This window comes from Dasypus novemcinctus, chromosome 18 (genome assembly GCF_030445035.2).
Source record: "Dasypus novemcinctus isolate mDasNov1 chromosome 18, mDasNov1.1.hap2, whole genome shotgun sequence".
NCBI classification, from domain to species: domain Eukaryota; kingdom Metazoa; phylum Chordata; class Mammalia; order Cingulata; family Dasypodidae; genus Dasypus; species Dasypus novemcinctus.
The window spans coordinates 32,683,612-32,755,294 of record NC_080690.1 but is presented as its reverse complement, the minus strand read 5'-3'; the positions used below and the strand labels follow the sequence as shown (position 1 = coordinate 32,755,294).

At 44.1% G+C, this 71,683-nt stretch overlaps 2 protein-coding genes and 1 pseudogene across 8 annotated transcripts; 1 reads left to right on the top strand and 2 right to left on the bottom strand.

Moving 5' to 3' along the window:
• LOC101423785 (PHD finger protein 23-like) overlaps positions 1-1,426 on the bottom strand; it is a 5,382-nt pseudogene extending 3,956 nt beyond the window's left edge.
• Positions 1,427-15,902: 14,476 nt separating this feature from the next.
• Positions 15,903-55,906, top strand: CFAP263 (cilia and flagella associated protein 263). 7 transcript variants are annotated; one of them, XR_011646289.1, is made up of 10 exons: positions 15,937-16,132; positions 17,643-17,772; positions 19,229-19,381; positions 29,382-29,537; positions 30,373-30,453; positions 32,788-32,943; positions 37,935-38,042; positions 46,291-46,446; positions 51,055-51,217; positions 52,056-55,906. XR_011646289.1 is itself a non-coding variant. In XM_004482953.2 (9 exons), exons 1-9 carry the CDS (start codon positions 16,032-16,034, stop codon positions 47,558-47,560), a joined length of 1,128 nt encoding a protein of 375 aa, XP_004483010.1. In that variant the 5' UTR covers positions 15,903-16,031; the 3' UTR covers positions 47,561-51,013. The 7 variants fall into 7 exon arrangements, 6 of the variants coding, with proteins under 6 accessions (XP_004483010.1, XP_071065246.1, XP_004483013.1 ...); XM_004482953.2 differs by lacking the exons at positions 51,055-51,217; positions 52,056-55,906 and adding an exon at positions 47,474-51,013 and having other exon boundaries at positions 15,903-16,132; XM_071209145.1 differs by lacking the exons at positions 51,055-51,217; positions 52,056-55,906 and adding an exon at positions 47,474-51,013 and having other exon boundaries at positions 15,928-16,273.
• Positions 47,526-70,838, bottom strand: PRSS54 (serine protease 54). Its single transcript, XM_012521367.4, is given in 6 exon segments — positions 47,526-48,517; positions 52,052-52,183; positions 52,709-52,967; positions 67,541-67,709; positions 70,753-70,804; positions 70,806-70,838. Coding segments are annotated over 6 exon segments (1,185 nt in total). The 3' UTR covers positions 47,526-47,977.
• Positions 70,839-71,683: the final 845 nt, after the last annotated feature.

Sequence of the window (71,683 nt, the reverse complement as noted above, 5' to 3'; positions counted from 1 at the left end):
TAATTTGAAAATCTGGAAGATTATACACCAAACTGTAATAATGGTTTCTTTTAGGGCAGGGGCTGGAATGGAGGGTCAAGTGGGAAGATGGCCTCTTTTTACTCTATGTGATTTGCTGGCATTTGTCTTTGTTTTACAAAGACTGTGATATCTGAAAGACATTTTTTTAGGAGGTACCAGGGACTGAACCCAGGACCTTGTGTATATGAAGCAGGCAGTCAACCCCTGAGAAACACCTACTCCCCGATATCTGAATGACTTTTGAATACAACAGGGTTCTGGGGTCCTGACTGGCCCAGCCCATGTCTCCCGCTTTTGGCTCAGGAGGGGGGCGAGGGGTCTGGCCTGTGGAGGGTGAGGGCCCCCTCCAGCAGGGACCTGGTAGAACCAGCCTTGATGTCAGAAGGGCACGTGACAGGGTGACTCACTTTTCAGGAGGGGTGGCGATGACTCCCTCCCCTCTTTCCACATGAGCTGCCTGGAGGGTTGGAACTTACTAAGCACCCTGTTTCAGCAATCCTAAAGGAGGCGGCCTTTCCAAACCAGTAGAAGCCAGCGGAGATTTCAGCCTGGGCCTTGGTACAAGGCTGCCTTGGAGCCAGCCACCGGAGTTGTGCAAGGTTCATTGATTAGACAAAGGGTGAAGAGAGGAGGAAAGGGTGGAGGGGAGCTGGGGATGAGTCTTGAAAATGGGGACCTGGGGTCCCTGGGGTCCCTGGGCCTGTGAGGGGGGGGAAATGAGGTATTCATCAAACCTGGAGCTTCATGAGTGACCTTTGATTTTCCAAGAACTTCAAAGTAGAGCCATTTTCTTATTTGACCCTCAAGACTAGTTGTGAGGGAGATGGAACTGGTATAAATATTCCCATTTCCCAGATGAGGAGACTGAGGCCCACGGGGCAACATGTCTCCATCCAAGTGTCCTCCCATCCCAGCCCACAGCCTCTCTTTGCCTTTCTAACTGCCACAGGGTCCCTCCTGAGAGGGAAACAGACCACAGCCCCTGAGACAATGGCCTCCCTCCTTGGGCTCCAGTGTCAGCTCAGGCCCTGGTGCTGGGCTGGCAGGAGCAGAGGGAACTTGAACCCATGATGCTGGTCTCTCCAAGTGAGTTCCTGCATGGGAAGCCAGCGGCATGGCCCGAGACACTCTCAAAGGGGCACTGCGCCGAGCGCTTTACATACACTGTCTCGTGCCCATCTCACCACAAGCCTCTAATCTAGGTGAATGATCACCCCTGGACTGGCCATTCAGTCAAATTTTCTAACCCTGTTTTTACATGTCTTCATTTTGTTTTTAGCAGATGAGAGTAAGTGAAACAAACATCGAGCGACTCAACTCTTGCTTGCCTCTGTTCATTCAATGCCTACTCACCGAGAACTAGGTCGGGGCTGGTCTCTCTAGGCCTGAGGTCAAGGGTGGACATGCCGCATGTTCCTTCCCACCTTCAAGAGCTGACGGTCTTCTGGGGTGGACGGGGCAGTGAGACCACGAACGTGTGTAATCACTCTTGACCTTCACCACCTGCTGGCCAGGGGGTCAGGGCAGGGTACTGGTAGTGACCTGAAGGTCAAGCAGAAAAGTGGCTGGCAGAGAACTTGGATCTTCTGTGGCCAAAACAGAAACAACTGGAACCACAGGTGAGAAGGAAAGGGGTGCTGTGGGTGTCCCAGAAGTCCTGAGGCCCCATAATACACTGCTAGTGGAGAACTCCAGACGTTAGCGCTCACTCCCCATGGCCACCTTTTTATTTTTTTCTTTAAGAGCAGTTTTATTCACATACCAGACAATCCATTCAAAATGTACAGTCAGTGGCCCTTGTTATAACCACAGAACTGTGCATTCATCACCACAGTCAATCTGAGAATATTCTCGTTGCTCCAAAAAGAAAACATTGTTTTCCCCTCTATTGTTGACACTTAGCACTGGTGTGGTACCTTTGCTACAATGGACAAAAGAACACTACAGTCCTGCTGTTAACCATAGTCCATAGTCTGCACTATTGTGTTGTTGTTGTTTTCCTCATATACCATCCTATTATCAATCCCCTGCAATAGTGACATACATTTGTCCCAGTTCATGGAAGTTTATCCCCTATCTTTTTCTCTAGTCACATATATGACCCTAAACTTCCCCTTTCAACCACAATCACAGCCATAATTCAGTGCTGATAATAGCACCTACAATATGCATTACCATCACTGCCTTGCATCTCCCTTCGCAATCAATCTTATTAACAATTCTGCAAAATAACACATCAGCTCTCCCTTCTCCACCTTCTCCATCCAAATCTGAACCCATGCTTCAGATTTTAACTCCAAGAGTTTACTCATTATTATTGGTACCAAAGCCATCATTTTATCTAATTCTGTTAGCAACACTTTGGGGTAGGACAGGCAATGTTGACTTATTAAGGGAGGTTCAGAGAAGTTGAGTAACTAACTCAGGTCACATAGCTGGTGGGATGTAAGGGTGAGGAGAGTTTCTTGGCTTTGGACTCCAAAGTCAGTTCCCTTCTTCGCTCTGTGTCACTCATTGGAACTCAGAGGAAGATGGATGAAAGCAAGAGTTACTGGGATTCTGACTTTTTAGACTAATACCCCCCTAACATGTCAGCCCTTCAAAGTTTACAAAGCACTTTGATGCTCGCATCTTTGTAGCAATATTCTCTTCCTTCTTTTGTGGTTGATTGGGTGGGACCTCACCTCTGCTCTAGAACATGTGTGTCAGCAGGACACAGGTGGCACACTCAACTGGGTCACCAAGTAGAGTGTAGTCAAAGGTCTGTTTACGAAGGGGCAGGCAGGCTCTAGGGAAACCAACAAGAGCAGGTGCAAGTACAAGGTCATTGCAATGACAACAGCCATCCTCCTCCGTGGCTGAAGGACCAAGGGGAAGAGCGATTACTAGACCCATGAAGAATGGTGTTGCCGGGAGAAGGGGCAAGGCAGGAGCTGGGGCCTTCAGTGGCAGCACACAGCCAGCCCATGGTGACTTGGAAGGGAAGGAGTTAGAAAAGACACCCTGACCTTACCCTCTTCCTGCCTTCCAGTATCCTGCCTTTGCCTCCCATTGACTGAACACAACCTGAACCTGGAAGGCAGGGAGCCTGTTTCTGTAGGTTTTTGTAGTCCGCACAGGTCTCCCTCCCAAGGCACAGAGCAGGGTGGAAAGGGAGTGGCTGTAGATGGGCAAATGGAAGCGATCCAGCCCAGCATGTGGGATCCAGTTTAACTCAGCCCTGGTTCTGGGCTTGGTTCAGATGACCCAAGAAGGCTGACAAGCATCACCCCAAGACCTTTGCTGGGACTATTAGGGAAGACTCACTCTCTCTCTTTGTTGCGATTGCTCAGGGGAGGGCTATGAGCCTGGAGCCACTGACCATCTTGCTGCTACATCAGAAGAGCCTGCATCTGAATGAAACCAACACAGAAGAAAACTGAGTCCAGATGGGATAGAGGGAGTTGGTACCCTGGAGACATCACTGTGTCCCCGGATCCAGCTATGCCTGAAGGTGTAAAAGGCACCCTGGGAGTCAATTGATCCTTGTTTTAATTAACCTGGTACAAGTTGGGATTCTGTCACTTGCACCTAGAAGGGTCCTGGCTGATGCAGGTGCCTGATCCATAGGTGCCTGCAGGGATCCAGGGCTGTTTAGTCAGGCCAGGGTCTTCCAGTCCTGGGCCATGGGAGGGGGTTTGTGAGCGCCAATCCTTGGAGGCAGGGGAGTTCTCAGGGCCCAGTCTAGGCAATGAGTCTACGAATGGAGAGATGTATCCAAAGGCAGCAGCTCCCATGCAAAGTCATGACAAACACCAACAAATATAAAACTCTCACCACGTGCCAGCTTCTGCTCCCAGCCCTTGGCAGGCATCCAATCCCATCACCCTCTCCAAAATCCCCTGGACCTGATACATCCCATCTCTGCAGAAGAGGAAACAGAGGCACAGAGAAGTTAAGTCACTTGCCAGAGCCAGGATTTGAACCCAGGAAGTCTGGCTCCTTTAATAATTTTTTTTCCCAATAAAATGGAGTGAAATCCCAATATATAAAATAGATATATGCCAAGGTGCTCTGGGGGTGGGGTGTGGTGGTGAGGTCAGGGTTCAGAGAACCTGTAACTGAGCTCCCTGAGCCTCACCCCGACGCTGGAACCCCCTTTTCCTGCACTGCTAGTACAGGGTCTAGAGTGGAAGGTGCTGGGAGGTCGGGACGTCCCCGGATCCACGTTCAGAACCTCAAATGCAGACTTTGGATGTAATTATCTTAGAGGATCACAATCATATTTGTATCACATGCTTTTTAAAATTAAGGAACCTTAATTTATTCAATGTAAATGCTTCAAACATACTACCATATGGGTCAGTCTGTTATGGCTCTTCTTCTCTTCCTCTTGTCCTCTCCTTTCTCCCCTTCCTTCTCCGCCTCCTCCTTCCTCCTTTTCTAAAATTGAGGTATAAATTCTCCACTAAAAGGAACCAGGCCTCTTTGGGAGAAATGGCTGGTTCCAGATTGGGGCAAGGGAAGTATAGATGAACATCTAGTTTCCCAGAAAGTAAATAAGTACTCAGAAAATGAGGGGGGCTTGTCAGAAAGACACAGGAGCCAGCTGGAAGGGGCTCTGACTGGCCAAGATTGGGACAATCTGAGCATCAAATTAAACAACAATATTAAAGGAGAAGCAGATTTGGCCCAACAGATAGGGTGTCTGCCTACCACATGGGAGGTCCAAGGTTCAAACCCAGGGCCTCCTGATCTGTGTGATGAACTGGCCCACACGCAGTGCTGATGCACACAAGGAATGCCGTGCCACGCAGGGGTGTCCCCCGCATAGGGGAGCCTCACGCGCAAGGAGTGCGCCCCATAAGGAAAGCCACCCAGAGCGAAAAAAGTGCAGCCTGCCCAGGAGTGGCTCCGCACACACGGAGAGCTGACACGGCAAGATGACGCAACAAAAAGAAACACAGATTCCCAGTGCCGCTGACAAGAATACCAGGGGACACAAGAACACACAGTGAATGGACACAGAGTGCAGACAACTGGGGTTGGGGTGGGGAAGGGGAGAGAAATTAAAAAAAAAAATTTTATAAAAATTAAAAAAAAATTTTAAAAAGAATTAAAACTCACAGAATAACATAATAATCCATGAGTTTATACTGATATGAATAAAGTAGAATTCCAATTAATAAATGTAAAAGGAAAGATGGACCTAGAAAAGTCACCTTTTGACAGCTGTCACAACAATTTAGTCAAGCAACAATCAGCAACACATGCTCTGGGAGGTGGGTGAAATTACGCTGGGAAACAAGGTATTTACATAGCCTCAAAGACTCTCCCCATAGGAGACTGATAAGTTACAAAGGGAAAAAGAGTAACTTTACAGTGGGGAAACCTGCCAGGCACCACTTTAACCAAGTGATCAAAGTTAAACTCACCAAATATAGATACCACGTGCTTTCTGACACATTGCCCTGAGAAGACTGCATCACTTGCAGGGCCTTCCTGTCAACACGACAGACTCTGAAGGTACTCAGGAGACAACAGACAAACTGAGGAGCATGGCTTGGCTTTTACTGTTCCAAAAATGTCAGGACCGTAAGTGACAAAGACTAAAGTATTATTCCAGATCAAAGGAAACTGAAGAGACATGAACACTAAATGAAACCCTGAACCTGTATGAGTGTGTGTGCATAGAATAGACCTATATATTTTATAGATATAATATGTAATATATGAAAAATATATATATTAGACATTGGTGGGACAATTGGCAGAATTTGAATAAGTTTTCTGATTAGATAACCATATTGTCCTGATTTTTATAATCTTACTGTGGTTATATAAGAAAATGTCCTTGTTTTTAGGAAATACACACTGAAGTATTTAGGGATAAAGGGGTATCAGCTCTGCAACTTACTGTCAGATGTTCAGAAAAGTTTCTCTTTATATATATTTACCAATATATAAGCATGTGAACACAACAAAAACATATACATAGGGGGAGACAGGGAGAGGAGAGAACGATAAAGCAAAGAAGTAAAATGTTAAAATTTGGAAAATCTGGGTAAAGGAGATATGGCAGTTCTTTATTCTTTATTAAAACTGAAATTACTTCCAAATAAAAATTTTAAAATTAGTGCATTATAAAGAAATACGTCCCATGTACTTAGATTATTAATGTAATCCCACAAGGGGAAATTCATGATATGAGGAAAGATTCAGGAACAACAAAGGCAAATTCATCATGTATATTTCTCATCAGATAAAACAAGCTAACTGTTGATTGGTGAACACTGAAGGTTATGACTCATTTTCAGGCTATTACTAATCATAAATAAGTACACAATTTTAAAAAATGGAAATGAACCACACATACATAGTTATAAGTTTAATATATATGAAATTTATAATATAAAATATATCTTAGATTGTAGAATATGTTTTCTGTTATATATTATATAGATCCTGTTCTATTAATATATACAGAAGTCACCCTAGTCTCTCTCTCTCCATCTCTCTGGCAGCCACTACTCTATTGCTACTCACTTATAATCTTATTTGATCCTCCCAGGAACCTGGTCTGATGGGATCATTATCTTGATTTTACGGAGAAGGAAACTAAAGAAGATCACACACTACTAGCAAGAGGCAGATTCCAGATTCAAACCATTACCTTTTTTTTTCTTTTTCTTTTTTTATACAATTGGTAAACCATTATCTTTTGACGTCCAAAACTCATGTTTTTCAGCACTCTGTTGTCCTACCTATTGATGTGTTTGTCAACAGTGTTGACTGAGGACCAGTTGCCTTAGTTTCCTTCTCTGTAAAAGGGGCATCATAATGACACACGCTACCAAGTTGAACCGTGTCTGCACGCAGGAGAGGCTCATGTGTGTGATTATTACCTATGTGCAAGGCACAGGGAACACCATGTGCTCTAAGATGCCAGTCCCTCTCCAGGGTCCACTCCCCAGTTGGGAAGACAGAGCATGTTCCCACCAAGGGTAATGGCTCCTGCAGGCAGCTCAGGCTAAGGATGGGCCTGACCATGTCTGGTCCATAGAATCAGAGAGATAGGGAGAGCAAGTCAGCTGAGATGGGCACCCCAACCTCACTTCCCAGCCTGCGAGGAGTTACTGCCCCAACTTGGCAGCAGACTTCCTGGTGACTGCCAGGCAGCCTCGGGTGTGTCCAAACCCCCCAACACGCCTTGTCTGCCATCACCAGTGCAATGGTCTTGGCAAGTGAGACTGGTTCACTCTCACTGGCTGAGAGGTCCCTGCCAGGCTCAGCCAGGGTCTGGCCAGGAGAACAGGAACCATGCTGAAGCATTTAAAGAGGGCATGATTGCAGGGAATTAGATACACAGGTGGTGGAAGAAGGGGAAACCAAAGAGGAAGCCACCACCGCCCCTCAGCGGGAGTGGTAGAGCAAGCAGGTGATATTACCGGAGCCCAGGGGCTGGGTTGCCTGCAGAAGCTGGAACTGAGACAGTCCAGAGGTGCTGCCCGAGGCTGAGAAGGGGTTTGCTGTCCAAGCGTCCCCCTCCCTCCTGCGCTCTGGGCTCCAGCCAGTGCCTGTCAGCTGTCCCAGGAGAGGGCTCAGCACTCTCCTATACATACACACACAAGAAGGGTGAAGACTGGATCTCAGGGTACATGGCCCCCAGGACCATCTCAAGGCCTCTCCATCTGGCATCCCAATGGCTCATCCAGTGCCTGGCACAGATCTGGGCTTAATAAATGTGTGCAAATAAATGATTGTTTGGGGAGGAGGGCCCGGTGTGCCCCATCACTGATCACTTAAAAAAGCGAATGCCTAGTACAATCACTTTGGAAAACTGGCAGTATCTACTGAGGTTGAGCATGCCATGGCCCAGCAATTCCAGTCCTGATTGTACACCTAACAGCTGTACTAGAATCTCATGGCAACACTGTTGCAATGGCCCCAAAGTGGAAACTCCCCAAATGCCCATCAGCAGTGGAATGGATAAACAGATTGTGGTATGTTCCTGTACAGCAACGAGAATGAACGCTCTGTAATTACCCACGACAATGCGGATGACTCTCACAAACACAACGTTGAGTGAAAGAAGTCAAACACAAAAGAGTGCGTGCTGCTCGATTCCATTTATATAAATAGAAAAACTGGCAACGGTGAGGTTCAGCATCACAAGTCCGGGAGTGGTTATCCTTGGGCGATGGAATGGTGACAGTAAAGGGGTGCTTGGGGAGCTTCTGGGGTGCTGGGAATATTCTGTTTCTTTATCATCAGCTGGTTACACGTTATATTCAGTTTTCGAAATTTTGTCAGGCTTATGATGTGTGCACTTTTTTTCTTGTTATCTTTACTAAAAAGTTGACTTTAAAAATTTTCTTTTCCATCATCTCAGCCTATAGGGCTTCCCTGGAAACTGGATGAAGGAGGCCTGGGCCTGGGTCCACGGTCAAAGGCGAGAGAAGCGGGCCTAAAGCATGGGGCCCTTCTTGGCAGCAAGTCCTGGGCTGTGCTCTTGCACCACCAGTCTCATGACCCCCTCCAGCAGCCGCCCCCCATAGCATTCTGATGGTCAGGATGAGCTCCAGTAAGTGGCTGGGGCAGGATTTGAACTCACATCACACTGGCTGCAGAACCCAGGCTTATAACCCCTTTGTTCCTCTGTGCCCGAGGGACTAGAGGGCCTGGGCGATGCCTCCTAAGCTCCTGGCACTGGGCTCCGTGCCTCCCGAGCGTCATGTGCAGGATGGGAGCTGCCTCATCAGTGAACAGGCCCCAGCCCCAGGACAAAGCAATTTTTGAACTTTTTATGATTCACCAAAGGCTTCAGGTCATGCCTGATGTCTTCCTTGTGCTTCTGGATGAGGTCAAAAGGCGCTGTCCTGGCCTGGGGATCAGGCCTCGACAGGGGCCCCTGTAACTCTGAGGAGGCGGGAGTTGACTTCCATGCTGCTCGGAGACCCTGCCTGTCTGTCGCTGTCTGGGCTAGCAGAGGCTTCCCAGGGCAAAGCCTCCCTCTAACGCAGGGTCTAACCTTAGCACTGTTGACATCTGCTGTGGGGGGCTGTCCTGTGCCTTGTAGGGTCGTTAGCAGCATCCCTGGCTTCTACTCACTGGGTGCCAATAGCACCTTCCCATGTTGTGACAACCAGAAATGTCCCTAGATATTGCCACATATCCCCTGGGAGGTGAGTTAGCCATGCCCCGAGAACGAGCTCTAAGGGGCAGTGTGGTGAGAGGCCAGAGCTCAGTGGGATGGACTTGGGATTGAATTTCAGTCCCACTCCAGATAGCTACGTGACCTGGGGCAAGTTTCTTAACTTTGAATTTCAGTCTCTTCATGACTGAAAAGGGATAATGAAGGTCCCTGTATCTCACAGGTCATCATCCTGATGCAATGAGCTAAGGCATCGAACGTGCTTAGTGTGGTGTCAGGCACACAGCTAGTGCTCAATAAATAGTAACTGAAACAGGAATTGTTACAAGTGTTTTCATTAAGCAATAATAATATTGCCTAATTAGTAATAAATATATTAGGAAATAATAATGGCAATTATTGTTATTACTATTTAAAGCCTCGCAAGGTGACTCAGTTTTTCATGTAGTCATCTATTATGGACACGGCAAACTGGGGCAGTGACTACATTTTTCTCCTACTCCATCCCATTTGAGCCTTTGTAACCTTGTAAAATGCACAAGGTAGGTGCTTAAAATGTGCAGGCCCCATTTTACAGAGGTGGAAACTGAGGGACAAAAACATTGGGTGATTTGTCTAAGCTTAAGCAGTCAGTAGCCGAGCCAGGGCTGGAACCCTGGGCCATTAAAATACACTTGGCTCTCGATTCCACCCCCCACCTCTAGGGCACCCACTTGTCTACTCTTTTAGATACCTGTTAAGACCTCCGGAACAAAAGCTGACTCTAAAAGGGGAAGCCCATGGATGGCCTACAGTTTACTTGACTTTATATCCACAGTTTGCTCTCCCAGGTACACCTTCACAGCAAACCCCTCTGTCTAGTGGACAATCAGTAGCTTTTGGAGCTGAGGTGGAGGTGGATTCCAGATGTATTTATTTGTCAGTGTCCTGGCAGGAAACAGAATTCCACAGAGTTCCACTGAAGAGGCCTTAGTGAAGGGACTATTTATAATCATGAGCCAGGAAGAGTGGAGGCACCCAGGGGCCAGCAGCTGTCTAGGTAGGAAGGGGACAGTGAAACCAGTGTCCAGTGAGGGCAAGCACCGTGAGTGAGGGGCCACCAGACAGAACGCACAGTCTTAGAAGGGCTCTGCACCAACCAGAATGGTAGGGTCAAAGCAGGGAGGGAGCAGGAAGACATACCCTGGATGCTCTCTCTTCCCATCCCCAGTAGGTGCCTCTCATTGGCTGAAGCCAGCGGGCAAAGGCGTCTGGGAGATGGAGTCCCCAGGGGTCAGCTTCCTAGGGAATAGAGCAGGGCAGAGATGCCAGGAGGGATGGGGTGATGGGGAAGTGGGGGGGGGGAGTGCAAAGATGGATGGGGTGGCGATGTGAAGGGGCAGGCAGAGAATCAGCTGCAGAGGCAAGGAGTAGAAGTGGGGATGGGCTACACTGGTTCGAAGCTTCTGCCACAAACAGGAAGCCTTGAAACTTATTGGCTCGCCTCTGAGGTTCTTGGTGCTTGTTTCAGAATCAACCAACTTTGCTTGCTAAATTGCCAGGACTGAGAATGGGAGAGAGGACAAAGCTATTCTTGAAAAGTAACTGAAGCAAGTAATTTATGTTCTCTGAAAACGCACTGTCCAGATGCCTGGTGCTCAGAAGGGTACGATGAGACTAGAGTTTATCCTGTGATGGCAACTGGCTTTTTGGAAGCATTACTTGAAGGGCACAGACATGGGGGTGCCAGGAAAGCCCACAAACCTGGCAGCAGGTGACTGAAGCTGGCTGTGCTGCTGTGAAGAAGCACGTGCTTTCTGAGACTACTTATATCCACCCAAATTGGGGGTGGGGGGCAGCAACCTGCCACCATCTGCCAGGAAAGGCTGGGTTCTGGATTACAACTCAGGAGGCAGGATGGAAGGAGGTAAAGGGGGTAGTGCATTGAAGGTTGTCTTCACAAATAGTTTCCATCTTTCCTCCCTACAACCCTGGTCAGGGAGGATCCAACCATCTGATTTCGGCCCAGAAGAGGGCTGCCCACCCAGCTGAGTTGGACTTCCCTTCTAGAGTCTGGGAATTCTCTCCTGGTGCCGGCTCCATGGCCTCCTGGCTGAGCTGCTGGACTTGCTGCCCCCATCTAGGCTGGAGTGGAGGGACACAGTGACCGTGCAGGGCAGACCCTGACGAAGAATGACCACGCCTGTCCCCTCACTTCTTCTCTCCCACTGTGGGGCTTTCTAGCCACCTGGGAGGTAGGTATTTATCTCCTGCATCCACTTTTTTGCAGAGGAAGCAACTTTGGGACAGAGGTCATGAGGGGCTTGCCCAAAGTCATACAACAAGAATGGCTGCGCCCAGCTTCTAGCCTGAGTCTGTCTGATCCCAGAACCCAAGCTCTTAACCAGCTTGTGATCCTGCCTCCACATTCTTTTATTAGTCCACAAATATCCCCTGAGCCCTTTGCTATATGCCAGACAGTGTTTTAGGTGCTGGGAATAAAGCTGTGTGCAAGACAAAAAAAAAATCCCTTGCCGTCACAGATGGAGCTTATATTTTAGTTGGCCAGAGCGGGGAAGAAAGACAGATAATTAAATGAGTAATTAAGATCTATGGTATTTTGGGAGCAGATGTGACTCAAGTGGTTGATTGCCTGCTTCCCACATGGGAGGTCCTGGGTTCAATCCCTGTCTCCAGTACCTCAAAAAAATATGATATGGTATTTTATTTATGATCGGTGTTATGAGAAAGACAATAATGCAGAGGGAGGACAATGCTAAGGGGATGGAGTGGCGTGGGAAGAGGGATTCAATTTTATATAGGATGACTAAGGAAGACCTCACTGGAAAAATACCCATTTCAGCAAAGAACTGAAGAAGATGAAGGGGGAGCCATGTGGCTATCTGGGGGAAGAGTGGTCCAGGCAGAGGAAACTCCCAGAGTGAAGGCCCAGGAATGGAAGCATGCTCGGCGTGTCTGAGGAACAACGAAGAGGCCAATGGAACTGGAGAGGTGTACGTAAAGGAAGACGTCAGGGTAGGAGATGAGGGCAGAGAGGAAGTGGTGGTGGAGATAGTGGAGAGGGTGGCTCATCATCGTAGGGGGCTTTGGCTCATACTCTGGATGAAATGCATGTCATCAGATGGTGCTGTGCAGAGAAGGCTTGACCTGATTAGTGTTTAACAGGATCCCTCTGGCTGCTGCTTGGAGAATACACTACAGGGAACTGGGTTGCAAAAAGGGGTTAAAATTTTGGAATTGGAGCATTTTATTTTCCTCTCTTGCACTTTATTGGGGTATAATCGACATGCAACAAATTGCACAGTGAGGAGGCAATTGCAATAATTCAGGTAAAAGATGATGGTGGTTTGGACCAAGGTGGTAGTAGTAATGAGAAAAAAAAACGAGTTCTGGATTACTCTGAAGGTAGAACCAATGGGATCTGCTGACAGATCAGATGTGGAGGTGAGAGAAAGAGGGAAGCCAAGAGTTTACCCTGAGACCGTGGAAGGAAAGAGCTGCCATTACTGAGATGGGAAGAATGGGGGAAGAGAGGGTCTGGAGGGTGGGTTTGGGCATGAGTTTCACTGGGGTATGTTAAGTTTGGAATGTCCATTGCACATCCAAGTGCAGATGTTGAGTAGGCAGTTGGAGGGTCAAGCCTGGAGAAGAGGAGAGAGCATGTTCGTTTGCTTGTTTTACAACTAATTAAAGTTTGGTTGACATGCAACTGCATGTATTTAAAATATTGTACAGTGTTCACCTTGATAAATGTTGACAAAATATACACCCATGAAATCATCACACCCTAAAATTTCCTTGGATCCCAGTGCCATCCTTCCCCACATCTTCCCACTCCTCCCCCAACTCTCCTATTCCAGGCAACCACTGATGTGTTTTTTAACACTATAGATTAGTTTGCATTTTCTAGAATTTCATACAAATGAAACCATATGGTGGGAACTCTTTTTTTTTTTTCCGAGGGTGGGGCTCTGACTTCTTTCACTTGGCATAATTAATTTATTATTTATTATTAAAACAGATTCATGCCTGCTGTTTCCTATATCAATAGTCCATTCCCTTTTTTTCCCTGGATAGTGTTTGTGGTGATTTGAAACTGTATATGCCCCAGAAAAGCATGTTCTTAAATGTAATCCATTCCTGTGGATGTAGACCCATTGTAGGTGGGATCTTTTGTTGAGGCTGCTTCAGTCAAGGTGACCCATCTCATTCAGAATTGGTCTTAATCCTCTTATTTGATTTCTTTATAAACAGAATGAATACAAAGAGAGAAAGCCATGGAAGCAAGACAGGGAAAGCAATGAAACCAGGAAGAGAAGGGAAGGACCAGCAGACAACACCATGTGCCTTGCCATGTGGCAGAGGAGTCTGATCGCAGGCAATGAGTCTTCAGGAACATCGGATCCCCTTGACGATGCCTTGATTTGGACGTTTTTCTCAGGCTCAAAACTGTAAGCTAATAAATTCCCATTGTTAAGCCAACCCATTTCATAGTATCTGCTTTCAGCACCCTGGGAAACTAAAACAGTTTTCCATTACAAATGCCACAATTTGTTTATCCTTTCACTTGTTAATGGACAATTGGATTGATTCCAGCTTTGTTTTGTTTTTAAAGATTTATTTTCTTTATTTATTTCTCCCCACCCCCTTGTAGTTTGCACTTGCTGTGTCTGTTTCTTCCTTGTTTCTTTGGGAGGTACTGGGAGTTGAACCTGGGACCTCTGATGTGGGAGAGAATTGCCCAATCACTTGAGCCACCTCTGCTCCCTGCTTTGTTGTATCTCCCATTATGTTTCTTCCTTCCTGCATCTTGTATTCCATCGTCTTGTTGTGTCAGCTCTCCATGCCTGCCCATCATGGCAGCTCACTGTCTTCCTTAGGAGGCACTGGGATTCGAACCAGCGACCTTACATGTGGTAGTCAGGAGCCCAGTCACCTGAGCCACATCCTCTTCCCTGATTCCAGTTTTGGGCTATTAAAAAATTAAGCTGGGAAGTGGATATGACTCAACTGATAGAGTGTCTGCCTACCATGGGAGGGTCCAGGGTTCGATCCCCAGGGCCTCCGGACCCATGTCATAAGCCGACCCATGCTCAGGGATGCCCCATGCGCAAGGAGTGTGCCCTGCAAGGAGAGCTGCCCTGTGTGAAAAAAGCACAGCCTGCCCAGGAGTGGCTCTGTATACGCAGAGATCTGACGCAGCAAGGTGATGCAACCAAAAAGAGACAATTTCCTAGTGTTGCAGGATAATGCAAAGCGGACACAGAAGAGCACACAGCGAATGGACACAGAAAGCAGAAAATGGGGAGAAGGGGAGAGAAATAAAAATAAATCTTAAAAAAAATTAATTAAAAAAATAAAAAATTAAGCTGCTATGAACATTTATGTACAAGTCTTTGGATGGGCATATACTTTTAATTCTCCTGGATAAATGCTTTGGAATGGAGTGGCTGGGTCATTTGGTAAGTAGAGCTTTAATGCTTAAAGAAACTGCTAACCTCTTTTTCCAAAGTGATTGTGCCATTTTACATTCCCACCAGCAGTGAGAACCCTCATCTAACACTTGATGGGGTGTTTTAATTTTATATACTCTAAAGGTGTGTAGAAGTAATTCAGTGTAGTTTTCATCTTCATTTCCATAATAACATTTCCGTAATGATAAGAATCTTTTCATGGGCTTATTGGCCATCCATATATCTTCTTCGATGAAGTGTTTGTTCAAATCTTTTGCTCATTTTGTTTTCTTATAACTGAGTTTTGCAAGTTCTTCTGGATACAAGTTATTTTAGTATGTGACACAGCCAGTTCCAGTGGTTCTGGGTCTACCCCCCCCAACTCCTTCCCTGTGGAGTGAGTCTTCATAACTGGATCAGGCATTCTGTAAGCTCCTGATTAGTGGTGCTGGCTGAGGCTCTTTGGGTAGGAAAGGCAAACTCATAAATGAAATACAAATCTGGCTGTTGGTCCTTCCAGCAGAGAGACCCAAAGTAGCCAACCTGTCTCTGTGTGGCTGGTTGGTCTGCTTAAGAAATATTGCCATATTGGGATGGGAGCTCAGCATTGGACCACCTGGTATATGTGGCAGAGCAGTATTCCTAAATGTGATCTGCATTGCCGCTGGAGCCCAAAGAGTCTTTCTGGCAGAGGGAACAAGGTGGCTGAGGTGGCTTAGCCTCTATGCTAACATCTCCAGCAATTCCACTCTGGTCCCAAACTTGTGCCCTCCACACAGCAAAACAGCAGCCCTCCTATGGAGCTTAGTGACAACCTATTGATGCTAAGTCATGTCCCTTGGGGTGGGTGGGTGGAGGCAGCTGACTTCCACACAGAGCAGTGTATCATGGTTTGCTTCCTAAGCATATCCAGCCCTTCACCCTCCTTAAGAGAAGTCTGCCCTGTGGGGAGCAGACAGAGAGCACCCCTGCATCCTCACTGATCCTTGCCACCATGTACATCAGCACAGCATGGGACCCCACAACGAGGTGGGGGAAAGATCTTCTGGGTCTTTAGTTCCTGTTTGGTGTATGAAGGGAAGAGCAGATAGTGTTGCAGGGTTGCTGCAAGGCTTTTCATTGAGTTATGCTTAACACTGTGCCATTAAACAGTAGCTGCTTTATTATCATTTTAAATATTACTGTTATGGAAGCGAAGGTGAAAGCGGCTAAGAGACCGGTCAAGCCACGACCTCGCAGAGGTCAGGGCGCAGTGGGGGCAGGAGGCGAGCTGGGGTGGGGGGGCCGGAAGCCCCGCCCCTTCCCCCGCGCGCGTCCGTCGCCCGGCAACGGGCCTCGGGTCGCGGCTGGAGTGACGCGCAACTCCTGAGCCCCCGGCGCCCCCGGGCGCGCTCGGCCCCTGCGGAGGCCGCTTCCGGAGCGCGATGACGGAGGAAGACTCGGAAAGCGGCCTCACCGAGTCCCAGGTCGGGGAGGAGAACGACCTGCCCGTTATCCAGCTGTGCGGGCTGGTGGAGGAGCTCAGGTAGGGCCGGCTCCGGGGCGCCCCGTCTTCCGGGCGGGTCCGCCGCCGCCCCCAGGGGGCTCGGATCTTGGGTCCAGCATGCAGACGATCTAAACTCGCATTGAACATTGGAGAAAAGCCGAGACCCCCCCGAAAAGTAGGGTAGGAACTTGTCTTTGCTTATTAACCCGTGTGTCTCCACCGCTCCTGAACAGACCGTTGGTGGAGCCAGACGAGGTGGAGGAGGGAGGGGGTCGGGACCGGTGGGGGGTGACACTTCGCCCAAGTCAGAGCTTCGGCCTAGTGGGTCGTCGGTGCCAGGTTGTGTGCTTAACCCTTCCCCTGTTTTTCCTGAGGACACAGGACCCCTAAGGCCCTTTCCGATGCTAAGGTTCTATAATAAAATGAATGTGACAGCAGGATATAAAGGAGGCTCTTGAGGTGGTTTTAATGAGGCCACCGGTGCCTGAAACAGTGTACAAGTTTGGTGATGGACAGCAAAGAATGACTGGCCCGATATTCTGTATTTTTAGCTGTCTGTTTTATATCTCTTATGGCAAGTAAATTAGATAGCAAGCTTTCATGATGTAGTTGAGGTTACTTGTACAACTTATTTGGTCTCAGTCAGAACATCCTGGCCCTGGAAGCTGAATAGATGTTACAGCAGAAATAGTTGAGGTGGGAATTGAAGCACTATTACTAATAGCTACCATTTATTGAGTGCTTATTATGTGCTGAGTATTTTGCATATGTGATCTTATTTAATGACACAATCACCCTAGAAGTAAGTGAGGAAATGAAGACACTTCCTTGAGGTCACACAGCTCCTCAGTGGTCATGCTGGGATTCAGACTAGGGTGTGATTCTACATCCTTCCTTAGAAACGTGACGTATGCTGAAAAAGGAGGCTTCAACTTATTGGACTGTCCATTCTGCCTTTCCCACTAGTCTTAAAATTTAGCCAAACAGAAATCTTGACATGTGCAGAATAGACCAGGTTTGTCATCCTGAGTTGTTTAAAAACCATCTGTTCAAAGCTTTTCTACCATTTATAATAAACTTCCGGTGGATTATTTCATCTTGAATACTAGAAATAAAAGAGCTGAGAAACAAACTAAAGGAAACATCTAAAGAGTGTGGGTGTGTATAACTTCAAGAATGTGATCATTCAGAAGGAATTTCACAATAGGTTAAAAGATACACGATGATGAAACCTGTAGCTTCATCTCAGCAACAGTTTTCAGTATCATCCCAGTGCTCTGAATTTTGTGGCTCATTAAATAAAACGAATACAAATATTAAGTACTTAAATAGCACTTACTGTGTGTCCTGTACTGTGCTACAGGCTTTACATTCCTTATTGCAACCCTTAACGGTTAATGCCGTTACTATTTCCATTTTACAGATGAGGCACCGAAAGGTTAGGTGTCTTGCAGAAGGTCAAATACAGCTAGGAAATATTAGATTCTAGTTATTTGGGATTTAAACTCTTGTATCAGTAGAACTAACTCGGGTACCCTCTGTCTTGCAGCTATGGAAACTCTGCTCTCAAAATCGAGACAGGGATGTTTGAAAAATATTACAATAAACTGGAGCCCAGAGATCAGCGACATCCACGATTATCAGATGGTAAAGTGGTGGCTACAGCAGAATTTTCACAGGTACACGTGGAGGTGTAAGAGTTTCTTTATTCTATTTGCCTCTTTGGATGCAAGTGGTATTTGTGTATCTGCCTTTAGGGTACCTCTTTGGCCATGTGACCATATGCATTTCTCCCTGTTTTCTTTTTGATTCTTCCTCCCCCTACCCCAGATTTCTCTTTCAAGTGAATGTAAAAGGAATCAGATTCAATTGAGTGGGTTGACTCTCCCAGAAGATCTTAGTTTGTTCCAAAGAATACCCTTAACATGGGGGACTTGGACTGAAATGTTTACAAGATCTGGTCACCCATGCACAGGAGTGCAGAAGGCCTGGTGCGGCCACTTGGGCCACCTCCCTGGTCTAAAAGGGTAGCCAGGAGACTGGTATTGCCACAGCACCTGGTTTTTCAAGAGAAACTGAAAATCTTTTATTTCTTGGGTGGAATTTCCCAGTTTTTCCAATGTGGGTAATTAGTTTTAGAACATTTTAAACTGTTTAGGTCTTTCCCAATGTTGAGGGCCAAGCAAACCCACCTTCAGGCCACACAATTCCCTAAGCCACTTGCTTAGGACCTTTGCCTTTTATGCATAGAAAATCTAAGATTTTTTTCTCTTTGTTTCTGCTGACTATTGCACTCCCAGAGGCCATTTCTCTTCTGTGTTCAGTTCAGAAAGCACTGAGCTCTGGGTTTCCTCTCACTTTGACTTGAATGCTGGTCTAAATCTAGTTTATACTCTTTCTACCCTGGAGATATTTTTCCCATATTTATATTCAGTTCAATGTCCAACATAGGCCTTTGAAGTACTTAGCCCAGGACCTGAAGATGTGTCTTCCTTTCCCAGGGCTGCTGTAATAAAATACCACAAATGGGGTGGCTTAAAACAACAGAAATCTATTGTCTCACAGTTCTGGAGGCTTAAAGTCTGAAATCGAGGTGTCGGCAGGGCCATGCTCCCTCTGAAATCTGTAGGGGAGAATCTGTTCCATTCCTGGCTCCGGGTTCCAGGCTCCAGGCTCCGGGCTCCTGGCAGGGACCTGCCAGCAATGCATGACATTCTCTGCCTCAGTGTCGCCTGGTATTCTCCTTTCTTCCTATCCACCCGTGTCCACATTTCCTCTTCTAAGAACACCAGTCATATTGGATTAACAGCCCAACCTACTCCAGTAGGCATTTTGACTTGTCTAATTCTATCCATAATGACCCTATTTCTAAATAAGGTCACATTCTGAAGTATTGGGGATTAGAAAACTTCAGCATATCTTTTGGGGGCATGCAATTCAATCCATCCCAAGATGACTATGAAATAAGTGTCACCTCAGGCCTAATATCTAGAACCCTTTCTCCATGAGGTCATTCTCCCTGGCCCTCAGTCAGGGAGATTTCCAGCAGGTTTGAGTGGTCATTTTGAGGTCCATTGTGCGCTGCTTTATTTCTAGTTCTTACTTGAAAATGGCTTTGTTTTTCTTGGGTTGCAGTTCCGAAGCCGGCAGAAATCCAAATCCCGTGTAGGGTTGACAAGCCTCACTGTTGACCAAAAATGTGAGCTTGTACAAAAGGAGCTGGAAGACACAAAGGACGAGCTCAGGCACATGCGGGCGAATGCAGAGCGTGACCTGCAGCACCATGAGGTACGCCTTTCTCTCCATATCCTAGCTGGACTCCCCTCATTGATACCAAGAAGTATCTCTAGTCCATTCATTTAAACATTGGTGCTTTGGATGAAACATGAGTAGGATAAGACAAACTAAGGGCTACCTTTAAGGAACTTACCACCTGCATGAAGAGACAACAAATTTTAAGCTTTTATTTTATGAAAAATTTTCAAAAGACACAAAAGTAGAGAGGCTAGCGCCATGAATCCCTATGTAGCTACCACCCAGAGGCATCATCAGTGATTGGCCACTTTTGTTCATCAATCTCCCCACCAACTTTTCTCTCACCCCATGGATTGTTATGAAGTGAACTTTAGACAGATTTTTTTTCTATGAACATGTCAGTATATATCTCTAAAATATGAAATAAAAATAACCTAACCCAAATATCCATAAATGCCCTGAAAAAATTCATAATTCCTTAATAATACAAAGGGTATACGAAGGGTTTGAGCTCAAAGTCAGTGAGTTAAGTGAAAAACCCCTTAAATCACCCTTCATTTACAGTGTGTACTTCCAGGGTCCCCTGCTTTGTTGGAGACCAGCATGGTATCTCTCAGTGAGTTCAGCACAGTTGTTTTTCCTTTGGAGAAGAAATATCACCATGAATTTAGTTGCTCATGGGATAAGGTTGTTGATTTGCATCTGAGAGCCATGTTGTATGACAAATAGATATTTTCCAGTAGTACAGTCACACTCATGGCCTTGAGAGGGACAGACTAGTGTGGACTCATGTCCCCTTTGATGGAATCATCTATGCTACATAAAGGGATCCTTTCTTTTCTCCTTCTTCTTTCCATGCATGAATTGTTGAATTCTAGCAAGTTAAAGGAGATGCATTAGCAGTGCTTTGAGATGCTAAATTGTGTATTGTTGGCAGGGGACTTGGCTCAATGGATAGAGTGTCTACCTATCACATGGGAGGTCCAGGGTTCAAACCCAGGGCCTCCTGACCCATGTGGTGAGCTGGCCCACATGCAGTGCTGATGAGCTCAAGGAGTGCTGTGCCACGCAGGGGTGTCCCCCACGCTCCATGCGCAAGAAATGCACCCCGTAAGGAGAACTGCCCTGCGCGAAAAAAGTGCAGCCTGCCCAGGAGTGGCGCTATACACACAGAGAGCTGACGCAGCAAGATGACACAACAAAAAGAGACACAGATTCCCGGTGCCATTGACAAGACTACAAGTGGATGCAGAAAAACACACAGCAAATGGACACAGAGAGCAGACAGCCTGGGGGCGGGGAGTGGGCGAAGGGGAGAGAAATAAAAATAAATCTTATAAAAAAAGAATATTAATAAATAAATAAATAAATTGTGTATTGTAAAACGTCAAGTGCACGGAGAGTTTGCCTGCGTAGAGTGCTGGTCCACGTGGCAAGCTGGCCTGAGCTGAGTGCTGGCCCATGTGGCAAGCTGGCGTGAGCGGCAAGCTGTCCTGAGCCGAGTGCTGGCCCATGTGGAGTGCTGGCCCGTGCGGCAAGCTGGCCTGAGTGGAGTGCTGGCCCGTGTGGAGTGCTGGCCTGTGCAGGAGTGCTGGCCTGTGTGGCAAGCTGGCCCAAGCTGAGAGCTGGTGCAGCAAGATGATGCAACAAAAAGAAACACAGAAGAGAGACAATAAGAGATGCAGCAGACCAGGGAGCTGAGATGGCGCAAGAGATTGAGCACCTCTCTCCCACTCTGGAAGGTCCCCGGATTGGTTCCTAGTGCCACCTAAAGAGAAGACAAGCAGATACGAAAGAACTCACAGTGAATAGACACAGAGAGCAGACAACGAGGGAGGTGGGGGAGAGAGAAATAAATAAATAAATCTTTTTTAAAAAGTCGAGTGCAGAGAGAAATAGATGTGGGGTAGAATAGAATGATCACGAGAACTTTTTTGAGAAGGTGGGAATTGACTTGGAACCTGACATGGTATTTGAAGATCGATGGCATTTGTTTAAGGGAAATAGGTAAAGAAAGGGTGCCTAGGTAAGGTGAATGACATGAGCAAGGAAATAGAGGTAGGAATGAACATGGCATGTCATGACATTGAGGAGGCTGGTGTGATTAGAGATTAGGGTGCTTTGGGAACCATATAGGCAAATCAGGATGAGTAGGACTGTGAGACCTTGAAAGCCAGGCAGAGGAGTTTATCTTTGATGTCTTAGAAAGCAGGACCCCACTGAGGATAACTGGGCAGGGGAGTGATGTATTGAAAGCAGCATTTCAGACAGACTGATGTTCTGGCATGTGAAAAGGATGGGGATGGGAAGAGGCTGGAGCCAGAGGCCAGACAGCAAAGATGCTTTCGCTTCTTAATTCCCAGGGGAAAGGGCTGGGCAAAGGATGGTTGGCTGTATTCTCCAGAAGAAAGGACAGATCTGAGAGATTGCAGAGAAAGATGTGGCAAATTTCAGGAACTGATTAGATGTTGGGGAAGGAGTAGGATCAGTAGTAAATACATGTCAGGTATTGAGGAAAGTAGTGCAGGTGAAAGGAGAGGGGACCCTGGATGGAGAGTTTTCTGAGAGTTGTTAGCTGCCCTCCTCTTTACTATATGGATCCTAACAATAACCAGGGACAACCCACCTGTAACTCCAGTAGCTCTGATTGTACCTATTGCCTGGAAGCAGATTTTGAGCTTTGAATTTACAGGGATGATAATCCACCCATCTGTACATATGGGTGCTGGAGTAGGAAGACCTGGGTTTCAGTTGTGGGTGGGAGATTCTACCCTTTGGTTTCCTCCTTTATAAAATGGGGGGGAGGGAGGGGATAGGGGATGGTGGTGGTTATGAGTTCTCTCACATCTTCAGAGCTGTTATAAAAGTCATTGTGAAAGATCTACGTGGAAAAACATTCCATGTTCATGGATCAGAAACTTAATATTCTAAGATGGCAGTACTACTCAAATTGATAAACATATTCAAAGCAATTTCAATTGTTTTGTTTTTTTCAGAAATGGACAAGCGTGTCCTAAAATTCATATGGAAATACAAGGGATCTAGAATAGTCAAAACAACTTTGAAAAATAAAACAAAGCTGGAGGTCTCACATTTCCTGGATTCAGATTTTACTAGAAAGCTACAGCGATCAAGACATTATGGTATTGGCATAAGAGAGACATACAGATCAATGGAATGAATTGAGAGTCCAGAAATAAACCCTTACATTTATGTAATTGATGCAATTGATTTTAGACAAGGGTGCCAAGATCATTCAGTGGAGAAAAAAATAGTCTTTTAACAAATGGTAGGATAGCTATATATCCACAGTCAAAAGAATGAAGTTGGACCCATTCTTCATTCCATATAAATATAAACTCAAAATAGATCAAAGATCTAAATGTAAGAGGTAAAATTATAGAACTCTTAGAAGAATACACAATAACAAATTTTTAGTATCAATAGGAACCTTGTGTTTCTTAGATATGACAAAAGCACAAATGACAAAAGAAAAAATAGATACATTGGACTTCATCAAAATTAAAAACTTTTTTACTTCAAAGGACACTGTTAAGAAAGTGAAATGACAACCAAGAATGTAGAAAGCATTTGCGAGTCTTATATCTGATAAGAGATTTGTATCCAGAATATATAAAGAATTATTAAAATTCAACAATAAAATGACAAATATCCCAATTAATAAATGAGCAAAGAATTTGAATAGCATTTCTCCAAAGAAGATATAAAAGTGGCCAATAAGCACATTAGATAAGATAATCAACATAATTAGCCTTTAGGGAAATATAAATCAAAATCACAAGGAGTTACCACCTCACATTGACTAGGATGACTCAAATAAAAAAGACAGACAATAACAAGTGTTGATGAGGATATGAAGAATTTAGAAAGCTAATCCATTGCTGCTGGATTGTAAAATGTTGCCACTACTTTGGAAAACAGTTTGGCAGTTTTTCAAAATGCTAAACATAGAGTTACCATATGACCCGGCAATTCCACTTCTATGTGTATACTTGAGAATTGAAAACATACATTCATGCAAAGTATAGGAATGGTCCTAGCAATATTATTTATAATAGCCAAAAAATGGAAAGAACCCAAATGTCCATCAACTGGTGAATGGATAAACATAGTGACATATCTTTTATGATAGAATATTATTTCATAATAAAAAGAAATGAAATACTGATATATAGTACAACACGGCTCAACCTTGAAAACATGGTAAACAAAAGGAGTCCAGCACAAAAGGGCATATTGTAGAATTCCGTTTGTATGAAATGTGCAGAATAGGCAAATCTATAGAGAGGAGCAGAAATTAGATTATTGGTTGCCAGGAGCTGGGAGGAGGGGGGGATAGTGGAGTGACTGCTAATATGTACAGGGTTTCTTTTGAGGTAATGAAAATGTCCTAAAATTAAGTGGTGGTGATGATTGCACCTGTTGACTTACTAGAAACATGTTAGTATACTAAAATTCACTTTGAATGGGTAAATTTAATAAAGTTGTTAAAAAAAAACAAAAACAAAACCCTCCTGATTATTCTAATGTGCAGAGAACATGGAGAACCACTGCCCTAACACAGAGGCCCTTAACGTGTGGGTCAAGGACCACCATTTTCACCTGGGAACTTGTTAGAAATGCAGATTCTCAGGTCTCACCCTAGCCCTGCAGAATCAGAAACCTTGGGGGTGGGGTCCAGCAATAATTGTTTTAACAAGCCTTCCAGGTGATCCTGATACAAGCTACAGTTGAGAACTAGTCCTGTAATACAACACCTTTTCCTTCAAGCTTTATTGGTTATACACTGAACATATTTAAAGTGGACAATTTGATAACTTTGGAACATGTATTCACCTGTGAAAGCATCAGTACAATCCAGATAATGAACGTATCCATCAGCTCCCTAAGTGTCCACATGTGCCTGTGTAATAGCCAATTCTGGCCCTCTATCCTTTCTGCTCCTCAGTCTCCAGACAACCACTGCTGTGCTCCCTATATAGTAATATATATTAGTTTGCATTTTCTAAAATTGTGTATAAATGAGACTATACTGTGTATACTCTTTGTCTTCTTTTACTGAGTATAATTATTTGAGATTCATTCATATGTGTATAATAGTTTGTCCCTTTTTATTGCTGAGTTAGGTAATACATTGTACGGCTATAGCACAATTTTGTTTTTCCATTCACCTCTTGATAGACATTTGGGTTGTTTCCAGTTTTTAGCTGCTAAAATATAGCTGCTCTGGACATTCCTGAATAAGTTTTTCTATGACTGTAGAAAACTTGGATAAATACCTAGGAGTGGAACTTCTGGGTCAATGGGTGTGTTTGGCATTTAAAAAAAAAAATCTGCCAAATTTTTTTCAAAGTGGTCTTAGCATTTTACATTCTCACCAGCAGGGTATGAATATTTTCATTCTTCCACATCCTTGCCAACACTAAGAATGGTCAGTCTTCTAATTGTAAGCCATTCTAATTGGTGTGTAGTAGTAACTTGTGTTTCATTTGCATTTTCCTAATAATTGCGTCAAGTATCTTTTCATGTGCTTATTTGCCATCCATCCATATATATTCTTTGATAAACATTGTTCAAATCTTTGGCCTATTTTTCAATTTGTTTTTTTATTATTGAATTTTGAGAGTTTTAAAAAGATATTCTGGATACAAGTTCTTTCTCAGATATGTACTTTGTAAATATTTTCTTTCAGTCTATGAATTGTCTTCATTCTCTTAACAGTGTCTTTTGCAGGGCAGAAGATCTTTTTTTTAAAAAAAAGATTTATTTATTTATTTCTCTCCCTTCCTCCCCCCCCCCCCACCGCCCGAGTTGTCTTTTCTCTGTGTCTATTTGCTGCGTGTTCTTTCTTTGTCCGCTTCTGTTGTTGTCAGTGGCACTGGAATCTGTGTTTCTTTTTGTTGCATCATCTTGTGTCAGCTCTCCGTGTATGCAGTGCCATTCCTGGGCAGGCTGCACTTCTTTTGCGCTGGGCTCTCCTTACGGGGTACACTTCTTGCGCGTGGGGCTTCCCTACGCGGGGGACACCCCTGCATGGCAGGGCACTCCTTGCGCGCATCAGCACTGCGTGTGGGCCAGCTCCACACAGGTCAAGGAGGCCTGGGGTTTGAACCGTGGACCTCCCATGTGGTAGACGGACGCCCTAACCACTGGGCCAAGTCCACTTCCCCAGAGGATCTTAAATTCAATGAAGTCCAATGTATCAATTTTTTATTTCATGGATCATATATTTGGTGGTGTATCTAGGAATTTTCTAAGGATTTTCTCTCATGTTTTCTTCTAAAAGTTTTATAGTTTTGGATATTTAGGTCCATCATTGATTTCGAGTTCAAAGTACAGATCAAAGTCTGTTTTTCTGCATATGGATCCAGTTGTTCAACACTGCACTTTTGTTGAAAATCATTTGACCATATGTATTGGTCTATTTATGGACTCTCTTTTCTGTTTCATGATCTATTTGCTTATCTAGCACTATTTATTTTTTTAATATAATAAACTTCATCTTTAAAGAGGTTTTAGATATTACAGAAAAGTTACATTGAAAGTATACATGATTCCCATATACCTCACCCCCACCACCACACATACACATTTTCCCCTATTAATAACATCTTACAATTGTGTGGTACATTTGTTACAATTGATGAATAAATATTTGAAGCATTGCTACCAACCAAGGTTTATAGTTTACATTGTGGTTTACACTTAATTCCAGTGCCCTAAATTGTCCTATGTTCTACCTATTATTCCCTCCCCCTCCCCCTAAGAACCTCTGATAACCACTACCTTTTTAACCATGTTACGTGTTCTTCTATTACTACAATATTAATAAATTTACTTTGTCCATGGTTGCATTCCCCCTTATGTTTGTTCATTACTCAACCTTGAGGATTCTGGGATGGTGATGTCCACTTTTCTTCAGATTGAGAAGGGGCTTAGATTTTATAGGGCAGGTAGAAGGAACTATTTTGCTTGCAGTTGTAGGTTCTCTGTGTTTTTTGGAATGGGGTTGTCCATCATCATCATTTTTTTGGTTGTCCTGGGCGAGTCTGATTCTCTGGAAATTAGTTGTTGGCTGCAACTCTGCTGAGATTCAGGTCTCAACCGGCATATGAACAGACCAAAGATTTAAGTCTCTGAGAAAAGTATTTAACAGGTATAGTACTATTTATAGGTTCAAATAAAGGGGGTAGAAGAACCATGTGTAAGAAAATTATAAATGGGTCTAACTCTGTTACGCTGGGGAAATAGGTTGTCGTATATTCCAAGGTAAGGCCCACCACAGGGTGCTGATTTCCTGGGGTTATCTGCCCTGCCTGTAGTGTCCAATGGCTCTAGATCCCTCAGGAGCACCCCAGTTTGAGGCTTTGTTCACAGAGGCAGTTAGTGAGATCTGCCTGAGAAAAATGTGTAAGTGTCACCTCTGGGATGACCTGACTCATTTTGAAATCTCTTAGCCATAAAAACTCTTGTGTGTTTGATGTTTCCCCCTTTCACTTACTTTTAATAAGTTTAAAGTTGTTTTGGCTATTCCAGGTTCTTTGCATTTCCATGTGAATTTTAGAATCTGCTTATCAATTTCTATAGAAAAAACTTGCTGAAATTTGATGGAAATTGTGCTGAATAACTCAATAACACAATTAATAACCCAAATGCTAGGTAAGTTTGGAGAGACGTGATAGTTAAATTGTATCGAGTGCTTAAATCCATGAACATGGTAGTACTGTATATGTCTCAATTTACTTGTTTCTTTAAAAATTTCCCCCAGCAATATTTTGTAGTTCTTGTGTACATATTTTGTCCATCTTTTGTCAGATTTGTCCTTAAGTATTTAATATTTTTTGTTGCTTTTATAAATGGTATGTTTTATCTCAATTTCTGATTGTTTGCTACTGGTATATAGAAATACAATAGATTTTTGTGTATTGCTCTTATATTGTGCAATTTTTACTAAACTCAATAGTTCTAGTAGTTTTTTTTCCCCCTTTATTTGAGGTACTGAGGTCGAGATTGAACCTGGGACCACCTGTATATGGGAAGCTGGTGTTCAACCACTGCATCACATTGGCTCCTCTGAGTTGTTTTTTTTTTGTTTGTTGCTTGTTTTGTTTGTTTTTTGTTTTAGGAGGCACCAGGGACAGACTGGACTTCCCATGTGGGAAGCAGGTGCTCAACTCCTTGAGCCACATCTGCTCCCCAGTTCTAGTAGCTTCTTAGTAGATTCCATCAGATATCATACATGTTGTCTATGAATAAAGACAATTTTACTTCTTCCTTTCCAATCTGGATGCTTTATATTTCTTTTTCTTGTCTAATTGCCCCAACAAGACTACAGTAGCAAGTCAAATAGAAACTGAGAGCAGACATCCTTGTTTAATTCCTGCTCTTAGGGAAAAACAATTTAAATTTTCACTGTTAAGTATGATAATAGCTGTAGGATTTTGGTAGATGCCCTTTATCAGATTGAGGAAGGTTTTTTGTTTGTTTTAAAATCAGGAATGGATTTTGTTAAATATGGATTATTTTATTTTACTTTACTTCTCTTTAGGATCTTTCCAATATTCAAAGCATTTCTGGTCTTTTTGCTTTTTTTTATTACCCAGATAATACATGAATACTTTTTCATTTAAAAATATTGAACAGTATTGTATATAATTGAAGTCTACAAACTGACATGAAAGTCTCTTCATCTGCCTATGTTGTGACTTCTCTTCAGAGACAATGACTAGCAAATGTTTGGGAACCTTGTAGCATCCTTTCTGTGCTTTTACATGTGTGCAAACATATGTGCATTTTCATTTTGATTGACTCATCTTTTTACACAAATATATTGCTCTGTCACTTTCTTTTTTCACAGTATCCTTTGCGGTATTTCCAGGTTAGTACCTATAGGCTTATTTCATTTTTTAAATGGCCGTATAGGATTCTGTTGTAAGGATGTGCCCACAATTCATTTAACCACTTCCTTGTGGGTGGTCATTTGGACTGCATCCAGTTTTTTACATTTACAAACATTGAAGTGCCGAGCAAACCTTTACATGCCTATTTGCATGAAAAGTGAATTCCATGGTCCTAGGCCAGATAACTAATACCAGTTCTGGTCAGGGTACACCTCTGTGACTGCCCTGCAGAGTGAGGCCAGAGCCCAGCTGACCCTCTAGTACCCTGGTAGACCTCTTCCTCACAGAAATTAGATTAGAATTTAAAATTGTGTATGTGCATACATTAATTTGCTTATTTTAAGTCTAAGTTTGAAGAAAAGAATTTAAAATACAGATAAGCTGAAAGAACATTTGAAAATGTCCATAATCTTACCACCTACAAGTGTTGACCCTTGCATTTATTTCATTCCGGAGTTTAGATAATTTTCTATGCATATTTGAATTTCTTAAATATTATTTTGTAATCTCTATTTTTCACTTAACAATGTTTTTCCCTCTCTCTTGTTCTCTGTTTTTCTATGTATATATCCATTTATAACATCTTTTTTCAAAATATTTAAGTATATAGGAAGAGTGTGCTTCCTTATCTCCCCATTAATCCATCTTTCCAGATGTAACTATGGTTAATGGTTTGGTATGCTTCCAGCTCTTTTTCATATAACATCACTTTTTAAACTAATCAATTTTATTGATACATATTAATAAAGCATACATTTCATCCAAAGTGTACAATCAGTGGTATTTGGTATAATCACATAGTTGTGCATATGACATAATTTTAATGGCTAAGTAATATTTCAGTTTATAGAGATATGGAAACACATATTTATAGAGATACCAAGACTCTGTTTTTATTTGTTTGCTCCCCTTTTATGGATTCTATAATTTTTTAGGTGTATTTTTTAATAATAATATTTATATAATTAAGTTTCTGTTTTAAGGATATTTTTCTAAGATGCAGCAGAAATATTATGTATTGGAACACCAGGAGGCCTGAGAACTTAGGTTTCCTTAGAGAATATATCCTCGAGAATTCTTAGAAACTGTTCTCTTTGTGCCGACTCCCCCAGGCTATCATTGAGGAAGCTGAAATTCGATGGGCTGAAGTTAAGAAAGCAGTATATGATTTTGAAAAAGATATTCTGAAAACCATATCCAAGAAGAAAGGGAGTATTTTGGCCACTCAGAAAGTGCTGAAGTATATTGAGGACATGAATCGCCAGAGGGTGAGTTGGTAGATGGGTTCAAGTTTAGAAAGGAAGACGAGACCCACAGAATAGTGGCATAGAAAGGACCTCTGCTGGGCGAGAGATTATCCGATGCCCACCGTAAACATTGCCCACATAGGCAGGGTGTTTTTTTGCCTCCCCCAAAGTGTGTGTGTATTTTTTGAAATGCAAGGTTCTCAAGGCTAAAATTAATCATGCAGACTGAATATTAATAGTATCTCTGATGGACTTCCTCTTTTTATGTTGTTACTTGTTTCAAGGTCTGATTTGTTTTCTTAAGGAAGATGTGAGTTTGGGCTGGTTCAGCCTGTCTAGTCAGGGAGCTGCGTGGAGGGGCACAGGTACATCTCCAGCTCTTTGGGCTCCCTTATTATGAGGAGATGGACCTTCAGCTGGCATGGGAAAGGGAGGAGACTCTTTGCAGTTCTCCATTTTGAGAGGTTCTATAGCATGTCAAGCTTTGGGCCCTGGAGACAGTTTGGAAAGGTTATGAACCTTACATGTTATGAGTTGTAAAAAACGTGTGAACTCCTAAGAGCTAGAAGACCAAAGAATCTTAAGTTGGTTTTGTGGAGACAGGTTTCAAGATATTATCTGATCTTGCCTCTTTGCTATGGCAGCACTACACCCAAATTATCTTGAATTTACGGGCAACAAAACATTTGTGTGTGGCTGACCCAATGTCCTCTGCTTCTTGGTTCTGAATATAATCCCAGAGAAGTGACTGAATGTTCGGGCTTCAAGGGTTAGTCTGAAGCTCCAGACCTGCCAACTTTTCAAACTGACAGGGAAGAAGAAGAGAAATGGATTTAAATATGCTTTTGTGTTTTAGGATAGTACGAAGGATAAATTACGTTTGAAAAATGTTTCTCTCAAAGTCCAGAGGAGAAAACTGCTTTTACAATTGAGGCAGGTATGTGGATTTTCCTTCCTTCCTTCCATCCTTCTTACCGTTCTTCTATCCTTCTTTCCATCCTACTGTCCTTCCGTCCTTCCTTCCTCCCTCCCTCCCTCTCTCCCTTCCTTTCTTTCTCTTTCTTTCCATTCCTCTCTCTCTCTCATCCTAAGGTTCCTATGGTGGGCAGAATCACGACCCCACTAAAGATGTCCATGCCCTAATGCCTGGAACCTGTGAATATGTTACCGTACATGGCAAAAGGGACTGTGCAGATGTAAAGTTAAGGGTCTTGAGATGGGGGATTAGCCTGGATTATCCAGGTGGGCCCAATATAATCACCAGGCCCCTATAAAAGGGAGGGAGGAGGGCTGGAGTCAGAGAAAATGTGACAACGAAAGCAGAGGTCAGAGTGATACACTTGGAAGATGGAGGAAGGAACTCAGGATGCCTGAAAATGCTAAGGAAATGATTTCCCCCTAGAGCCTCCAGAGGAAATACAGCCCTGCAGACACCTTTCAGTCCAGAGACCATTTTGAATTTTTAACCTCTAGAACTGTAAGGTAACAATGTTGTATTGTTTTGTGCCACTAAGTTGGTGGTAATTTGTTAACAGCAGCCATAGGAAACTATTACAGCTACTGTGCTGGCAGATCAGGGGTTTTCTGTAGACAGAGTTGGCTTGATTTTCAAAGAGCCCACAACACACTTGTTGACTTGTTGCGGGAATGTGGCCTGGGTGGCTCAGTCATGCTGTTGAACAGCTGGACTGAAGGCTCCTGATTAAAGGGGGTAAGCCCCCATAGAGCCAGGCCTCTGGAATGGTGGTATATGGCCCTTTTCTTTCCTAGCTTTGTACTCTCGTCAGCTATGAGCACTGGGGGCCTGCATGTCAGGGGACTATTACTTGATTGACTTGGGATCCAGAAAGACCTCGATAGGCTGAGAGAACATTAACACATGAAATGCTTGAAGTCCAACATAAGATCCTCTGCTTTGTTCTTCAAAAATACCTGCCTAGGTACAGGACGACTCGGCCAGAGGTGAAGCCAGCTCAGGTGGAGCTGATGTGAAGGCCCTAGGCTACTCTGATGGAGACACAGCGGCAGGCCAAGAGAGGGGTGGTCTCTCTCTGCTCTGTTTGGCATACTGGCCTGAGTGCTACCCTTGAATCTGTAACCTGGAGTTCATGGTGTGGGAGAGTGAGCAAGGGCAAGGGCTGTAGAAACGTCAGAATAGGGAGGGTCTGAGGACCTGAGAAAGGTGGGCCCAAAGAGACAGGGCCCAGGAGGGCCAGGGCTGCCGAAGGCTGTAGGGAAGAGAAGACAGAGCAATAGGCCAAACTGGGGTGGCGGGTTAGGTTCGGGGTTAGAGGGCAGGGCTGGGGCCGGAGGTGGAGGTGTCAGGGAAGCTGACATGGTGGAGCTGCAGGAGGCTGAGCTGAGCCGCCTGCAGAGGTAGCGAGCTCCTGGTTGTCTGAGGGGTTCACATGAAAGCAGGCATAGTATGAAGGGGTTTAAGTTTAGGAGGGGGAGAAGATGGATGACCTTTAACCCCCAAAGCCTTTGATGCCCAGAGATGACACTGATGAGCGCCCAGACAAGTGGGGAGCGGTGAGGGAGAGAAAAAGGCAGGGGCCACAGTAACAAGGACACGGAGCTAACGGGAAGCTGGGTGTGGAGGGGGAGTACGCACAGGTGTGAGCACTTGAGGTGCAGATGGATCCTATTTGGGCTGGAGGAAATTGTGTTGTGTTGGAGGAAGGGGAAGATGTGTGGGTGATGGGGAGGGCGGGGCAGTCCAGGAGTTTGGCTATTGCACACCCTGAACTACGATGTCATAGATCTGGTGGGAAGATAAGGATAAGGGAGGCTGGGTCAGGGAGGCGCCTGAGGGGGATCTCGGGACACGCAGGGCAGAAATGTAAGATGATCAAGGAGGAGAGTTCATGGACTGGTTTTCCTTGGGTTTCCAGGGTAAAAACAATTCTTAAGTGACCTTATTCCTACTCTTCCTTCTCGGCCTGTTTAGACACCACCCCGGAGGGAAGCCTTCCTTGACCCAGCCTTCTTCCCCTGGCCTGGGCGAGGGGCCACTGTGTACCCTCAGCCTGTCTGTGAATCCTCCTTGCGGATGCACTCCTTGAGGCCAGGCGGCATCCTATTTACTCAAATCTCTACTCCCACTGCCTATCACCATGGCTGGCACCAAGCAAATGCCCAGTACAGGTTTGTCAAGTGACTGAGGGAAGACTGACTTCCAAAGACTCCGAGAGTTGAAAGGTGTGAACCATGCATTTGGAAGTCACAATGTTGAACGGACCAGCATTTCTTTATTCTCTCTGAACTGTAGAAAGAAGAGGTGGGTGAGGCCCTCCACGATGTTGATTTTCAGCAGCTGAAGATCGAGAATGCTCAATTTTTAGACACAATTGAAGCAAAGAATCAAGAACTGATCCAGCTAAAGCTGGCATCCGGAAACACTCTGCAGATCCTCAATGCATACAAAGTAAGGCTGGCCTCAGGCCCAGGCTCCCGGCTCTTACCCCCTCCCCCACCCCCCAGCCCTGCTTGCTGCGCTTGCCTTTCCCCCCGCAGTGCGGTTCCCATGCACCGCTGCAGTTTCACGGGATCGGAGGTGGTCTTCGCTGTCCCATTGCTCTCTGATTTCTCTTGACTCAAAACCATGTTTACTAAAATTCCCTGAATGTTCCCACAACCCACTGCATTAGAACCTCCTGGGGAGCTTTTTCTTAAACAAAACAAAATCCCACGATACCCTAGTCCTACCCTGAAATAGGGGGTGAGGTTTATATGCATCTTTTTTTAACTTTCCAAGTGGTTTTTATGCACATCCCTGCTTAAAACCCTACAAAGGAAAATGGTCTTAGCTACAGATCAGAAAACTACTAAATATTTTATCATCCAGACAGAACCCTTTTGAGAGAGAAAAGAGGTACTCTTAATAATTAAGCAGGGACTAGGGACTCTAAGCATGAGCAACCAGGCCATCTGGTCACCCTGCTACAACCATCTCTTGCAGGTGTTGGCAAACTGAAGGCCAGTGTAGCCGGCTCACTTGCCTGTGAGCTAGATAGCTTTTACAGAACATTTGCAATCAATTCGATGATAGGGAACATTAACTTTGAAACTCAATTAAGTGAAACAGTATCTTCTCCAAAAAAGAATTCTATCCTCATTAGTAGACTGGAATAAAAATTGTACTCAATTTTAATTAGATTTTGAATTTCATCAATACAGCATTTGTAAGAATTTGTTTTCTCTCTTGTTAATATAAGTACCTACATCATAGCCTCCATTTTGCCTCTTGGCTCACAAAGCCTAAATTATTTATTGTCTGGCCCTTTACAGAAAATTTTCTGACCCCTGGTCTAGTGCCCAGGTGGCTTGTGACTATGGACGATGAAAAGTAACACACAGGCAGCCTCCGTGGTAGCTCAGGTGGGCTTCACTTGGCCCATGTGGTTTTTCAAAAAAAATTTAAATTTGATTGTGTTTAGACCAGGCTTATGTTTGTCCAACATTGTCCTTTGACAAATGAAAAAACTGAGGCCCAAAGGGAACAGTAATTGCCAGACTTGAGCAACAAGGTAGTGACAGCTGCAACAGAGTCCATGTTTTTCTCACCTAACCCAACTGTCTTTCCCTGGCATAAAGTATGTAGAAAAATATGGTGTTGGCATTCTGAGATTCGCGTATTGTAAAATATTCAACAGGACATCTGCTTTTAGCTCATCTTATCAGTGTTTGTCTTATCTGAGCACAGTTATTTCAAGCTCAAGCCACTCCCCTTGACTCCCAGACCTTCCCTGGCTGGAGAGCTGTGTAGACCACAGTGGGCCTTGATTTTTACCCCGTGGAATAAATTAAGCAGCACGGGGGACCTGTCTGGTCTTGGGGGGAGTGGTGCAGGGAGGTGGTTTTGAGCCATTAGTTGATCAGACGAAACCCGCAGGTTGCAGGCCTTGAGTTCTTTAGGATGGGGCCTAAACACAGTACAGATGGCTTGTAATACCCAAGCGGTAGCAGTGTGGGCCACAGGGCAGGAGGAAGCATTCTGGTCTGAATTCCAGTGGCCATCGTGCCTGGAGCTATCGGGGTAGCCCCCATCCCCCAGGAGCCCTAACATGGGCACAAACGAGGGGTTGAGGGAGAAGCAGGCTCACTGCTTCCTTGTCTCAGTGCTCAAGGCCCCTGGGAGAAATGGAGGCAGGACAGCTGTGAGAGGTAGTCAGACCTCACCTGGGTTTGAACTGGGGCTCTGCGGTGACCCCCACAAGAGGCCGCACCTCTCGGAGCTGGGGTTTTCTGTCTCTCGGGCTGGCGCTTCATGTGGTCTGTCCCCAAGGACAGCACCTGGCCAAAGCCGGGTCTCACCTATACTGCTGAGTGAGATGCCAGCTATTCAGGCGTGTGTGGGGGAAGGGGGCCAGTGGGGAAACCTTGATATAATAAACATCCAAGGGTGAGACCTTGTTCAAAACTTGCAGAATAGCTTGCACATAATCGCAAAAGCAGCGAGTACCTATGGTCCGCCAGGCACAGGGGCTAAGTGCGAAGGGTGCCGCTATGAACGAGGCAGAGCCGGTCTCTTCTGTGGGTTTTATGAGTAAGCCTGAGTCAACGTGGCACCTTATCTTCTGGCTTTAAAACTATATCTCAAGCCTGCCTGGTGGAGTCTGGTAAGATATAAATGTGTTTACAGCTGTGATGTGTCACCTTTATCTGACTGTAAACTAGTGACCTGATGCCCTGTGGTAGGTAGAAGTCTAAGATGTCCCCCAAGGTCCCCTGTCCCCTGGTGTATATGCCCTTTGTAATGAATAGGCTGGAATTCTCTCCCATGATTAGGTTGTCATATGGCACAGTTGATCTTAAAATAGGGAGATTACCTGGTGGACCTGACCTAATCACATGATGAGTCCTTCAGAAGCAGTTTTCTCTGGTTGGTAGAAGAGGAAGCCAGAAATTCAAAGCACAAAGAAATTTCAGTGGACAGGCAGCTCTCCACTGCTGGCTTGAAGACAGAGGGGGCCATGTGGCAAGGACACGCTGCCGGCTTCTAGGAGCTGAGAGTGAGCGCCAGCCAAGAGGTCGGAAAAAACAGGGACCTCAGTCCTACAACTGCAAGGAAGTAAGTTCTGCCAACAGCCAGTGAGCCAGAAGAGAATTCTAAGCCCCAGATGACAGCGACAGCCCCGGCCAACCTTTTGATTTCAGCCTCGTGAGACACTGGGCAGAGAATCTAGTCACACCATGCTTGGACCTCTGACAGATAATAAGTGGATGTTGCTTTAAGCCACAAAGCTTGTGGTAATTTGTCATGCAGAAATAGAAAGCTAAGACATGCCTTTTCAGAGCTACCCTTGTGCCTGGCATCAACACCTCAGTTTGAAGACCCTGCCCAACAAAGTCAGATATTAACTTACTGGTTCATTCCTTCCTGCCTGTCCCTTTCCGGCGTTGGGAAAATGTCTTCCTTCTGGTTTTCCTTTCTGCCACCTGAATTGCTGGCTTTGCAGTGAAGCTGAAGTCCTGCTCTGACTCCTCTTCTCCAGAGCCAACCCCTCAGTCTAGTCTCTTTCTTTAAGATTTATTTTATTTATTTCTCTCCCCTTCCTCCCGCCTCCCCCCAGTTGTCTGTTCTCTGTGTCTATTTGCTACGTGTTCTTTTTGTCCGCTTCTGTTGTTGTCAGCGGCACCAGAAACGGTTTCTTTTTATTGCATCATCTTGCTGTGTCAGCTCTCCATGTGGGCGGCACCATTCCTGGGCAGTCTGCACTTTGTTTCGCACTAGGCGGCTCTCCTTATGGGTGCACTCCTTGCATGTGGGGCTCCCCTATGTGGGGGACACCCCTAAGTGGCACGGCACTCCTTGTGCGCATCAGCACTGTGCGTGGGCCAGCTCCACATGAGTCAAGGAGGCCCGGGATTTGAACCGTGGACCTCCCATGTGGTAGACGGATGCCCTATCGACTGGGCCAAGTCCGCTTCCCTCAGTCTAGTCTCTTATTCACTTTGGCTCTCCTGGACAGAACAGTTTGGTGCAGGAAATGGGCCTTAAAGAAGCAAGGGCTGCAGAAAAGAAGAATGGAGAGGGGATAGCCCTAGGCATTCTATGCTCCCCCACACAAGTGGCTTTCTGAGCCTTTTCTGCCAGGTCTAGGTTTGGATACCCAAGGGCAAAGCCCCTATAGCCACTTCCTTCCATATTCACTTTGGGCTGTGGCCCTGTGGCTTCTCACCACCCTCCCAGCTCCTTTTAGACCTTTCTTCCCAGACCATGGCACAGGCAGCTTAGCTTGGAAGGTTCTTCTCTCTTTACCTAGACACACTTGCCCCAATATTTCTGTTCTTTTTCTAAGCATCCCTTCCCCAGAAAACCTCTGACCACAGTCCTTGAATTCTTAGTGCTTGGCAGAGTAACTGATTTACATTTCTTCTTGCAATTATTTGACTGCCCCCCTCTCCTCCTCCTGGCTGTGCCTGGGTTGCTTCATAGATATCACCTCCCATGTATGAGGTCCTGGGTTCAATCCCTTGTATCTCCTAAAAACAACAACAACAAAAAAACAAAACAAAACCAGTGCCTGGCACTTAGAAAGTGATGAAATATAGCTGTATTATTACAACTGGGCTGAGTAAATTATTTTAGAAGGTGGAATGAATGGTAGAAGTAGTAATGTTCTCTTGATGAGCTCAGCACTTTACAAGGATTATCTTGTTTAACACTCCCCACAGCCCTATTAGGTGACTAAATCATATTCAGTGAGGTTCTGGGACTTGCCCAATGTGATGGATCGAAGCTGTATGGACCCCAGAAAAATGTTCTTAAAGTTAATCCATTCCTGTGGGAGTAAACCTGTTGTAAATAGGACCTTTTGATTTAGGTTTTTCAGTTAAGGCGTGGCCCAGGGTGGGTCTTGATCCTCTTCCTGGAGTCCTTTATGAAACATGGAGAGAGAGAAAGCCATGGAAGATGCTGAAAGCAACAAAACCCAGAAGACAAGGGAGAGACCAGCCGACACAACCCTATGCCTTGCCATGTGACAGAGGAGTCCAGTGTCATTGGCAGCCAGTCTTTGAGAAAGAGCGTCACTTGATGATGCCTTGATTTGGACATTTTTCTTAGCCTCAAAACTGTAAGCTTGTAAGCTAATCTCCATTGTTTAAAGCCAACCCATTTCACAGTATCTGCATTTCAGCACCCTTAGCAAACTGAACACCTATAGTTTCTGGTAGTAAGTGGTGGGGTGGGGCCAGGATTTGGCCCCGGTGTGTCTGACCACTCTGCCTCTCCAAGTGCAGACAAGACTCCTGAGGTCCCCCAATACCCTTCTCCTGCCAGTTCTCAGACACTGGGATTCTGAAAATCTGGGCCCCTGTGAGAAGGGTGGCTCACATTCCTAGACAACCCTGTTTCCCCCTAGTTCTGATAGATTGTCTTTGCTCAGGACTGGCTGTATTATTATGTTTCAGAGCAAGCTTCACCAGGCAATGGATATGTCCACCAGCCTGGACAGGGAGCTCTTGCTGAGAAACGAGCTGCTTGAAAAAATTGAAAGAGAAACTCTGCAAGCAGAGGAGGTAGGAGAAGATAAAACATGCAATTTCTGATGTTTATTTTCTTCTGTCTACAAGGACTTGAGTCAATATCCCCCAAAATCTAAGCCACGTTGATATTTGGTCTAGAAAAGGCTAGACCCTAAAAACAAAATATGTTTTTGTCGTCAAAGGGGAAAGTGGTACCTGGAAACTTACAGTATACTATATTTTATAGTTTATATATTTACTACAGGGTTAGGTTTGAGAGTCAGGTCATAGGACAAAAATCATGTAGAATCTAAATAACCCTCAAGGATTCCTTAACTGGCCTTCAATAGAGCAATCAGAGTTTTGTATATACAACCCTGTAATAAATGTATAATGCGCCAAGTAATGTAACACATGAGAAAAGTGCACATGCCAAAAAATAATGTTTTTGTAAAGGAGAATGACACAGCTCTTTGCACATGTAACTCACTTGGTACAGTGGCTGTTGTCAGTGTGAGCAGCCTGTGGGTGGAGAAAAGCTAAAGGCTGTGTGGTGCTATTAGCCTGCCCTGGGCTCATTTAGAGCTTGTGGCCATTGTGTGAAATAGTGGCAGGAATCACCTGAGCTCCCTACTTCTATATGTTATTTTTTTCCTTACCTTTCCCTCCCTTCCCCCTCCCCTGCCCTACTGTTTTTTTGTTTTGTTTTTTTGCTGTTCGTGTCCCTTTGCCGTGTGATCTTCCATATCCATTTCTTTTTTTGTCTTTTATTCCTGTCCTTCTCCTCTAGAATTTCCCAGGATTCGATCCCGGGAATCCGGGAGGTTCCCTTCACCTCAGTCTTCCACCTCAGTTCCTGGTCTCTGCTGTGCTTCACCTTGACTCTCCCCTTTGTCTCTATTTTGTTGTCATTATCTTGCTGCATGACTCACTTGCACGGGCACTGGCTCACTGTGCTAGCACTCAGCTTGCTGCATGGGCACTTGGCTCATCAAGTGGGCACTGGCTGACCACACAGGCACTTGCTTACCACGTGAATACTCAGCTTACCACACGGGCACTTGCATGGGCACTCAGCTCACCATGTGGGCACTTGGCTCACCACACAGGCACCCATATGGGCACTGGCTTGCCACGCAGCCATGCTTTTTCTGCTTCTTTTTCACCAGGAGGCCCCAGGGATCAAACCCAGGTCCTCCCATATGGTAGGTGGAGACCTTATCACTTGAGCGACATCCGCTTCCTTCTATATGTTATTTATCTTGCTCTCTATTTTGCTGAGTACACAGAGTTGAATTTCCAACTTGCATATATGGACTCAAAGGGGACTTTTAGGAGAGGGGATGGAAGCAGAAAGAGCATCAGATTCATGATCCAAAGGCCCATATCAGGTTTGGTGTTGCCAATCTCTAGCCTTGAACAAGTCTTTTAGTTAGACAGGTCTTGGTTTCCACATCTGTGAAACAGAAGGTATAACCCTTGTGATGATAGGTGGGACCTCTTACAATGGCCTTTGTCAAACACTCAAGCCCTGAGTATGCATTAGTACTATTATTGGTGTCATTGTCATGAATGGGCCTCAAGTGTTCGCATCATTCCATGTGACCCCAAACTTGCCTACATTGGCCTAAAGGCCACAGGATTGCTACACCTTACTTGGTTTTTATCTTGGCATCCACATCACATCCTTGATGGAGAACCATCACCCTCTAAAAAAAGAGTTGGTCTCAGGACAGGGTGGCTGGTAACACAGTAGAAGCAAAAGCCTGTGTGTACAGAATTTCTGTAATACTTATTTTTCCATTGGGTTGATATTTATTAGATTACAAGCAAAGCCTGACATCCATTTTTTAAAAAACAGCATTCACTACTTCTAACATTTAAATTTTCTTGTTAGCTTTTAAAAACAGTGTTAGTGAGATATAGTTCACAGTATGATTAAATATAACTCACCTATTTAATGTGTATAATTCAGTGGTTTTTAGTAAGTTCAGAGTTGTGTAATCATCACCACAATAATTTTCAAACATTTTCATCACCCCACAGAGAAACCCTGGGCCCCCACCCCTAACCATAGCACAGAGCACAGTCTCCTTGGATTTTTCATGTAAAAGAATCATATAACATGTGGTCTTTTATGATTGCCTTCTTTAACTTAAAATAATATTTTCAAGGTTCATCCATGCTGTAGCACAAATCAGGACTTCATTCCTTTCTATGGCCGAAAAATATTCCATTGCATGGATATGCACATTTTATTACCTGTTCATCAGCAAATGGATATTTGGTCTCCAGTTTTTTACTATGATGAATAATCCTGCTATGAGCATTCATGTACAAGTTTTTGTGTGGGTGCATATTTTCTTCTATCTTAGACATATATCTAAAAGTAGAATTGCTGGATTATACATGAAAACTCTGTTTAACATTTTGAAAACTGCCAAACTGCCAAATGGCTGCATGATTTTACATTCCCACCAATGGACTGAGGGCCCCAGTTTCTCAACATCTTGACCACCATTTGTTATTCTTCACTTTTTTTTCTTTATTATGGCCATTCTAGTGAGTGCGAGGTGGCGCTCATTATGGATTTTATTTGCTTTTCCCTTTTGAAAATAATGACATTGAGCACATATGCTTGTTGGCCACTGTGTATCTTCTTTGGAGAAATGTTTATTCAAGTCCTTTCCCCATTAAAAAAAGTTACCTTTTAATCATTGAGTTGTAAGAATTCTTTATATATTCTAGACTAAAGTCCCTTATCAGATACATGATTTGCAATATTTTCTCCTATTCAGTTTTCATTACACTTTCCTGACAATATTGTTTGACACAAAAGTTTTTTATTTTGATGAAGTCCACTTAAAATATTTTTTCTTTTGTTGTTTGTGCTGTTGTTTGTGCTATCCATTAATCTAAATGTCCTTCTTTATGCTGCCAGCATTACACTGTTTTGATAACTATACCTGTTTAGTGAGTTTTAAAATCAGAAATGCAAATCCTCCAACTTTCTTCTTTTTCAAAATGGCTTTGGCTCTTCTGGTCCTTTGCAGTTCCATATTAATTTTATGATCAGTTTGCCAATTTCCACTAGAAAAAGCTAATTTGATAGTGATAGCATTGAATCTATAGATCAACTGGGGAGTATTGGCATGTTATCAATATTGTCTTCTGATCAATGAACATGGATGTGTTTCCATTTATTTAGGTCTTCTTTACCTTCAATGATTTTTACTTTCCGGTACACAAGTCTCACACTTCTTTTGTTAAATTTATTCATCATATTTATTTTGCCTAATGCTATTATAAATGGAACTGTTTCCTTCACTTCATTTTTTTGATTGCTTGTTGCTACTATATAAGAATAGTTTTTTAATAGAATCTTTAGGAATTTTTTAAATTTTAAAATGTTAATACCATTGTGGTTTCACCTGCATTTGTAAGATATAATACAGAGAAAACCCATGTATCTTTTACCCGGTTTCCACCAATCGTAACATCTCGCAAAACTATAGTATGATATCGTGACCAGGATATTGCCATGGACACAAGATGCAGAAAGTTTCCATCATCACAAGGATGTTGCAATTTTAGATCCATACCCACTTCTCTCCTGCCCTTATCCCTTGGCAACTTTTTTCCTTGTGCTTTGGGTTAATATCTAAGAAACTGTTACCTAACACTGTATCAAGATTTATTCTTAGGTCTTTTAAGAGTATTGTAGTTTCAGCTCTTACATTTAGGTCTAGTCTCTTTATGGGGGTATTTTTGTTTTTGTGTTTAGCACTTCCTCAATTTCTGGCACTACAAGTTGCTCCAGGCTTATCTCATATATTTTCTGACCAGTCCTAGAATCAGCCATTTCTCCATGGAGCACTGTTTCCCTTTATTGAGAACGGTATGAGAAACCACAATCTGAGTGTGCTCATTGCTCACCTTCATTTTTAAAAGGTAATTTCACTGGATAGAAGATTCTTTGACAGACTTTTTTCCTTCAACACTTTGAATATGTTATCCCATTGCCTTCTGGCATCCATTGTTTCCAATGAGAAGTTAGCTGTTAATCTTATTAGGCTTCCCTTATGTGATGAATTTTCTCTTGCTGATTTCAATATTTCTCTGTGCCTTGTTTCTCAACATTTTAAGTATGATGTGTCTAGGTATGAATCTCTTTGCATTTATCCTATTTAGAGTTTGTTGAGCTTCTTGGATGTGTAAATTAATGCTTATCATGAAATTTGGAAAGTTTTCAGCCATTATTTCTTTGAATATTTTTCTCCTTTTGTTATTCTTATTACACATGTGGTCTGCATTTCTGAGCCTGTTATTTTTTTTCCTCTCTATTCTTCATAAATCTCTGTCAGTATATCTTTAAATTTACTTTCTTCTTCTAGCTTATCTCTGCTATTGAACCTCTGTAGTGAATTTTTCATTTTGGTTATTGTATTAAAAAGTACTCCTGAATTTCCATTGCCTATTTCTGTGATTTCTGCATTGTTCTTCATATTCTGTATTTGATGAGACAGTCACTATGTTTTCGTTTAATCTTTAAAATATGGTTTCCTTTGATCCTTTGAATATATTTATAATAGCTGCTTTGAAGGCTTTGTCTGCTAGGTCCCCCTCAAAGGCAGTTGATAAAGCTTGCCTGTTCCCCTTTGTGTATGGGTCACATTTTCCTGTGTATCTCATGATTTTTTGTTGAAAACTAGACACTTTAGGTACTACAACAACTCTGGATACTGATACCCCCCTCCCATTCTTGTGCTTGTCATTACGTTTGCTTGTTGCTTATTTAGTGACTTGGCTGGACTAATTCAGTAAAATCTATTTCCCTTGATGTGTTTAGCCTCTGATGTTGCACCTCAGAGAGTGTAGCCTTGGACATGCATAGTTTCCCTGACAACCAGGGATGATTGTGGTTTTAACTGAGTTCAATTTGACTCGTTCCTTCATCTTCCTATTAAGATTTTGACTGTTTTGCCTCTATTGGTATCACTGAGCTATTAGCCTGCACTAATTGCTAGCTGATTGCTCTAGTTTTTTTCAAAAACACCTTGAAGCATAAATTGCTCCACATTTTGATCCAATTAAAGGCAGGCCCCTTTGCCAGGGCAAAGTGTTACCAGTCTTTGAAATTTGTTCCAACCCCAGGAGAGCTCTTCTTAGCTGACTTTCTCTGGTTTTGTTAAACCTCTAGCTTGTCTATTGTTTTGCTTATTTTTGCTAATATCATGGAACTACCAGCCTCTTCTTCATTGCTCACTCCAAAGGGCCCATTGTTTTCCATAAAGTCCTTATGATGAACTTCTCCACACTCTGTTCCAAATAAAATCGGTTTCTTTAGGCAGAGCTGCAGAGCACTCTGTTCTTAGAGCCTCTCCACCTGGGAAAAACATCTCTGCACCACTACACTGGAGCTGGGGGTGGGAAGTGGCCTCTTCTCTCATAGTGACACCCCTGCTCTATGAGTGGGGTCTTGGATAAGGATCATAGTCCCTGGTCTTCTCAGCATATCCCTCATGGCTGTAATGCTTAATTTTTTAAATTCCAACCCCCCTTGCAGCTTGCTTGCTGTCTGCTCTCTGTGTCCATTTGCTGCGTGCTCTTCTGTGTTTTTACTTGTCTCCCTTTTCGTTGTGTCACCTTACTGCGTCAGCTCTCTGTGGCACTTGTGGGCTGGTGGCACTCCGTGGTGCTTGCGGGCTGGGCGGCATTCCATGGGGCTTGCGGGCAAGGCTGACTTCACAAGGAGGCCCTGGGACGCGAACCCATATGGTAGATGGGAGACCAACTGATTGAGCCACAGCTGCTTCCCTGTAATAATTTTTAATGCTCTGTTCTTGCTACTTTGTCATGTTTTATCTTAGATATTCTCTAATTGTCATCCTGACAAAGTGTACAGGTGGTTCTGAGTATCCCTTTAGTTTTTCCTACAATAATATCTTAGTGCTAGACAGATAATAGTTATTCACCGAACACTTTTTGACAAGTTTGATTGTGTTCAGAAAACAAAGTTAATTATAAGTAATTTAATTGGTTTGTTTCGTGATAAATTAAAACAGTGCTTCTCAACCTGGAAGGTGCAAACCTACTACCTGGGGATCTTTTTAAATTGCAGATTCTGACTGAGTATGTTTGGGGTGACTTGAGAGTCTGCATTTCTAATCAGCTTCCAGAAAATGCTCATTCCATAGATTGTACTTTGGGAAACAAAGAATTAAAAAACAATGCTAGGATTGGAAGATTCAACACCATTAAAATGTCAGTTCTCTTTAAGTTAACCTGTAATATAATGGTGTTCAAATTAAAATAGCAAAGGGATGTTTTTTAATTGACTCAAAAATCCCTTTGTAAAAATAAATAAGAATATCTCCAAAGTTCTTAATAAGTAAATGGGAGGACTGGCCCTACTAAAGACTGAAACGTGTTTTAAAGTTACAGTATTTTAAACAAGCTCATAAATATACTAGATGATCAAAGAAAAAATATATAAGGCTCTATAATGAGCCGTGATAGATTATATATGCTACATATACAATCAAGTATAAGGTATGGTAAAGTTCTGATTTTGATACCTTTCGTTTATGATAAAGGTGTCATTGCAGTATACGAGATACAGCCAGATCACTTAATATATGATTTGGAGACAAGTAGGTAGAGATTTAGGAAAAAATTAAGTCGGAACTGTATTTTACACAAAATTAATTCAGGTGTAACAGATTTAAATGTAAATGATAAAATTATGAAATTCCTAAAAGAAATATTAGGACAACTTAAATTCTAATCTAGGAATGGGAAGGCCTTTTTAAATATAGCACAAAACCAAGAAACCATGAAATCAATAAAGTCAATGATATAAAAATGAAAAGGTTATGCATAGCGAAAGCTATCATAAGCAAAGTCAAAAGACAAATAACTGGGGGAAAATTGTATCTCCTCACATAGTGAATTTTCTGCAAACATAAATAACATACAAATTAATAAAAAAAACTAATAGTTAACAGCAAAAGTAGGCAAAAGATTTAAACAGTTTATAGAGAATGAAAAAAAAAACAGAAACCCTTATACATATTACAAATGCTATACCTCACTCAATATGAAAAGTGTCCAGTAAGGCTACAGCAAGCCATTTTCACTGTCATGTTGACAGAGATGGAAAAGTTGGTAAGACTGTTGGTGAAAGAATGGGGAATGGCCATCTCAAACATTGCTGCCAGAAGTATAATTGGTTTGATCATCATAGTGGGCAATTTAGCACTATTTACCCCACACTCACATGCAGATATCCTTAGATCACAGGTTGTCAGTCTCCACACTGATTGACAGGTTGGGCTGAATAATTCTTCCTTCTGGGGGACTGTCCTGTGCACTGTAGTGTGTTTAGTAGCATCCCTAGATGCCAGTCACATCTTCCCCCCCAGTTAGGATAACCAAAAATGTTCCCAGGCCTTGCCAGACATGCCCTAGGGGACAAAAATGCCTATAACTGAGAATCGATGCCTTAGAGCAAACAATTTCACTTTCAGTAACTTTTCCTACTGATATACTTGCATATTTACAGGATGATGTATACCCAGAAGGTTTGTAGTTGCAGCATTATTGGTTGTAATAACAAGAGATTGAAAAGCTAAGTGACTGTGGGACACTTGTTAAGTTTTGATATAGCCATAAAATGAAATATTCTGTAGCTGTCAAAAAGAATGAAGAAATTCTTTATATGCTAGTACAGAAGGATTTTCAGGATTTAATGAGTGAAAAAGGCGTATAAATAAAAGTGAATAGAATGTGCTATTACGTGGGTCAAAAAAGGGAAAATATATGTTGGATAGGCATAGATCTCTAGAGGGATGCACAAATCTAAAAATAGTAGATGGTTCTAGAAAGGAGACTGGGACACAGGTGGGTGGGGGGCAGGGATGGGAGGGGCGACTTGTATTTTATACCCTTCTTATACTATATACCATACTTAAAATAGTAAAATAAAAATTAAAAGGACAACACTAAGTCAAAAAGAGCCACTTAATTAAAAGGACTGGTTGGCTTTATGGTAGGATAAGTTGAAAACTACATTTTAAAAAGACGGGAAGGTGTATTGAGCCTGATCAAATCAAATTTATATACAATTTTTCTAGGAAAAAACCTAAGAAATCAAAATAAGTAAAACATTTTCCTTAATATGAAAAGAAAGGGAAGGACTTCTTTAGACTGCATACAGTGTTTCTGAACTGGATTAAAACCCCATGATCCATAAAGAATCAGAATCTTGTTCCCCACATTTAATCGATCCTTCCTGACCCAGGACCGGGCCAAAGCCGAGGCCTTGAACAAGAAGTTCCGGAGGCAGCTGGCCGAGTTCCGAGCGCCCCAGGTGATGGTGTATGTTCGGGAGAAGATCTTAAATGCAGAGCTGGAGAAGACCATTAAGACGTGGGAAAGGAAAGTTGAGATTGCCCAGGTAGGTCACGGGAGCATCCCAAGAGAGGAAGTGTCTTTTATGCCTTTAACATTTTTGCTTAGGGTTTTGTTTTGGAGGTAAGAATTTAGGTGTTTGGACATAATGTGTTAGAAATCTGAATAGTTGCTTTAACTATTATACCAAAATGCAGGTTGATTTTTTTTCTTAAGCTCCTTTCTCATTGTTAAGGACAGCGTCTTCAGGTATCAGGATGAGCCTCTGTAGCCTTAGTGTTTAATTGCTGTTTTCTCCCTTTCCTTTCCCCTTCCCCTTCCCCTTCCCCTTCCCCTACCTCTTCCCCTTTCCTTTCTCTTAATGAATCTGGGAAGCTTATGAATCCCTCCCACCACTGGTAATTTAGTGATTGATACCTTATACATGGAGAAGCCAGTTTTTAAAAAAATGAGATAATGGGTTTTTAATACCACACAGCACCCGATTCCATTCATTTACATAGATTCCATGGGTCTTTTTGTTTCTAACTATCCCGCAGCCTTTTAATATGTTTCAGTATGTGCATTAACACCCTTGTTCCTTGCGAACTGCAGAGGAGAAATGGGCATTGTGGAAACGATATGCTGGCGTCAGAAAGAAGGAAAGCACTGAGACTGCTACAGGCCAGGGTGCATTCTAAGACATCATTAGAGTAGCATAAACCCCCAGTCAGGTCATTTGGGAAATAAGCAGGAACTTGACATTTTCATGTCCAAATCCTTGTCCCCCAGTCCTTTCTCCTGCCTTTCCTGTGGCCAGTCAGTGGCTGGGGGTGAATAAGACCCAAACTTGGGCCAGTCAGATCTAGAGCTGAGAAGGAGCCTAGAATTGCAGCAGGAACCTGTGACTTCCCACTTCTTTGAACAGAAACATGCTCATTAGAAGAATCTTCCAGATGGTACTGCCCATGCCCCAAACAGGGTCATCTACACCCGCAGCAGGGCTGGAGGTGGGCTGCCTTCTGAATCATCACCATCAGTTTCTTCCCAAATGACCTTCTCTTCCCACCCCACTCCCTTTTTCCTTTTTGCAGATGTCCTTAAAAGGCTATCGCAAGTCTTGGAATAAAATGAAAACAACCAATGAGCAGTTGCAGGCAATTTGCCTCCCTGGGAAATAGCCAGTGGGAGGCCACGGCTGCAGCTTTATTAAAGTAATCAGCTCCTGTCTAGTCTCGGGGTCCTTTCCCTGTTCCCTGTGCTGGCTGGTGGCCCCAACTCTCGACCCAGGCTGAAACGTCCCCCTCCCAGGCCACTTCACAGCCTGGCCCCTGAAACCGTTAACACTGAAAGAATCACAGGGCACTCTAATGGTTTGACACGTGTTAGCCCACATTTAGTTCACAAGCACAAATTAAAGTGACCTTCCCTCATGGGGAGTGAGACAGGGGAGGGAGAGCCAGCCCAGGCGGTGCTGCGGGGCTATCTGTGGCAGCCCAGGCGTGCAACTATCAAAAATAGACACCAAAACCACTTGGCGCGGGCCTGGCACCCAGCGGCCCGAGCTCACACTTCCGACTGGTGGGTTAGCTCCCAGACTAGATACCACCACAAAAGAAAGCAAGCAAGAAGAAAACCAAGAGCATTTCTTGGGGCTGAGGTAACCTGTTCTGACCTGAGATGTGCCCTTCCTCCCCGCCGTAGTAGTCATAGTACATGGGATGCAGCGTCCCCTCGTTGGGCCTGCCCGAGTTGCTCAGACTCTTGACGCGGTGGAGGCGACTCCTCGAGAAGTTGGCGGGCCGCCGGGAGCGCAGGCCCACCCGGCCGCGGCCTCTGAAGCGGGCCTTGGACCACGCAACTCGGCGCCGCCCAGAAGGGGCTTTCCGAGCCACGGCGCCCAACAACTCTGTGGCATGTAACAAGTCCCTGGAGAGGGAGCTCGTCTTCCAGGGGCGGGAGGGAGGCAGGACGGGGCCGAGCCTCTGAGTCCTGGCCTTGATCCAGCCGCTGTAGTCGTCCACCCTGGTGTACAGCAAGGGGCCGACGCAGCTCTCGTCACCTCGGCTCAGGACTCCCTTCAGGACCCACACGTCCCACTGCTGTAGGTGGCACATTACTGGGTTTCCTGGGTCCACCTGTGACAAAGGACAGAAGGCTTCAGGACTCAGGAAAACTTTCCTCTTTCGTCTCTTTGCGCAAGTTACTGTTTATCCTAGAAATGTTTCACGTGGATTCTCACTGGGGACGGGGTAAAATTATAGGATACTATTTCCCAGCTCAGAAGGCACCACCGCAAATTCCAACATGGTGACTTTTACTATGCAGATTATATTATGGACGCTTCCTAGTTCTGCAGCACATTTTCTTGTCCCTTTCCAGACTTTGACTCCCACTTCCCTCGCTTTTGGCTTCTCGTTCCTCACATGTTGCTATTTTTCTGCTCTCTGGCCTGGAATGCCCACATTTCTCTCTCTCCTACCTTCTGTTATCCTTGGTTTAAACTGCTCCCTCACCCACCATCCTGTGGGGTGAGGGGTGCCTCCTGGGGAGCACGCCCTGAGCGAGGTTCCCAGCTTTTCCACCTGTTATTTCACCTGCCCGCCGGCCCCTCCCCTTGCTCTCAGCCTCCTGGGTTCCTGTGAGACTCCAGAATTCTTCTGCACAGCCCTTATCTCATCAAGGTGAGGGATAGAAGCTTGGCACACTCAGCTGGAACTGTGACCCTGGGCAAGCTACCTAACTTGCTGAGCTAAACTTTAGTGCCTATAACACATGCACTAGACCACACCTAGGACACAGTAAACTCTCGAGAAAGGATGAGCTACTGTTATTCTGGTGTTTATAAAAGGCCATCAGTTTTATGCAAAAAGTTGATAAATATGTGAAAAGCAACGAGACAGTTACTCGGTATAATTTACCTTACCTGCCTCCCCCTACCACTCCCCAGGCACCTCCCAAAGGAATTTCCCCTCCCCCAACCATGGTCATCTTTGCCCAAAGAAGGATTGTCCTTCAAAGGCTGGCCCGTCCCCTTTAACCTGTGTGGCCTGCCTGGCTAAAAGACCAGGGCCATCCCATATTGCTCTCAGCCATTTGGACCGAGACGTGGAGAGGGTACGCTTGCCAGCAGGAAACAATCTGAACAGACTGGAGCATGAGAAGGAGAAAAGCAAGAAAATAACCAGCTCGGGCCTGCCCATCCCGAGGCTGGGGTGTTCCATCTCTCTTGTTTTTACACACAAGTATCCTCTTTCAATAAACCTTTTTGCTGAGAAAGCCACACCAGGAAACAGAAGAAAACTAATAGGAGTAGAAAGGGGCCATTCTGCAGAGCAGGGCAGCAGCTGGCACGTTGCACAGCCACGTGCAACGTGGTGTTCCTCAGGAGGCCAAGGCCAGGCGTGTGGGGACGGCACCCCAGGTGCTTTCCGTGCCCCTCATTAGACGTAAGGCAGGGCTGTGGTGGAGAGTTCTTGCTTTTCCGGCTTCTGTCTATTGTTTTCACACCACTGCTAATGACAGCAGGGAGGGACTTCACTAGAGTTCTGGCTGGTCATCCTAGGACTGTCAGCAGGCTCCTCACCTGCACCTGTTATGTCTGCCCTGTGCAGCAAGGGTCTCTGGCCTAAAATGACAAGGTTTCCCCTCCTTTCATCAGTAACAGTTTAACGGTGGTTTTATAGCTTGGGGAAGAAAGAGTGCAATTGAGAGCAAATAGTTCGATGTGTGATAGTCCACCCAGCTGGGTGCAGAATACCCAACTGTTCCCTTTCCTCTAATCCTGAAACAGCTGAGACAAAAAGTCCCTGGTGGCCCCTTGGGAGAAACCCATCTCATTTCCCAAGGGAGGGGCTCCTTCCCGGCACAATCTTCTCCCTTGAGATTCAGCAAAAGCCCAACAGTTTAAAAAAAAAAAATGTGAGTTCACAGTATCTCTGCTTTTGCTGAATTTCTGGGGAGACCCATCAGGCAGATGCTGATCCTGGACGATTTATCCCAGACATGAGAAGTGTGGCTTTGAGGACCTCCACACACTACTAGGACACATTTCTGAGAGAGGGAAGGATCCTGAGTAGGGGGTTTGCCGTTTATTTGTCTGAGACATTTGCAGGAATAATTTGTTAAAAATCCACAAAGGAATTTCTACAGGTGTGCTGCAGTTAAAAACCAATCTGAATATTGCAGGTGGATTTGAAAAGATGGTCATTTAGAGTATAAATGACTTAACCAATTTCATTGAGTGTATGATGCACTTTAAAAAATTAACATCTTTGAAATTGGGATGTGTGTGTCTTTTAAGCAGAAGATATCGGTGTTTACCAGATAGCATTTTTTTTCTTGGTATTACATAAAATAATGGTGCATTCCACAATTGACAGTATCTTAGATTTGATGGAGTTTGGTATTGGATTGGTGGAAAGGCTGGTGGCAGGATTTCTTTAAATGGCTACATCTTCTGTATTTTAACACATTGTCTAAGTTAAGATAAGGTGCTGCACCTTATTAAGGTTTCACACCTGGTGGAGTACAAAGTAGTCAAAAAGTGTTGAACAAACTGTGGAAGGGCCAACTTACTGCCTAATAAGAGGCAATCTTTCATGTTTTAGGAATAAAGTGACTTTTAAAATGAATTGTCTACATATATGTATTTTTTCCCCCTTTCCCTAAAAAGCTTGACCTTTTAGAGCTTCTGGAAAAAAAAACTCATCAGGAACTCCTAATGGTTATTTAGAAGAGAGAAGGGGATCAACATCTTAGAAAGGCACTGTCAAAGTAGAGGAATGAAACCCTAGCTGGAAATCTTTGGTCTAACATCTGTGAACTGTGAGAACTTGGTAAGCCACACTTTCTCTGGATCTGGACATGAAGGCCAGGGCCAGGTGTTCATGAATTCTACACATTTTTCTGAGACAGCAAGATAACCACATCCGGGGGCCTTTTCGGGACTTGGAGTTGTCCTGGGTAGTGCGGCAGGGACAGTTACCGGACATTGTTATGTCCTCCCATGGTCCACTGGGTGGAATGTGGGAGAGTGGGCTATGATGTGACCATTGACCATGAGGTGCAGCGGTGCTCAGAGATGTATTCACCAAATGCAATGAATGTCTCATGATGATGGAGGAGAATGTTGTTATGGGGGAGGAGTGGGGTGAGGGGGGTGGGGGGTATATGGGAACCTCATATTTTTTGAATGTAATATAAAAAAAATAAAGACAAAAAAAAAAAAAAAGATAACCACATCCATCCAGCTATCATCTAGTTGGAGGATGGGGTTTCTTGCAGGAATAACCAGCAATGGCTAGGTCAGCATCAGAAGGGAACCCAGGTTCCACAGAAGCTAAATGTGGTGACCCTACCCTGTAGACTTGCTCATATCTACATGTGTGGTTTGAACTCACACTTTCAAATTTTTAGCTAGTTTATGTTTAGCTATGTTTAATCATGTGATGCTGAAATGGTGACTAGTTAGTCCATTCAGCAGATTTTTATTGAGCACTGCTGTCTGCCAAGAGCTATTCACCTTGGAGACAGCTGTGAATCCCAAGCTTGGTCCCTGCTCTCACTGTGCTCACCAGCCATTGAGTGGGGGTGGGGAGAGTCCTGGGGCTCCCCTCAAGGTGACCAGTGCTTACTCTCAGCGTTTAGCTTCTACTCCAGCATGTTCTTACCAAGCAGGTGGGCTCTGGATCCTGATGGGTGAGGCTGCAGCATGCTGTCTTCGGGTCTCTGTGTAAGGGACACGGCTCAACGTCTTTCATGGAGACTTTCCTCAGGATGCTCATCGTCATGTGATTTCCTGTCTGGACCATGTAACAGAGAGCCCAAGAATTGTTAACAGGAAAATGTCCTGGCTAAGCCCTTTCCTCAGAAATCAGAACCTATGTCTGAGTTTCTTCTGAAAACTACCTTTGCTTTGAACTTGAATGTGAAAACAGAGAACATATTCACTCCTCCTCCATATCTACAGAGTATACATTTCCTTTTTTCTCTCTTTCCCAAGGATAAAAGAAAATAAGCATGACTTAGATAAAAGGACAATCAACTCCTGTTCAGGAAATAATGCTCCCTTGCCCCACTGCCTTGTCCACTGTCTATATATTTCCAGTTTCGGTATAGGACTAGAGAAAAAAGGATCAAGTGTAAGAATGGCTGCAGAAAGGGAAGCACTGGGGATCTTGAAAGAAAGCTGAATAGGTGAGGGTTCCAGCCCAATTCTAGAATCTTAAGCAACCTAAATTATTAAGTTAATCCCTAGAACTATTCATCCAATCACCCCCCACTGCCACCATACACACAGCCTCCTCTAGAAAAAGGAAGGCATTAACTGCAGACGTGGGATTCCATCCTGACACCCAGCAGTTCTTCAAGGCTGGTGACTCAGGCAGCTTCCCATTGAGGAAGCAGATGGGCTGGACCAGGTCGTTGAAGTGCATCGCTGAGTCTGTCTTCAGGAGGGCTATGTTATCTTTCATTGAGACGTTATCAAAGCCCTCATGGATGATGATGGTGTTGACTGGATACTCTTCATGGGCTACTTTTTTGCCATCCATGTTAGCTATACCAACTAGAACGACGGCTTTCTTCCTAGAGAAAGAGCAAGGGAATCTTGAGAAGCCAAGGCCCCCCTGGAAATCATACACTTCCCTATTTTCACATTTACTATTTGTTTGGCCTGAAACACTCAGCTAGCTCATCTTTCCTGGGCTAGTTTTCACTCAACCTTTAGACCCAGTCTTAAGAATCTCTCTTCTGAACTCCCATGCTTGTCCCCTCCTTTGTGAACCCATTGAATCTTAATAATTCTTCTGTCTTAACACCATTTGTTAACATGTTAATGCTGACTTTTTTTCTATGCATGGTTTTCTTCATAGTTGAGATTACCACAAAGATGTAATATTGACTTGCTCCTACCACCTACCATTTAATATAATATAATATAATGTTTCTGTGTTATACACTCCATAAATATACTTCAGAGAAATTCTGGTTTTAATAATAATGGAGTTGGATGTTTCCCCTTCTCTTCTTGAGAATCATCCAAGGAACTATAAGAAGGAGAAACAAATGCAAACACCATAAAGTGACACTAGAGAATCCAAACTTCAAAATCATAGGAACAGTTGACAGAAGCGGTGAAGGATGGCAGGAATGCAGGGAGTCAAGAAGACTACAATGCCTAAAGCTCCGCTAAAGCTGGCCATACATCCTTCTCTGCAGAGCAGTGGAAGGGAAAGAAAATCTTCACAGAAATGAAGATCACACTGGAAGCAGCAGCGTAAAGGAGAATAGAGACCCCAGAAAACACAATAAAGAACATGAAGGTACAACTGAGGAAAGTGACCAAAATGAAGTAGAGATTAAATATTTTTAAAGGCTACAGAAGAAAAGGACAGAATGAGAGTCCAAGGAGAGCCAACATACTACAAGAAGGTACCCAAAATAATGAAAGAGAAAAAATTTTTTTTCAAGATGTAATTTAGGGAAGGGGATGTGGCTCAAGCAGTTAGGCACCCACCTACCACATGGGGGGTCCTGGGTTCGGTTTCTGGTGCCTAAAGAAGATGAGCAAGATAGGGAGTCAATGAGAGGGGCTGGCACGGTGAGCTGATGCGACAAGAGATGACATAACAAGGAGATAAAATGAGAGACACAAGCAGGGAGCAGATGTGGCTTGAGTGATTGAGCACCTCCCTCCCATGTGGGAGGTCCTGCGTTCAGTTCCCAGTGCCTCCTAAAAAGAAGACAAGCAGATGGTGCAAACAACAAGGGGGGAGAGAAATAAATAAAATAAACTTTAAAGTAAAAAATAAAATTTAAGAAAGCTGCACAGAAATAAGACTTCAATCTAGTTTGAAAGCATACTGTGTATCTTAGGGAAAATATGATCCAGAATGAGCAACACTGAGACATACCTAATCAGATCTCAGCAGGAAACAGATGGCATACTCAAAATAAATTGAGGAGAGTTTAATAAAAGGACTCTTTACAAAAGTTTTGGCAGAATTTAATGAAACCACAAGGAATAATGCAGTACTAGTACTAGTAACAGTAATAGCAGGGTGCTGCTACTACCTTTAGAGTCTCTAAGTGAGGGAGGAAGTGGTCAGCCAGAAGCAGAGCTATGGGGAGTGGGCCACTTGGCTGGAGGATATAGCCAGTGCACAGTACCTTCCAGGGGAATAAGAACTCTGACCTCCCTCTCCCTACTGCCCTCATATCTTGCCAGTGCTCCCCTTGGCCAAATCCAACTCGAACCTAGAAGGCCCTAGAGGGCCAAGGACTTGAATAGACATTTCTCCGAAGAAGATATACAAATGGCCAATAAGCACATGAAAAGATGCTCAACATCATTAGCCATTAGGGAAATGCAAATCAAAACCATAATGCGGGAAACGGACTTTGGCCCAGTGGTTAGGGCGTCCGTCTACCATATGGGAGGTCCGCGGTTCAAACCCTGGGCCTCCTTGACCCGTGTGGAGATGGCCATGCGCAGCGCTGATGCGCGCAAGGAGTGCCGTGCCACGCAAGGGTGTCCCCCGCGTGGGGAAGCCCCACGCGCAAGGAGTGCGCCCGTGAGGAAAGCCGTCCAGCGTGAAAAGAAAGAGCAGCCTGCCCAGGAATGGCACCGCCCACACTTCCCGTGCCGCTGACGACAACAGAAGCGGACAAAGAAACGACGCAGCAAATAGACACCAAGAACAGACAACCAGGGGAGGGGGGGGGGAATTAAATAAATAAATAAATAATCTTAAAAAAAAAAAAAAACCATAATGAGATACCATTTCACACCCACTAGATAACCATTATTTTTTAAGTGGAAAATAACCAGTGTTGACAAGGATGCAGAGAAATAGGAACACTCATGTCTTTTTGGTCAGACTGTAAAATGGTGCAGCCACTGTGGAAGACAGTTTGGCAGTTCCTCAGAAAGTTAAGTATAGAATCACCATGTAGCCTGGCAGTCCCACTTCTAGGTATATACCCAAAAGAACTGGGACTTGAACAGATAGTTGTACACCGATGTTCATTCAGCATTATTCACAATAGCCAAAAGATGAAAGTAATCCAAGTGTCCATCAACCCATGAATGGATAAACAAAGTATGGTATATACTATGATGGAATATTATTCAGCCATAGAAAGAAATGAAGTTCTGATACATGCTACAACATGAATAAACTTTGAAGATACAATGTTGAATGAAATAAGCCAGACACAAAAAGGACAAAAATTATACGATCTCCCTTACATGAAATAACTAGAATATGCAAATTCATCAAGACGGAAAGTAGGTTACAGGGTACCAGAGGTGGGGGTGGAAAATGGGTAGTTAATGGTTAGTGTGTACAGTTTCTGTTTGTGATGCTGAAAAGGTTTGGTAATGGATGGTGGTGATGGTAGCACACATTGCAGATGTAATTAATAACACTGAATTATATACTTGAAAGTGGTTGAAATGGGAAATATGTTGTATATATAATCTATAAACTAATCATAATAAAAAATAAAAGAATATGATCTTATATGCTCCTGTTCACCTGATTATATGTATATATGTTCATTGAAAAAAAAATATGAAGAATCTCTGCCAAAGGTTAATAGTAATTATATAAGTAAGGCTATTGATTATTTTATGTGTGTATTCCAATTTTCCACGACAAACCTGCATTGCTTGTGTAATAAAATATTATGAAAGTTGGGAAGAAAAAAAAGAGCCCATTGATGAAACCCATATAAGTCAGCCTCTTGGGACACAGAGAAAGGTGGAAAAGTGTAGAGATTTCCAGTTTCTGCCCTGACATGTAAAGTTTGGAAGTTGTCGCTCCCATCCACACTATAAGGAAAAAAACTCTGAAAACCAGCAACTCTTCTTAGATCCACTGGTGCCCCAAAGTGGAGAGATAGACAGATACAGAGAATCACAGCTTTCCAGGAGTAGAAACCTCCAAAGGAAACAGCAGCAGGCAGGAATTTGTAAAGGGTTATTGCCTGGGGAGCAGATTGGCTCAAGCATTTGAGAGTCTGTTTCCCACATGGGAGGTCCCAGGTTCAATCCCCAGTGCCTCCGAAAAAGGAAACAAACAAAACAACAACAATAAAAAACCAAACAAGCAAACAAAGGAGAAAACCAACTCGGAGCCGATGTAGCTTAGTAGTTGAGCACTGACTTCCTACAAATGAGGTCAGGGGCTCAATTCCCTGCCCCGGTACCTCAAAAAAAAAAAATTTGAGTAACTACTGGGGACTGATCCCAGACTAGCTTGAGAGACAAAAACTCTTAGGGGCCCAGGACTATCTCCAGGAGTTCCCCCAGGCCCTCAGGATGAATGTCAGAGCAAAGCTCCAGGATTCTGGCAATGAGAGAGGAAAAGTAACCATTCTGAAATATGCCTAGACTGTTATGCCCTCCTTAACAAAGTCCTGCCCTCAAGGGAAACTATTTTACCAGCATCTAGCCCACATGGGAGAAGGCCCTTCTTGCCTTCCTGTCCCACCTAAGGAATTTAAAAAAAAAAAAAAATGCTTGTCAGTGCTTGTGAAGATCTAAAAGACTGAGACCTACTCATAGGATTATGAAGCACCTCTCCTACTCCCCATATCAATAGGGCTCCTGTATAATAACAGGAAGTGACAGATAAAAAAAAAAAAACTGCAAGGCTCAGACTGTTTTAAAGGAGAAATTTCTAGGGAAATCCAAAGACAACAAGGAAGACAAAAGCAAGGACACCAGAGAAAAGTTTAGCTTCTGACATCTACAGCTACAGCCAACAGCAAGCACAGCCTAACTTCACACCAGATAAACAGAGCCTCACACTAATGTCTTATATACCTTGGTTCCTTTTATCCAATACTGTATGCCTGGCTTTCAACAAAAAACTACAAGGCCATGCTGAAAGGCAAAAAAATAACAATTTGAAGAGACAGGATGAGCATCAGAACTAGACCCAGGTATGACAGAGGTTTTGGAATTATCAGACCAGGAATTTAAAATAACTATGATTACTGTACTAAGGGCTCTAAAGGAAAAAATGGGCAACGTGCAAGAACAGATGGATAATGTTAGCAGAGAGATGGAAATTCTAACAAAGTATCATAAAGAAAAGCTAGAAAACAAAAAAGAGTCTGGAGGCTGGCAGAAGGTTTGCCCTCATGCACAACTGAGCAGAGTCAGAGAGACAGATAAAGCAGATACAACCCCCAGATATTGGTTCCTTTGAGGGCTAAAGAGACCCATGGGAGTTATGGTCATGGCCGATGGGGTTAACTACCAGGGCAGATGGCCCCTCTTTGGAAATGGTGTTTATGTGTGATGAATCTGGACTCAGATGGGATCTCCCTTCATAAGACTTTCATGCTAATGTGCTGGAGGTGCAGTTAATGTTGGGGTTTAAGATATATTTAGGGGATTTGAATCTCTGGACTGACAATGTGATAGCCAGATCCTGAGCCTCAACAGACTCCAGCACCTACAATCTGATTTATTGGACTTACCACACTCAGCTAAGATGGAGGTGAAGGACAACCACCACACCATGGAGCCTAGAGTGATTACAACTGAAAATGGGAGGATTGCATCCAGCATCCAGGTGGAATCTGAGCCTCCTCTTGACATAAAGGTGCAATGGACACAACCAATCCAGTGTCCACATAGAAGAGGTGGCATTGGATTGGGAAAAGTGGACATAATGGACAAAGGGTATGGGGAAAGGCAGGAAGAGATGAGAGGTGGAGGCGTCTTCGGGACATGGAGCTGCCCTGGATGGTGCTTCAGAGGTAATCACCGGACATTGTAAATCCTCACAGGGCCTACATGATGGAATAGAGGAGAGTATGGGCCATGATGTGAACCAATGTATATGAGGTGCAGAGGTGCCCAAAGATGTACTTACCAAATCCAATGGATGTGTCATGATGATGGGAACGAGTGTTGTTGGGGGGGGGGGGGGAGGGGGGGTGGGGGGGTGGGGTTGAATGGGACCTCACATATATATTTTTAATGTAATATTATTACAAAGTCAATAAAAAATAAAAAAATTAAAAAAAAAAAAAAAAAAAAAAAAAGAAATGAAAAGAGCCTTTGATGGTCTCATCAGTAGACTGGACATAGCTGAGGAGAGAATCAGTGATCTTGAAGATATTTCAATAGAAACTTCCCAAACTGAAAAGGAAATAGAAAAAAGACTGGGAGATAGACAACCAACAAGATGGTGGCAGACTAAGGAGCTCCTAGGGTCAGCTCCTGCTACAGGGCAGTTAGTAATCACCCAGAGCTATCTAAGGCACCTATTGGGGGCTCCAGGGAACATCCTGCACCATCCTTGAAGGAATGGAGGAGACTGCTCATCTGCAGAGAAGATATTCATAAGTACAGCACTCCACATCACGGAGGCTGGTGCCTATCCTCCACTGGAGGCACAAGCCACCTCAGAAGCTATTCTGTGGCTGGAATTGGGAGCTTCACTTCCCAAAAATGGGGGAGGAAGAGACAGTTGGGCACCAACTTCAACTACTGATTAGTACATTTGGTAGGCTAAAGTATAAACCTAAGAAAAGCTAAAGTTTGAACCCATTCAAGTCAGAAAGAAGCCAGTAGCTGCCATCTTAACTCCATGCCTGGCATGAAGGGAAGCGGGATGGAATGAAAATCACAGTGCTGGTAGGGACCGGCTTCTTTCCATCCAGATCAGCTTGCAGATCTAGCATAAGCCCCAGCCCAACCTCGGCAGGGAAGAAGCCAGGGGGACCTGTGTAAGCCTCTCCAGGAAACTACAGGCCATGCTGCAGAGGCCAGTGATCATTCTACTTTTGCAGCACAAGCCACACCAGGAGCTATTTTGTGGCTGGAATTGGAAACTCCATTTCACAAAAACAGGGGGAGGAAGAGATGGTTGATCACTGACTTCAGCAAGTGATTAGTAGATTTGGCTAGCTAAAGTATAGCCCTAAGAACAGCTAAAGTTTGAACCTGTCCAAGTTGGAAAGAGGCCAGTAGCCACAATTTTGACTCTGCTCCCAGCATGAGGGGAAGCCAGGTTGACTGAAAATTACAGTGACAGTAGAGACTGTTTTCTTTCACCAAGATTGGCCTGCAGCCCTAGCCTGGGCTTCAGCCCCACCTGTGGCAGGGAGGAAGCTGGTGGGCCCTGCACCAGCCTATCCAGGTAACTGCAGCTACATTTGGCGGGCACAGATTGAATAACTGGAAGTCTACTGGGGCAACTGCAGTCATTTTGGACCCATGCTGCATAGATTGCTGCCCACACCTGTGGCTCTATCCTGCCCCAGGCAGGGAAGTAAGGGGTGTGAAGCTTCATCAGTCTCTCTGGGCAACTACAGCCTAGGCTTGCATGACTTGGATTATTCCATTACAACTGTGATTCTGTCCTTACCCCTGGGCAAAGGAGAAAGTTGGAAGAAGCTTCATTGGTCCCTAGGGCAATGAGGGCAACTGGAGCCTCCATCGCTTGTAGCACCAACTACATCCTTGGCTCCTACTACACAACCAGCAAGGAAGAAAGGGCAGGAACCCTAAACTAAAGAGAAAAACTGCACCCAGAATAAATATTCTAGTAAGGCACATGCCAAAATACCAACAAAAAAATTAAAATCCACACCAAGAAATAGGAAGATATGGCCCAGTTAAAGGAACAAGAGAAGCATCCAGGTGACATAAGGGAGTTGAGACAATTAATCATAGATGTTCATACAAATCTCCTTAATAAATTCAATGAGATGGCAAAAGAGATTCAGGATATTAAGAAGACATTGGATGAGCACAAAGAAGAATTTGAAAGCATACATAGAAAAATAGCAGATCTTATGGGAAAGGTGCAATATATGAAATTTTAAAAACATTGGAATCATATAATAGCAGATTTGAGGAGGCAGAAGAAAGGATTGGTGAGCTTGAAGAAATGGCCTCTGAAAGTGAACATTACAAAAGAACAGATAGAGAAAGGAATGGAAAAAAAATTGAACAAGGTCTCAGGGAACTAAACAATGGTGAGAGACATGTAAACATAAGTGTCATGGGTGTCCCAGAAGGAGAAGAGAAGGGAAAAGGGGCAGAAGGAATATTTAAAGAAATAATGGTAGAAAATTTCCCAACCCTATTGAAGGACATAGATATCCATGTCCAAGAAGCACAATGTATTCCCATCCAAAAAACCTGAATAGACCAACTCAGAGAAACATACTAATCAGAATATCAAATGCCAAAGACAGAGAACTCCAAGAGCAGCAGAGAAAAGCAATGCATAACATATAAGGGATACCCAATAAAATTAGGGGCTAATTTCTTGCCAGAAACCATGGAGGCAAGATGACAGTGGTATGATATATTTAAGATACTGCAAGAGAAAAACTTCCAGCCAAGAATCTTATATCCAGCAAGACTGTCTTTAAAAAATTAGGGTGAGTTTAGAATATTCACAGATAAGCAGAAACTGAGAGAGTTTGTAACCAAGAGACCAGATTTGCAGGAAATCCTAAAGGGTGTGCTACAGCCTTAAAAGATAAGACAGGGAAGCTAATGTGGCTCAATCATTTGGGCTCCCATCTACCATATAGGAGGTCCAGGGTTTGATGCCCAGGACCTCCTGGTGAAGGCAAGCTGGTCCATGTGGAGAGCTGGCCCATGCAGAGTGCTGGCCTGCACAGAGTACTGCCCTGCGCAGGAGTGCTGCCCCATGCAGGAGTGCTGGCCCATGTGGAGAGCTGGTGTGGCAAGATGACACAACAAAAAGAGACACAGAGGAGAGACAATAAGAGACCCAGCAGATCAGGTTGCTGAGGTGGCACAAGAGAACGATTGCCTCTCTTCCACTCTGGAAGGTTCTAGGATCAGTTCCCAGAGCTGCCTATGAGAGTACAAGCAGACACAGACCACATAGCGAATGGACACAGAAAGCAGACAATGGGGGGCAGGGGGGGGATAAATAAATAAATCTTAAAAAAAAGAAAAGAGAGAGAGGCCTGGAAGAGAGTCTAGAAATGAAGATTAAATAAAAGTAACTAAAAGTGTCAAAAGACTGGTAAAAACAAAATAAGGCAGATAAAACTCAAATAGTCAGGAATAAACCTAACCAATGATGTAAAGCACTTGTATTCAGAAAACTACAACTCAATGTTAAAAGAAATCAAAACAGACCTAAATAATTGGAAGAATGGTCCATGCTCATGGATTGGAAGACTAAATATCATTAAGATGTCAATTCTATTCAACTTGAAATACAGATTCAATGAAATCCCAATAAAAATTCCAGCAGCATTTTTAAAATAAATTGAAAACACAATTACCAAATTTATTTGGAAGGGTCAGGGGTCCTGAATAGCCAGAAACATCTTTAAAAGGAAAAACAAAGTTGGAGGACTCTCATTTCCGGACTTTAAATCATATTACCTAGCCACAGTGGTAAAAACAGCATGGTACTGGCATAAAGACAGACACATAGACCAATAGAACCAAATTGATGGTTCAGAAACAGACCCTCGCATGTATGGTCTAGTGATTTTTGACTAGCCTGTCAAACCCACCCACCTCAGGCAGAACAGTCCATTCAACAAATGATGTGGAGAGAACTGAATATCCATAGCCAAAAGAAGGAAAGAGGACCCCTATTTCACACTTTATCTAAAAATTAACTCAAAATGAATCAAAACCTAAAAATAAGGGAATCGGACTTGGCCCAATGGTTAGGGTGTCCGTCTACCACATGGGAGGTCCGTGGTTCAAACCCTGGGCCTCCTTGACCCATGTGGAGCTACCCCATGTGCAGAGCTGATGTGCGCAAGGAGCGCCATGCCACGCAGGGGTGTCCCCCGCGTAGGGGAGCCCCACATGCAAGGAGTGCGCCCTGTAAGGAGAGCCACCCAGCGCAAAAGAAAGTGCAGCCTGCCTAAGAATGGCACCGCCCACACGGAGAGCTGACACAACAAGATGACGCAACAAAAAGAAACACAGATTCCCATGCCGCTGACAACAGAAGCAGACGAAGAAGATGCAGCAAAATGGAGAACAGACAACCAGGGCGGGGGGTGGGGGGTGGGGTAGGAGGGAAGGGGAGAGAAATAAATAAAATTAAAAAGAAAAAACAACCTAAAAATAAAAGCAAAAACCATAAAGCTTCTAGAAGAAATTGTAGGAAAATAGCTTCAAGACCTGGTGATAGGTGGTGGATTCTTAAAAGGGACAAGAGGAGGACTGAGATGGACTACTAATGTTTAGTGTATGTAGAAGTTTTAATTATCTTTACTGTAAAAGTGTGGAAATGTACAGAGTTGATGATAATACATTATAGTGAGTAACAGCTGGTTTATAAATGGTGATGTGGCTGAAAATGGCAGCCTAGGGATGCAAATGCCAATTGACAGAATGCTAGAGAATAATCTAGGGACTGAATAGCACAGTAAACCCAGAGGTGGATGAGAATTGTGGTTGATGGTACAGATGCAAGAGTGTCCTTTGTTAGCTAGGGCAAATGTATACCACTATTGCAGGTTGGTGGGAATGTGGGGAAGCATGGGAAAAATACAACTGGAGTGACCTATGAATTGTGGTTAGCAGTAATAACATCATATTCTTGCATTTATGCCAAAGATGTACTCTGCTGATAATGGGGCAGTATGCAAAATGTATGCCAAATGTACACTATGGACCAGGTAATAACTGGATGGTATTATCTCATAATATGTAACAAATATTCCACCATGTGATGTGTTGATCAAGTGGTGTTTGGGAATTTTTCACATGTGCATGATTGTTTTGTAAGTTTACAAGTTTTGTCATAAAAATATATTTGAAAAATAATAATAGGGTGGGTTTTGGGAAAATACACCAAATGTAAGATAAGGACTATAATTAGTAGTAAGATTTTGACAATATTCTTTCATAATTTGTAAAAAATGTCTCATGACAATGCAAGGTGTTAGAGGAGGGTTGATGTAGGGTCCCTGTATGAAGTTATGCATGTTTGCTTTGTAAGTTCACAACTTTTACTATATACTTATTGTTTGTGTATGTTCATATATAAATAATGTAAAAAATAAGAATAGGGTGGGTTGGGGGGAAATACTTTGGTTAGTAATAATATTTTGAGGATACTCTTTAATCATTAGTTAAAAATGTTTAACAATAATGCAAGGTATTGGTGGTAGGGTGAGGTATGAGAGTACTGTATGATATTATCTATGTTTGTTTTATAAGTTCATGACTATTACTATACTTATTGTGTATGTATGTTTATGTATGAGTGATATACTTCAATAATTTTTTTAAAAGACTGGAGGAAAAAAAAGAACAAACTATGGAAGAACTGTGGGACAATTACAAAAGTATAACATACATGTAATGGGAATACTAGAAGGAGAAGAAAAGAGCAGAAGAAATTTTTGAAGGAATAATGACTGAGAATTTTCCAGAATTACTGATAGACACCAAACCACAAATCAAGGAAGCTCAGAGAACACCCAGGATAAATACCCAGAAATCCACAACTTGGTATATCATTTTCAAATTGCAGAAAATCAAATCAAATCTTGAGAGAAGCCAAAGGAAAGGGAAAAGAATGGATCTGCATGGGCAAAGGGTAGAGATCTAGCACAGCTGGCAAAGTTATTGGACTTCAGTGACAAAACTCGAATCCCCAGGGATGCAAACAAAAAATGAAGTCATCTTAAGGTTACTCAGATAATTTATTGTCCAATCCAGTGAATATGTGAGAGTGAAAAAGGTGCTAATCAGGAGGATGCTGGGATCGTAAGTGTAAACCAGAAGTCTACCAGGCTTATTAGGAAGTGTAGTCACCCTACGTATGGGAAAGTCAGAATGGCCTCAGCCTTCTTCATGGCAAGATACTATACCAGAAATCCAGGGGGATGATGTCTATAAAATCCTCAAGGAAAGGTGTGTCATAAATTCGATACATTTTTGAATATGTAAGAAACAAGGAAATACGGTTCTTGGGAACCCTTTAAGAAACTACCTACCCTCTGGTTTATTGGGCTTACCCCAGCCAGCTAACAGGGAGGTGAAGAAGGTTAACCACCACACCAGGGAGCCAAGAGTGCCTACAACGGCAAGCAGGAGAATTGCATCCAGCATCCATGTGGAATCTAAGCTCCCTCTTGATATAGACGTAGAGTGGACATAACCATCCCAGGGTCCACAGGATGGAGAAATAGAGTATGGATTAGAGTGGACTTACTGATATTCTACTCTGGAACTATTGTGATTAGTAATGGAAGAAATTGTAGCATTGATGTGGAGAAAGTGGCCACGGTAGCTGCTGTGGATAGGGAAAGGGAAGAAGAGATAATGATGTGGGGGCATTTTCAGGACTTGAAGTTGTCCTGGTGTTACTGCAGGGACAGATGCTGGACATCGTATGTCCTGCCATGGCCAATTGGGTGGACTGGGGGAGAGTGTAAACTACAATGTAAATCACTATCCATGAGGTGCACCAGTGCTCCAAAATGTATTCGCCAAATGCAATGAATGTCCCACGATGATGGGAGGAGTGGGGTGAGGGGGGTGGGGGGGTATATAGGACCTCATGTTTTTTTAATGTAACATTTAAAAAAAAAAGAGAGAGAAAAAAAAGAAACTACTTGAAGACAAACTTCATCAGCCAAACCTAGTAGTGAATGGAGAAAATCCAGGAAAAGAATTTTCAGTAAATGTGGAACCCATTATAATATTGGACTAAAATTAAAGCAAAAGGAAAACTTTTTAAAGTTATAGAGATCAGAGTAAAAATGCTATAAGTCCTGGGAATAATCAAATAATATAAAGTTGGAAAGTTGGAGGGAGTATAATTTCCTCATCTTTTATAGCCAGGAGTATCAAAACATATTATTTATAGCTAATGTATGAGTAAAAAGGTATACATATTGTACATGGATAGAGGTAAACACTGAAACACATATATAAGCTATTGAAATTGGATGGTTTCAGAGGGGAAGGAGGGGAAGGAGGGAAGAAAGAGTGAAAAAGTACAAATTCTGGTACCAACCACAGTAGGGAGTCAAGAGATGACTGTCCAGAAAGAAACCAAGGATTTAAGTGTCTTACATGAAATTGTAAGTCTAAGATGAATGCCAGAATGAAAATGCAAATTTTCCAAATTTGTCTAAAGAGACAAACAAAGCAAAACAAAGGATATATATATATATGCATTAATATATATATGAAAAATAAGACTCAATAAAAAACAGAAAACATAGCCTAAGACAAAAAAAGGAGTCACATTTTTAACTTTAAGCAAGCTTGATGCATTCAGAGCAAAAAAGCATTCAGACAAAAACACAATGATAAAGAATTCTTTCTAAAGGTGAGGTCTCGCAGATATAAATAACTGCAGCCAGTGACAATCATGTTCACGAAGTAAAAACTACAGGAAATGCAAGGAGAAAAAACCCGAAGCTCATTTATTGCAGGAGATTTTCATTCACCTCAGCCTAGGGCAGACCAATTTTACATGTAAAATTGTACACCAAGGACAGAAAATACCCATTTTAATTTACCAGTGGAACACATTCACATGAACCACAACAAAAGTAGGTCACAAGCATAACATCAACAAATCCCTAAACGAATCAGATAGAAGTACACAAGTTGAAATGAGGCCATACTGGAGTAAGGTGGGCCTTTTATCCAACACAACTAGTGTCCTTAGAAGGGGAGAGGAGACACAAACAGACACACAGAGAGAAGACAGCCACGTGGCAATAGATTGGTTGTCAAATCTATTGACAACAATAGATTGTTAAGCCACCCAGTTTGGGACCCTTTGTTGCATCAGCACAGGACAAAGGGGAGGAAGAGCCTGGAGGAGCTGTTTTTCATTACACCCTTTGGTTCCTTGTGAACCAGGTATGTACTACCAGGTACATATATTTTAATAAAAAAATATAAATGTTAACAATTCAGCAGATGCACAATACTCCTTTGAGGGTTTATGCTATCATTTATTTAGTCAGTGCTTGGTAATTGGGCATTAAGAGTCTTTCCAGTGTTTTGTGGATAAGTGTTCCCGATTGAATTGTGTCTCCCAAAAAGATAACGTTGAAATCCTAACCCTCAGGCCACAGAACATGACCTTGATTTGGAAGTGGGGTGGTTGCAGGTGTAATTAGTTAAGAGGAGGTCCTCCTGAAATAGGGTGGGCCCTGAATCCAGCAGGACTAACATCCTTTTAAGAGGAGAAGAGACACGGAGACACCCAGGGGAGGAGGCCACGTGAGGCCAGGGGCCAGGACTAGAGGTGCGTGGCTGCCAGCCACGGGGCCAAGGATGCGCAGCCCCCGCCCTGAGGCTGAGAAGAGGCAAGGAGGGCTTCTTCCCCAGAGCCACCAGAGAGCACAGCCCAGCTGCCCCTGGAACTTGACGTCAAGAAAGTGAGAGAAGATGTTCCTGTGGCTTTAAGCTGTCCAGTTTGTGGTACTTGGTGATGGCAGCCCCAGAAAATGAAGACATCAAAGATCCTGCACACAACTTTTTGCTTAAAAGCTTCTTCAATGATTGAAATACTTTTCCTTAATGTTGAGTCCCAAAAGTGAAATCACCGGGAATTTAGATGTTTTACAAAAAAAAAAAAAAAAAAAAAGTTGTATTCCTTTAAAAACATTAATATTTTTTCCTGGTTTAAAATAATTCTTCTTTATAGTACAGAATTTGGATACTACAGAGAAGTTCAAAGAAGAACACAGCAGGCAAGAATTCTGAGTATCCAGAGAGGAACACTCTAACAGCACTTACAAATTTCCTTCAAGTCCCTTTTTTTTTCTGTGTACATATGTTTATGGCAGGGACATTTTTAAGGCTGGAAGAAAGTGCTCTTAAAGAAATCAAGACTCCAATTGATTTGCTGAACAAGAAGAGCAAGGCTGGACCTCTGGCATTACGAATGTGCCTTCCTATCCTTCCTAGACAGAACGGGGAATAATCACTTCCCTCTTGAGTTGTGTAGCCCTCAGTCCCCACGGCAGAGGAGAGGGCAGACTGGGTAGGGCCCAGGGCCCAGGGAGCCATGAACTGGCCCAAAGCCCTGCAGCCTGGCCCCGGATCCACTTTGGCAGGCCTCCCCTGGCTGAGGAGGAAAGAGCCCCTGCCCCCACCCCCCGGGGACGTGGGGGGCCCCCAAGTCAAGGGTACTGGCCTGTTCTGAAAGGTAGATGCGATGCTGAGGATCCAGAACTCACTGAGGATGCAGCCGAAAGCCAGGTGGGTGTACTGGGAGTCCTGCAGCGACACCACCCACGGGAACTCCTTGCTGCTGACCATGTTCTGGAAAGTGTCCACTTTGGAGGCTTTCTGGATGCCACAGTCTGCAGTAGGGGTTCCAGGGGCTCACTGCCAGGGCAGGGAGCCGGTCACTCCCCCACCCTGGACCTTAGGACCCCTCTCCTGCTGGCTCCCCACTCCTATTCTCCATCGTTACCCTACCACCCCCTTTCCCTTTCTTTTCCTAGTAGGTCTTTGTCCCCATAAGGATAAGTGGCAATTTGAACCTAAAAATAGCATGAGACTACCGAAAATAATGTCCATCTATTGAAGACATATGTGCTAGGCAGTATGCAAAATATTTTCTGTACATCAGTGGTTCTCAAACTCTGGGGGTCCCCCCAAGGTCCTTTCTGGGGTCTGCAAGGTTAAAACTATCTTGAGAAGTATACTAAGATGTTATTTGCCTCTTCTCGCTCCCATTTTCTCACAAGTATACAGTGGACTTTTCCAGAGGTTACATGATGACATTGGATTTGATGGCTAATAGCACGTGTGATTGTGTAGTCTTGTTTTAATTTTTTTTCTCAGATTTAATTTCTAATATGCTAAGTATCCAAAGATAAAACTCCATAAGTTAAACCTCTTTAGGGTTCTCAATATTTTTTTAAGAGCATAAAGGGGTCCTGGGGCCAAAAGTTTGAGAATGCTGGTAGACACTACTTCATCCAATCTGCCCAATGGCCCTAAGAGGTGGACATCGTCTTTCTCATTTCGCAGATGAGGAAATTGAGTTTTTGAGTGGGTAAGTTCGGTCCAAGTAACACGGCTGGTAGGGTGAAGGGCCAGTCCTCAACCTCTTAGTCTCTTGCCACCACATTTCATATCCTCAGTTATGTCCTTGTCCCACCTCTCCAAGGCTGCTTACATGTGGGTCACCCTCTGCCATGCAGTTTTGCTTGCCAACGTATCCTTGAGGTCAGCATGGTGCCTAGCACGTAGTAGGCATTCAATCCATCATCTGATGAATGAGCAGACACGCTCTGCCAACCAAGCACCCGCCGACTTCTTGTTGTCAAGGGGCTAAAGGCCTGGCAGATGAGGCTGCCCTTGCCTTCCTGATCCCCAGACTGGGTCACCTCCACTGGACAGTCTCTTGGGAAGCCTGGACTCTTCTTTCAAATGGAAGTTAAAATGTCCATGGAAGTTTTAAGTGATATTCTCCCCCTGCCAGGCCTGGGTTGGCCTGAGGTGACTATATTGCCCTGTATTTGATTGTGGTTGTTCATTCCACCCTCACAGATGAGGATGTCAGAATGTTAGAACAGTGTGAACCTTTGAAGATCATCTAATCAGACACAGGAACTGACTTCTTCAAAGCCTCAGGTAGGGGGAGCTGAGTCTCCCGGTCTCCAGCCCTCTCCATTCCTCCACTTCACTTCCAGGGACCCTGTGCCTACGTGGCGTTCACGCCGGTTCTCTGCTCTCATAGGCAGCTGATTCCTCCATTGTCCCATATCCTCCCTCACTGGCCAGCATGCCCTGTCCATGCTGTGAGACTGGCTTCCTACCTCCTTACTGGACCGAATGGTCCCCGACTCACCCTTACCTAAGCAGAAAGTAGTGCTGTGATTCTCTCCCTTATGACATATTACAACCACCAGGAAACCTTCTAAAATCTTTGATGGGGAAGAGTGATGGCCATGTGGACCAAGAGCATGCCCAGAGTATGCAGAGGAGGGAGTGTGAATTCTGCACAGGGAAGTCCAGGAGGTCTTCCTGCAGGTGGTGACCTTTGAAATGCGCAACACCAACAAGAGAGTTTCGTGCCTCAATGCTGGAGTTGTAATATACAGTATTATCATCAAAAGATCCAAAGAGGACATCTCCATTTGGGGGCACCATGCGAGCCAAGCATCTCTATTGGTTGACACTTGGAGCTGTTTGTTAGCAAGATGATGTGTGCAAGGCTGTAAAGTGCCTTGGAACTGCCAACGAAAATCTTTGGTCTGATTTTTCCTTAGGACACTGGTGATCTGTGGCAAGTGAGGCATTAACCCATCCTCCCCAACCCAACAAAAATGACACGTGTGTGATGACTTTTGCTTTTCCGAAGCTCTAGTCCTTTAGCTCATTTGACCTTACAAAACCCTTGGAAGGTGGGAACAGCATGAGGAAATCTGACCCAGAGACGAGATGTTTGCTCCGGGTCCCATGGCTGTGTCTCCTCAAGGCAAAGGAGATGATGAAGGCCGAGGAAGGTGGGGTTCCCTTCTTTCCATGTGTGCTGCGGGAGGGATGCTTTCATATCTCCTCTGTGACCCCAGGAAAGGTCAGAGCCACTGGGGTGACAGAGCCACCTGCCAGGTGGGACAGAGCCTGCTTCAGTGAGGAGCCCCTCTCCCTCTCCCTTCTCCACTGGAATTCTCTAGTCCTGGACAACCTGGAGGTCAGACAGAGAACTGCAGCTGCCACTGCTGCTGTCACTGAGGCTCTGGTAGCCTCCGTGGCACCAGCAGCAGTAGCAGCCCAGCTGCTGGCCCCCTTCCCCGACCCCCCTGTCTATCCCTGCTCCCAGGACCAGCCAGAAAATGAGGGATATAGTTTGCAATAGAGCAACAAGCCCTTTTAGTTTCATTGCAAAAGCCTTCATCAGAACAATGCTGATGTTAAAAGCACAGGGTGAGCTTGGTTTCCAGTAGCACAGGCTATCCGAGGCCCCTACCCTCCGCCAGACATGGGAGGTGGGGGGCATCCCTCTCTGACCGTGCTCAAAGGATTTGCCGCAGGAAGAGCAGGGCAGGGGCTGTGAGTGGGGAGGGAGGCTTCAGGCGGCTCCCTGTGGTCCAGGGGACCTTTCTGTAGCTGAAGGCTTAAATTTTCTGACCCCACTTCCACCCTGGAGATTCGACCTGACATCAGGCTGCCAAAGCCACAGCTTCCTACATTCACACTCACATTTCACTTCTCTGCCTGGTGCCTGCCACCAAGGCATGCTGCCTGGAGCAAAGTGCTATGAGTCACCCCATACACACCCGAACCCAAGCCCCTCTCTGCAGTCCCTCCCTAGACCATTCGATTTCCTGGATGATCCCCCTGCCAAATCGCACGTTCAGCTAAAGCTGTTACAGAAGAAACCACACTCACTGGCAGAAGAGTGGGAAACGTAGAGCAGTAGTAAAAACATCCCTTTCATCTCCGCCATCCCCAAAGAGAACCGTGGCAGACACCATGGGCAGCTGTGAAGACAAAATTCCAGTGACCCGGTCATCCTCCCAGACACATGCACCTTCTCTCCTCCCTAACATCCGAGGCCCTGCAACGTTCCTTTCCCTGACAACAGGTTTCAAGACTGCGGACACCGACCTGCACACCCTATTGCGTGGTTCTGGGCAGCAAAGTGGCAGGGACCAGCTGTCCCACACTGACGCTCTGTTAGCGATTTGTAAGATGGCCCCGGGAGAGAAGGCAGTGCACACACACTCATCAGTTTTCTCCTTAATCCAGCTCGAGCCTCTGGGCTTCCCAGAGTGGTGGCTTTCTGAAAAGGGTTGTTTTTCAGCTCGTGGAATTCAACCCTTGCCTTAACTCTGTGGCCATGCAATGCTGCTGAAAGAAAGGCAAGCGTTAATACAAGCCCGAGGTCCCATGGCTGTGTCTCGTCAAGGCAAAGGAGGTGAAGAAGGCCGAGGAAGGTGGGGTTCCCTTCTTTCCATATGTGCTGGGGGAGGGGTGCTCTCATATCTCCTCTGTGACCCCAGGAAAGGACAGAGCCACTGGGGTGACAGAGCTGGGTTTACCTGACGCTGCAATTCCTCTTACCTAGTAAGAGCCCAGCATTGAACTTAGTTTCTCCACACAACCATCTGATGGGGTGGGCACTGATGCTTAGAAGGCTTGAGTGGCCTGCCCAGAATCACACAGCCAGCAGGTGGTGGAATTCCAGCTCAGGTGCGTCTGAATCCAAAGCCTCTGCCTGCGGCACCAGATGCCATTCCACCAGGCCCCTACTCTTGCCTCAAACAAGGCATAATAGCCTAAGGGACCTATGGGTGCAGTTCTAAGTCACCGTTTTCTG

What these genes read in the sequence shown, in the direction of transcription:
- CFAP263 (XM_004482953.2), top strand. Translation starts at nt 16,032, where the DNA reads ATGACGGAGGAAGACTCGGAAAGCGGCCTCACCGAGTCCCAGGTCGGG. An exon ending in GGGCTGGTGGAGGAGCTCAG is followed by an intron (nt 16,133 to 17,642) that starts GTAGGGCCGGCT and finishes TCTGTCTTGCAG; the next exon opens with CTATGGAAACTCTGCTCTCA. An exon ending in AAACTCTGCAAGCAGAGGAG is followed by an intron (nt 38,043 to 46,290) that starts GTAGGAGAAGAT and finishes TTCCTGACCCAG; the next exon opens with GACCGGGCCAAAGCCGAGGC.